We start from the raw sequence: 72089 nt of genomic DNA, 5'->3' as shown, positions 1-72089 counted from the left end.
CCATAATTAGCTGAAGCAACATGGTTTAAAATCTTATCGTAAGGTGATCTTTTATGTGAGAAAAGAGAATCAAAGGTTTCAAAATAAATTTTTAAATCATAATTATAATAAATATTTCTGTATTATGTATGAAGTTTCTGGAAAACATCTAAATATGTTACACTTAATATTTGGTGTAATCTTCACCACAAGTATATATTAATGGTACCATAACCCAAATAATCATTTTAAAAATTAGGAATGTGAAGTTCTGAGAGATTAATGTCATTTCCAAAGTTGTACACCTGTTTACTGATAGGGCCTGTGTTCCAACAGAAAGATCCAGGCTTCCCACCCAGTTAGGATTCTACATCAACATGTTTTTTCACTTTGCTACCTCAAGGATGTTACTGGAGAACAATGAACAAGTGTTCAGGCTCACAAGATGTGGATATGGTTATAAATGTGGCAAGAAAGGGTCCCATTGGTCTGAGAAAACGAAGACAAAGTCCTCTGCAGCTTCTTTAGAATCTAAGATCCTGGGAGCCTCCCGCCTCTCATAACTTTTTTATCATTTAATTATTAGCAGCTTTGGTTAATCATTAATTATGCACCATCAATTATGCTCACATGATCATTTCCAATAGATAAAATGTCTGATTGATTTGGCTAAAAAAAAACCCTCTTGTTTGTCAGTTTGCAGAAGTCTGCATGCAGTGAGTTGTGTTGCACAGTGATTCATTACGCACTGAAAACAGCAGCAACAACCTGAATACAAGGAGGCCCAGTCTCACAAATTACTGCCATTTCCATCAGGAAAGAAATTCCATTACAACTGACTTTTCTTAGTCTGGAATTGTGATGAAGAGTTTTTGAGTTTAAGTGACCGTAGGCTTTATGGGGAGACACTGAAAGGGAACACATGCCCCTGACTGCTAACAAGAGATCTGTCCTGCATGTAATTAGAACACTTTCCCATGCTGGTCCAGGGCTTTGAGGGCAGGGAGATAGGTTTGCGTGCTGGTGCTCTCATAACAGGGATGGCTATCTGAACGTGAGCCCCAAATCTAGGGCGTTGAATGGTTCACTTTGCCCACCGAGCAGAAGTGAGGTCTCAATAAGGGCGAGTGAAGTGAACTAGCAAATTTACTTTAACTCTGCCCTCCTTTGTGTGCTTGATAATAGCATTTATAAGTGCCTGCTATGTGCTATGCATATATTAGGAATTATACATAATTCATTTGCACTTAATGCTTACAACAACCTTTGAAGTTTATGAGGCTATCGTATTTTTAGAGGTCACCAATATGACAAGTGACAAAGCTGCAATAGATCCAAAACCTAAGGGACTCGAATCTCTTCTAAATTATCTCAGTACCTATGAGTAACTTTTAACAAGAATCTAGAAGAACCTAGAGATGTTATTATTTATACATGAGACACACATTTTGCTTCTAGTGGAGCTCTATTATTTAAGGCACTACTGGCCCGGAGTTGTTTTTAGGCAAAGCATGGTCACACAATATATTCTCTGAATTTTTTAACTTATATACTTTAATAACAATGGGTATTTCCCATTTTCAAAGAACATCAGAGCTGTAGTAAGTAACAGTTTCTGACATTTCTGGAATTTAGTATTTTAAGCCTCACTTTACAGATGTGAAAACTCAGAAATTTGCTTGCCCAGAATTGTAAACCTCGTAAATAAATGACTTAAATAAAAGACCATTAATTCTCGAATCTATCCTCTTTCTCTGTACTCTAATGCAGCCCCACTTTCTTTCATTTCAGGTGAGTAGTGTGCTCATGATAGCACCTAAATATTTATGCAGGGATACGAAGTACCTGCAGATGGCAATGAGAATCGCAGGTCAAGATACTTTTCTATAAAGTCCCCTGCTTTATTAGAACATATTTTCCCTGAGTTCTACACTCTTGTGACCCAGAAAATGGTTTTCATGCCTTTGATTTTTCTGTTTTCTTTACCCTGGAGCTCTTGTACCATCATAACTTTTGGATGTTGGGGAACTCTGGCACCTAAGTCTCATCTACCAAGTATTATCTAGACATGTGCCTTTTCCGAGGCATTTTCACACTGTCTCACATTAGTTACTCGAGATAAGCTAAAGTACTAAGTAGGCAAGTGCCACAATAACTTAAAGTTAAGAGAAGTTTATTAAGTTTAAGCCCGCAATAAGTTTGAGAGAATAATAGCATGCATCTAAAAAAGAACAAGAAGCAGTGAAACAAAATAAATAAGCATGTATCTGAATGGATATAGAAGTGATGGATATTAAAAATAACCAGCAGAACACTGGAGAGAAAAACATGTGCAATCATTAAATTAAAAAGGGTGCTCAATAGCTAGAATAACATCTTGGTTAGGCATCATTAAAGAACTTATTCGTAAACTGGAAAATGACACTAGAGAATGTGTCAGTAAAAGAAGGTGAAGGGATTAGCCAAAGAACATACATGCTTAGCCCATAGACAGATGACAGTGTGGTGATGGCCAGAGGGAAGGTGGGGCCAGAGCTGGGTGAAGTGGACAAAGGGGGTAAATCGGGACATCTATAATGGTGTAAATAATAATAAAGTTAAAAAAAGTAAAAATATATAAATAAAAACATCAAAAAAGGAAAAAAAAATTAACAAACAATGTGAAGAGGAACCAGACATTAAGGTCTAAGATGGAACTTTAAACTTTTCCTTTGAAGTCAGTTGTGTAACAGATGTGATTTATTATCTGTGTTTATTAGAGAAAAAGGAAGCATGAGACAATGAGTCTTCATAAAAGGGAAAAGTTTGGAGTCAACCTGAATTTTTTTTTTTTTTTTCTTAGCAAGATCTTCTTTTCTTTTGGGCACATAAACTAGTCAATATGCTACTTCAATGTTTTGTAACCTTCATTTGGTTATTAAAATATCTTTACTAGGAACTGCTTTCAAACACAAGGTCAGATCCTATCTCAGAATTTTCCCCAGTCTTGAGAAATAAACTTCCTCTCCTTTGCTTGTTTTCAGGGGTATGTCTATCATATATTAATATGAAAAGAGGTGCTGGTTGATGAGAGTGCTCTAATACAAAGATAATGCAAGGGTCCCAAGTTAAATAACAAACCTGCACTTGCACAGATGTCTGTACTTGGGAAGCAAATAGTTTTAATTATTAGGATACTTGCTCATATACAAGGTGGGGCAAATGTACCCTTGCTACTATAGGGTTTCTCTAACTCTGAAATAATGCATATAATACATTAGATAAAAAAATCAATATTTTTCCTCAGTTATGTCTTTATTTTTTGGAAGTCATGTAATTTTTAAATCTGAAATATTAAACTACTATAACAAAATTTCTGACTTAAGACTGTTTAATGTCTAAAGTAGCCACATTCTGCTATAATCCAGTTAATTTTACTTCTTGATTATGATTATTTAAAGAGAAAAGAATTGGAAATGAAGGTGATATTAATCATGTAATATCTTCAAAAATATTTTAGTAGTATTGTATTTTAAATATTTAATAGATATGAATTACCACTACAAGTTCTAAAATAGTGTAATAGCACATAAAGTCTTTGTTCTCCTTATTTTAAATGCATTCAGGGAGAGTTATTCAAATACAATGATACTTCTAAGATGAAAATGATAGGCTTATAAGTCTTATACCCCTACTTACCATGCAGTCTTAATAACAGGTTTTTATATGAATAAAATATTATTCATTCCAATCAAATGGATGTAAAGTACAGTGAATTTTCAAATGTGCTGAGTTTATGTCTAAAATAGTTCATACTTTTGTTAAAATATGTCTGGTTTTTCTCCCTACAAGAACCAATTGTATTCTGGTATAAATATTGTCATTTGCTCAGTAATGGTATAATGACCTAAACATGTATTGATGTATAATATATTAGGTATTCTTTACATATTGTTTCAGAAGCAGTAAATGCTACCTGATTTCTGCTCCATTATGTTTAAGATATGGTAACTGAAAAGATACTATCATTAAGTCAAATATTTTTGACCCCCAGTATGTAATTGCTAATATTTTAAAAATTAGTTGAAGTTAAAGACAGCTGATTTGGATAAGGGCAATGTCAATTTGTACAATATTGAGATTCACTGTGAAATTATACTTATCATTTGAGGTCCATCATTTGAATCACATCTCTGCTAGTGGAATTTATATTATTAAATTCATGATGTATCAAGTTAGAAATAAGCCTTAGAAATCATCATGCCGTATCCCTATAGTAGTTTCTCAAAAGCTTTTGTATCAACCTTATATTAGTGGCGCATCTCAAAATCACCCACAGTATCATACTCTTAAAAATGTGAAGCCCAAATATTCGAATATAAATTGGCACCCCAAGTTATATTAAGCCTCATAAAACTGCCCAATTACTACTCCAGCTGGGCTTGAAATATTTCTTTAACCATTTTCCCAATGTCTGAATATCATTGGAGAAAAAAAAATGCTACTATACTACACTCAAATGCTACTCAGAATCTAGGCATATCTATTATAAATATAAATATACCTTATTATTTGTCAACATTTATAGCTTCAAAACATTTCAGCTTTATAAAACTCTAAAGAAATGGTTAATCTTTGAAACACCTTTTAACAGTTTATGTAATGTAAATTAGTTATACTCTTCCATTATTAAGTTTAATAAACAACTTTATCACTTTCTCATGACTTGGTTTCAGGCTTCCTAACTCTACTGCTATACAGACATTAATATTTTCATAAACTTTTACTGATTATATTCTCCTTAAAGTAGAATATACAAAATCAAATGAAATATTTTGAATAATAGGATGGGGCTTGTAAACTAAAAGAATTCATGAATAGAAGAATAAAATTTAAGAGGAAATAAACATCTTTCAAAACCTGCCATGTCCCTGGCCCTACCCAGGTTCTCAATGCTCATCGTTGTATATAACTCTTCATGAAACATGAGTCAGGTTATTTATTATTAAATATTTTTAAAAATATTTGTTTTGATATCACATCATAAGCTAAGGTTACAACAGTTTTCAGAACCTGGTCTGCATGCCATCAGTGCTTGTGTTGGCTTTCTACATACTATACTTATAAAGGGATTTATTATCTTTACCCTGAACAATAAAGGTTCTACTGAGTTCAAGGGTATCTGTAATTGCTCATAAAAAATATGAGAAATATCTCTTTCAGGTGTATAAAAGAATAAAGTCTCATGATATCTAGTTAAAATAAGTGATATTATGATTATTAATTTTATTATTATGACAAATATTAATTTAATGCTCAAGATTAGCTAGTTATTACACTAAGGAATTCCCATTTATTATACTATTTAATAGTCAAAATAATTTTATATGGTAGATACTGTTGTAAGCTTTAATTTTAATGATAACCTTTCAGGCACCATACATAAGGACAAGATTCAAAAAGCTTCCAGGGAGAATAAACAGATCATATATAAAAGAGGAGAAATATAACATCATCATGATACTTAGCAGCTACTTTGGGAATGGAATAACTTTTAAATTTTTACTTAAAACGTAGCAAAAGGAAGAATGGGTCCCAAGATGGTATGGTAGAAAATGAGGGAAAGTGAGAAAAGAACCAAACATCTTATGAATATAATGAAAGAAACTTTGTTGGCTTTCTTCCTTTCTTCCTTCTTTGTTTTTCTTTTGAAATTTAGCATAAAAACTAAGCTACTAAAAACAGGCAGTTACTAACTTCAAGGAAAATAAGAGTAACAACAAAAGCAAAGTAAAGAATAAAGCTTATATTTTAAGACTCAAATATAGACAACCTATTTCATAATATAATCAGTGTTTAACATTTATAATATAAATGTATTTGGAAAAATTAAAAAATGTTTCTGTGAGAATGCATACAGTATTTCAGTGAGGTTAAGAGAAAAGGGATAAAACTCATCTCTGTAAGGAAAAACTCACAGATAACTAAAAAAAATACTGATTGATTTTTTTTAGAGAGAAAGAGAAAGGAAGACAAAGAGAGAAACGCTTACTTAAGCATTCATTGGTTGTCCCTTTTACGTGTTCTGACCTGGATCAAACCTGATCCAAACCTGGGTGGTGCCGGGAGTGAGGGAGGAGCCACAGGAAACGTGGCTGGAGGCAGCAGCAGTGCAGTACAAGATAGATTTCCCCACTCCCCCTAAAAAGGAAACAAACCACAGAGGGGCAGCTCTCATTACCCCGGCAAGCATGCTAGTGGGCTGCCTGGAGACAGAGGGAGACCTTGTACAGGGCTTGCGAAGGCTGGAGAGGTCACAATGACTGTGGAAATTAACATGGCAGCAGGAGGAGGCCTCGGCATTGAGCATGCACTAGACTAGGGGCATGTTCTACTTGTTTCCAGAACACATGGAATTCTGGGGCTGGAGATTTAAACAGAATGTGAGCAGAGTCTCCCTCCTTCTGCTTCCTCTTACTTGCCCAGTTGGTGGCTGGCTCGCTCCATGGTGGAGTCTGGCATGCTGACCTGCGCCCTAGGAAAGCGTGTCTTTGAGACACCCTCCAGTCTGCAGCATTTCCAGGCTGCAAGGACAGTCCTGGACTGTGCTCTCTTCCTCAGAGATCAGCGCACGGGCAGGTGGGCCACAGTACTGACCTGCCTGGGTGATAGACCAGCCTAAGGTGCAGGGCCCTGCTAACAGAGCCCCTAAGGCTGTCTGCCTCCAACACCCCAGCTCGGTGGGAAACTCCCTGTCCAGCAGAGGTTTCAGGATCACAGCTGAGAGAACAAATTTACCCAGGACACTGTATTTTGTCTGGAAGGATGGGAGGTGGCAAATATCTCTAGGGGAGAAGTGCGCAGAATTCCCATTTCCTGTGCCTTTTACTGAGGAGGGGATTTGGGAGATACAAGGTCAAGACTTAGGAATCATCAATAAGCTTTCAGATGCCTGGGTTATAGTTGACAGTTACTGATTACGGATATCAATTTAAGGAACACAGGGACCAGTCTGTGTCAGGGTCTATTAAACATCTTGATGCCACACTGCATTAGGTGGAAGGCTTCATATATTTTAGCTACAGATTTTTTATGGTTAACTAAGATACAAGAAAAACAGAGCAAGCTCTAAAGCATAATAAGCACTCTTTAAATCCAATTCCCATGGGAACCCTCTGAGTGGCCTTCGGGCCTGTCTGCCTCTTAGCCTTCCAGTTTTCTGTTGAGTCTTAGAGGACTCCTGGGAAGTGAGGGGGGAGGGAGGGGTTGGTTCATGGCTTGGGCTACAATTCCAGAAACCACAAAGAGTTGTCCCCTATAAGCCCCTGCACAGCAGGCTGCAGAGTTCAATGGCAGGCCCTGGGAGTGAGAAACAGCTACAATGTGGCTATCGCCCCCACACATGTGGACTCCAGGAAGGGAGCCTGATGCTGGAATGTTGCTCACCTAGCAGCCTTGTGCTCCAGAAGGACAGATAAGATTGATGGGGACCTCAAGGGGTTTCTGTGTGTTGTGGAAGATTGGCCTAAAGTTAGAGAATCCCTCGCTCCACAAATCGTGCAATATTTTAATAAAGACCTTTTTCCTTCTCCACCAACCTTTGTCTTATGCCTGTGCTTTGTGGTGGGCAGCCAAATCCTGCTTTAGCTCCCTAACAAATCCACAACCTTGGCATATTGGTATGAAACTAACCAACTGAGCTACCTGGCCAGAGCAACATAGATAACTGTTTAAAAGAAAAAAAAAAATAGAAAAAATAGAAACATTTTATTTTATTTTATTTTATTTTTTTAATTTAATCTTTATTGTATTTTTTCTGTTACCATTTAGCCCCCTTATACTTCCTTTCCCCAGAAATCACCACACTGCTGTCCACGTCCAGGAGTCCTTTTTCTTTTTTGCTCCATCTTTCCAATCCTTAACCCCTCACCCCCCAACTAATTGTCATCTGGTCTCCATCTATAAGTCTGTCTCCATTTTTCTTGTTAGTTCAGTTTGTTCGTTAGATTCCATATATGAGTGAAATCATATGGAATTTGACTTTCTCTGACTTGCTATTTCACTTAGCATGATCTTCTCCATGTCCATCCTGTTGTCACAAAGGGTAATTTTTTTTTTCTTTTTAATGGCTGAGTAGTAGCCTGCTGTGTAATGTCCCATAGTTGTTTTATCCACTCATCTGTTGATGGACATGTGCTGCTTCTATATCTTGGCGATTGTAAATAATATTATAATGAACATAGGGGTGCTTATGTTCTTTCAAGTTAGTGTTTTGGTTTCTTTCAGGTATATTCTCAGAAGTGGGATCGCTGGATCAAAAGGCAGATCCACTTTTAGTTTTTTGAGGTATCTCCATACTGCTTTCCACAGTGGCTGCACCAATCTGTATTCCCACCAACAGTGCAAAAGTGTCCCCTTTGCCACATCCTCACGAGCACTTGTTATTTGTTGATTTATTGATGATAGCTATTCTGATAGGTGTGAGATGATATCTCATTGTGGTTTTAATTTGCATTTTTTTTGATGATTAGTGATATTGAGCATCTTTTCATATGTCTATTGGCCATCTGTATGTCCTCTTTGGAGAAATATCTATTCAGGTCTTTTGCCCAATTTTTGATTGAGTTATTTGATTTTTGGGTGTTGAGTTTTGTAAGTTCTTCATAATTTTTGGATAGTAACCCCTTTATCAGATATATGGGTGAATATGTTCTCCCATGCTGTATGTTGTCTTTTTATTTTGCTGAGATTTCCTTTGCTGTGCAAAAACTTTTTAATTTGATATAGTCCCATTTGCTTACTTTTTCTTTGGTTTCCCTTGCCTGGGGAGATATATTTGATATGATATTGCTATAGGCAATGTCTGAGATTTTGCTGCCTATGTTTTCTTTTTATGATTTTAGGGTTAATGTTTAATGTCCAGAAACCAGTTGCATTTTTATATGGCAATGACAAACTAAGTGAAAGGGAAATTAAGAAAGCAATCCCATTACCAGTTGCCAGAAAAAGAATAAAATACCCAGGAATAAACTTAACCAAGGATGTAAAAGACCTGTACTCAGAAAATTGTAAGACACTGAAGAAAAAACCGAAGAAGATACAAATAAGTGGGAGGACACATTGTGTTAATGGATAGGAAGAATTAACATCATTAAAATATCCATACTACCCAACGCAATCTATAGACTTGGTGCAATTCCTATAGTGATTACAATGATGTATTTCAAAAAACTAGAACAAATATTTCAAAAATTTATATGGAACTATAAAAGGCCCTGCATAGAAACAGCAATCCTGAAAAAGAAGAACAAAGTTAGAGGAATCACACTGCCTAATATCAAATTATACTATAAGACCATAGTAATCAAAACAGCATGGTACTGGAATAAAAACAGATACATAGATCAATGGAACAGAATAGAGATCCCAGAAATAAACTCACACCTTTATAGTCAATTAATATTCAATAGAAGAAGCAAGTATATACAATGGGTTGGGCTAAAGATAGTTTATTCAATAAATGGTGTTAGGAAAATTGGACAAATATGTGCAGAAAAATGAAACTAAGCTACCTTCTTACACCACACACAAGAGTAAATGAAAAATGTAACCACATTGTGTTCTCATGGTTAAAAAAAACTCAAGAAAGATTGCCTCAAGGTTGTGGCAGTTGGAGGGAAGTAGCAGCCATTGTGAAAAACACATAGAATATTCTACACATAAAATATGTGCCAGATAATTGAAATACAGGAAACATTTTCTAAGTCATATTATGAGGCTGCTGCTTTAAAAAGAGGCAAAGGAAGAAAAATCACATGATTGTATCAATTTATACAGAAACATATTTGATAAAATCTAAGTCACTCATTATGAAAATATTCAACAAACTAAGAATTAAATAATATGCCACTCCCAGAATATGCCATTTTAGTATATTAATTATTGTTAATTATAGTTACTTAAGAAACAGTGCAAGAAGGATACTTTCATTTTCCTTTGTCACCCTGGAAACAAGAAGTAAATCTCCCAAGTAAAAAGTATTCTCCCTGTACCAGGGGGCTAGAAAGCATTGCTTACACTAGAGGTATTATATTTAGGGCAAAGTTTGTATAAACAAACTTTGTTACTTCCTAATTTGCTACCCCATGCCCAAAACCCTTTGTTCTGTCAATTCTTCACAAATTTATGTAATTGGAAAATTTTCAGACTAAAACAATATGATACTATTATACAGCTATTAGAATGGCTATAACTCAAAAACCACTGGCAATAGCAATTGCTTGGCAGGGAGATAAAGCACCAGGAATGCTCACTTATTGCTCTTGGGAATGCAGAACGTCATAGCCACTGTAGAAACATTTCAACGGTTTATTACAAAGCTAAAGCAGGGTCTTATCATAGGATCTAGGAAATACACTTCAGGGTATTTACAAAACTTACTTGAAAACCTGTGTCCACACACAGACACAAATCACTTGGATGTTTATAATGACTTCACTTATAATCACCCTAAATTGGTAACAGCTAAAATGGTCTTCAATCAGTAAATAGATGGACTGTGATACATTTTTAAGAGAATATTATTCAGTGATTAAAAATGAACTGTCAAGCCATAAAAACATGTACAAATATTTATGGCTGTAAAGATATATACAGGTCAGTATACCCACATATATTTTCTTGCTCTGGCAGCTGAGAGAACCTAGAAACAACACCCCAGTATCAAAGATAACATTTAGTGCATAGATAGAGGTTTCTAACAGTGTTCTCCAATATAAAGACCCTGAGCTACTTGAAAAAAATAGGCTGATTCTAAGACCAAGGTAAGAAGTAAATAAGACAATCCTGGAGCATCTTTTTATGCCATAAAGTAAAGAGGTACTCCAAAATAAAACAAAGCAAAACAAACAACAACATCAAAAATGCCCAAATTGATGAGGGTATGCCAAAAGCTTACATGCATCATTTGATCAACTGAAAGAGGTTCCAATGGCCACAGCTGGAAAAAGTTGAGTTGCATAATAAACCAAGTACTATTGAATTTTATACCACAAAATATAAAGTAATAGTCATTCTGATGAAAATAAATAGTTGAACAAACAAATGGCAGAGAAGACGCATATCTGTTCAGAAAAATGACAATAGTTTATGTTGATGTATCTCAATAGCTGGAACAAAACTCTCCCAATTTAAATGTCTGCTGGGCATAAAGACTTCTTTCCAAAGGGAGCAGTATAAAAGGGGTCAGGGGAGGAGCAACTGCCAGATCTTGACAAACACTCCCTCAGTCCAGGTTAACAACAGTAATAAGTCAAGGAGAGAGTATGTGTCCTTGATATGATGTGATGAAAATAGCAGTTTATTTCTATAGCTGTCCTCCAAAAAACCCATAACACAGTCTAATCTCTAGAAAAGCATCATAAAAATCCAACTGAGGTACATCCTATGACATATATAACTAGTGCTACACAAAACAGTCAAGGTCCTCAAAAACAAGGGGAGTCCATAGAACTGGTGTAGCCCAGAACAGCCTGTGACAACCTACAAGTAACTATAACGTGGTATTCTGGATGGAATCCCAGAACAGAGGAAGGATATTAGGCAATGATAATGTATAAATATGGTTCATTAATTGTAACAGATATGACAGACTAATGTAAGATTTTAACAATAAGAGAAATACATGAGGCCTTGGCGTACTATTTTCTCATTTTTTTCTGTAAACCTAAGAATGTTTTGAAATAGTTTATTTAAAAATTTATATATTTAAAGAAAATCCTGATAATAGAGAAGAAAAAGCTCACAGTGCTTGCTTCTTAGGAGCAGAATTCAGGTATTGGCAATTGTAAGATAGAAGATAATTGCTTCCTTTTTTAAAACCTTTAGTATTTTTCAGTAAAATAAATTATGCATATAAAGTTTTCTGCAAAAACTAAAAACAATAAGGAGAAAAAGAGGAGGGAGGGAGGAAGAGAGGGAGGAAGAGATGGAAGGAAGAGACTTAGTTTAACCTGCTCCAAATCATCTAGGTAGTGATAGGTAAAACCTGCCATCTAAATGCAACTCTTTCTGATGCCAAAGCCGACAGAATTAACCACTTTTTTCTCTTTGGTTAAAGGACAACATAGCTACAAGGACAGCTTGGTGTCTCTTGCTTACAGTTAAAAGGTAAGAAACTTCACTTCTCATCCCTTCAAGCCAATTCATTGAAATTGTTCACAGTGCTCGATGTTACTAAATTGAACAACTTATCGTCTAAAAGAGAAGGTTGGAATTTGCCTCAAATGTTGAAAATAGTTAAGTCAACTCTATCTTCATTGGCTTGAATGCTCCTTAACAACCGACCTTCATAACCTCTCCTGTCATATCTTTTCTGGGTCCTCATTAGGTTTTGGTTTTTAAAGCAAGACTCTGGGGTGTGATTTGAAATTGATGGCAAAAGACTCAGCAACCGTCTACAAAGTTGTATGTTATTTGGGGAGTTTAGGAAGAAACTAGCTTCTGTTGGATGAGAGTGAAAAAGTTCTTATTGCAATGTGTAAAAGCTACTTTGCACATAAATTCAATGGAAAATAATATATAATTATTTTTTAGGTCAGGGCATAGTGTTATTATTCTGCAATGTTTTGTGTTACTCGTGCAATTAATAGAAAGAGGGGGCTGAGTTGTCCCCCCACCCCTCCCTCTTTTTATTGTTTTTATTTTAGTAACCCAGAGGGATGAGGCTAATTTTTTGTCTGTTTATTTTACAACTGAGTTAGAGGATTTTCTTTTTTGTTAAATTATATTCTTCTGTTGTGTTTTCAGTTGAGAAGAGACAAAGCCTTTTTAATGAGTTCTGCGTGTCTAGACTGGAAACACTTCTAAATATTTGGGATCCAACCCCTGAGGATGGTGGTGGTTGTTTTAGAGCCCAGTCTGACTTTCCAAGGGGACACAAAAGCTTTCTCTGCAGTTTTTAAGAAGGGAAAAATTGTCTCTGCTGTCAATATTCATAAAAATGAATAGGGAAACAAAACGCCAATTGTTTATGTGGAACAATATTGTGAACAATAATTAGAAAAATGGTCATTGATATTTATCCTTATAGCAACTAATGATACACGAAAATAACAAAATGAATTTTTAACAATAGTTACTCATTGCCTTTGTCGTTTCAACTGAGGTAAAATGACATAAAAGCCACTTCTTCCTTTCCACACAAAGTTACCGTTAGATATACGTGGGTAGTCTTTTTAATTTTTTTGTACATTAAACATAAACTATTATTTGTTACTTTAAAAGTAAATTAATTTTCCTGTGAACTTGAAGAATTCCGTATATTGTCTCATAGTAATCAACATGGTATTTTATTGAATTGTTTCACATTATTTTAAATGCTTTTTTAATGTCATAGGGGAAGCCCCAGGATAAAAGTCAAACTACTGGTAGTTTCCCTGTACATTAGCCAAATCACCTCGGATAGGCTGAATGAGCATTCAGAGTTTCAGTTCTCAAATTTTAAAGGGCAAAAATAACATCTCTCCCTGCATCTTCAAGTGTCACTATCAATGACAAATGACATGTGAGAATTGTTTTGAAATTCTTAAGACACTGACTTTTTGAAGAATGGCTGTAATTAAATATTTGAAATATAGGCCATCACTCAATTATAAGACTAAACCTTTGCAAGCAAAGAATTAAATTTATTCATTTATAGTTATGGAAAGTTTTTACATGTCAATAAATTTATATTTTATATGTAAGGCAAATTAAAGAGGTCCTTGTTCAATATCTTGATCTTATATTCTTTTTTTATTTCTGTAATTTTCTTAGTGTAACAATAAGAAGCAATATTTGTAACATAGTGATAGCACATAAGCCTGTACATATCCTTGTCCATCCCTCCTACCTCCTAACCATGGAAAATATGATGTTATTTACTAATAGTCCTGGAATTGACCTCATAACTCTTCTAAATATGATGAGACTTTTTGACCTTCTTACTTTATAACTGAACACTTATTTTTACTTATATTCTCTTACTGTAGTCTTAATTAAACCAGTGTACATGCGAAGGCAGGTTTATGATTTTAGAACTTTGTAACGAATTATAAAAGCACCATGGTTTTCCAGATGTATCCCAAATAGAAGTCATATTTTAATGTTGTTAGTTCATTCCAAGTCATATTCTGATTTTGGGAGATACAGAAATTTTACTGTGTACCTAGAGGCAATAAAGGCTAGAGTGGCTGACTCTTGCTGAAACATATAGAAGACCAATGTAGAAAATGAGAGGGTCTGTGTATTAATCTCAATGAACACTATAGCTAATCGCCAGAGCTGAAATTTATTTGGGCCTGGAGAGGTCATCTTTTTTTTTCTTTATGCAAGCCAATGAAAAACCAGATGATTGCTTATGCATGGTATCCAAATGTTTAACAACATCAATTTATATATTCTGATGTAGCCATCTTCAAAACATGGATCTAGCTGTTGGTATGGATGGCTCATTTGGCCTACTAAGCATTCTTGACCCTGAACAGCACTGATAACACTGGTCTTTATAATTTCTTCCTTTCTTTCATTCATTCTTGGTTCATCAGTTAATCTTTCAATCAAACATTTTATTAAATGAAATAAATAGTTACTCTTAGTTAATATTTATTTTAAGTGCTAGTAATGTGCTACAAACCATTCTAAGCACTTGACAGGAATCATGTCACTTAATTCTTTCAACAATTATTTAAAAATTCAAAATATTACAAATTAGGAAACTAAATTTTGGATCAGCATGTTAACAAGGCTGAATTGACATAGTGTGTAAGCAACAGATTTAATACTCAAACCCAGAGGTGTTTGAATGTTAACTTTAAAATTTGACTCTTGATGACCTTCACATGAATATTTGTCTCTTCATTTCTACTTATGATAGAGAAATCTTATCCTTATTTTTATTTACATTTTGGGAGTGGAGCCATTTCATAATTGTTTACGAGTGCAACCAACATTCTTATTGCAGATGACAAAATGTAGTCTCAAAATGTCAAATAACTTGCTCAAGTTTCTCCACTAATAAGAACTAGTGAGGAACTTGAGCTGGATCCTCTACATCTAAAGCACATTCTTATTGCAGAGATGGTGTCTGGCTGGTAACCTCTGGTCCTCTGTGTGTGCACACAATTCCCTGAGTGACAGATCTCCTTGGAGCAGCAATTTCATTTGAAAGTAGCACTGGTTGCTGTAAAAAATCTAAAGTCTCATCATTATTAAGATCATGCTGCCATGTGAGTTAAGGATGGACATTTTCTTTTTCAGTCCATTGATACCACAAATAAACCTATGAAAACTGTATTTTAACATGCAGGATACTCTTTCATTGAAACCATGTATTCTTGTAGCCCTTTCAATTCTTATAGGGACAGCTGGAGTAATTTTTGGGAAAAATTAACCTTTTACTTCCTACATCTCTTCAAAACCACTCGCTGTCGTTTTAATTTAAATTACCCAGGAGTGAAAAATTGCAGCAACTGTGTAAGAAAAGACTCTGTGGGAGGTCAATGTCTTTCCTTTCCAGCTGTAGAAAAAATTGTTGGTGTTGCCAAGTATAATTACATTTACCTTGAAAATGTTTTAGGCAGTTGTGCAATAGATTATAACATATCTCATGAAAATATCTCTGCATTGTCTTTTTTTCAACAAAGATGAATGAAAATTCTATATACATAAGTATGTTTGTTTAGGTTGTCTTCATAGTAACTGTGATACTAGTTGTAACTTACAATTACAACATTTATTCAGATTAAATTTAATATGAACTCAAGGAAGATTAAAATCTGGGTAGTAAGTATAAAATGATGCATAAATAAAAGGGTTGTGGACAAATTATCAATGTTATTTAAAAAGACTGTAATAAATAAAAAATAGGACCTCATGTAATCTTCACAGTAATTCAAAAAATATATTTATTTTTATTTTATAGATAAAGATAGGGTGCCAATTATAGCATAACTGCTCAATAAAGCATTATTAAATGGATAAATAAAGCTCCAAAAGTTAAGCAACTTTTTAAAGTTCACGTGGAAAGAGAACGTCACCTTTATGCCTTGAGAACTGGACCAACTCACTGTGTATGTTCTACCCTTGAAAGTCTCCGGAAAGCATGTATTGAATACAAGATATCTACCTACTGCAAGGAAGGTTTCTGAAACTCACTTGTGAGCCAGATCTTTTGCCTAAGGGTCAGGCACCTTTCATCTCAGCTAAGCATTAAGAAATTATTTTTACTTATCTAGTTGTTTAATCTATTATATGCTATTTTTTATATTGTACTAAGTAACTGTTTCTTTATATGTTTCAATAAAGTAAAATAGAATAGGCCAGTAGAATTTCTGAAACACTTTAATCTAATCTCTTCTCTCTTGAGTAAGTGCCCCAGTGATGGAACCCCAATGTTAACATTGTCTTTCATGAATCACCATCTGCTCTGTTAAGCCCTTCTTACCTTTATGGCTTTAGGACGTTTATAAAAGTTACAACATCTTGACTTAAATAATACTCTCTGAGATCTCTCTCTCCTTAAAAGAAAGTGTAAGGACAGCAGTGGATGCTACAGATTGTTTACCTGGCATCAATTTCTCTTTCTTCATGAACCTAGTTCTGCTCCATATACCAGGTGCATCTGTAGAAACTGAGTTTACCTTAGGCGATGACCATCAGCTTTGGAAATCACTCAGCGACTCCTGCCATGAGCACTGGGAAGATGTTGGCCCCATCACACTGAAGGCAAGGACTTATTTTTGTTTCTCTTGTGATGACTTGTAATGATTTATATCTGTATCACAAATACCCTCAAACTTAGTGGTTGAAACAGCAATCCTTCATTTTGTTTATGAACCTGCATTTCAGCCAGGGCTAGATGGGGGTGGCTCATCTCTGTTCTGTGAGGCATGAGCTAGATAGACAGCTGGAGTAGGGATGGAGATCACTCTGGGTACTTGAAGTAAATAGACACTCAATCAACCTATTCTAGAAATGTTACTATGTCTGGGCTCCCATTTATGTGAGATAATACATTGGCTCATTTTAAAGGCAAATCTAAAGGGGATATTCTTAGTTGCTACTTATACCATTTTAACTCATTACAGAGTTATGGCAGGATTTAAAAGAGTCTGAAAAAATTAAATCTGGTTTATAAGCTAAAATTTTACAATTGAAAAGGAACAAGGAAGAATGAGAATCAGTAAAAAAAGGAGGAGTATGAAAATTATTTAATTTCTATTTATTGGATATAATACGGATTACACCACATTAACAATTGAACAACAAAAGAACAAGTGAATTAATACTAATTAATAATATGTCAATTCCCTTGAGCCAAACAAAAATTTCTTCATTAACATGGGTGGATAGTCATGGATTACTTGATTTGTTTGTTTTATAATCTCTGTGGCAGATTTTAACTACATCCTAATTAATTTACAAACAGGATTTGAGCAGTAATTGAGATCTTGAAAAATCTTCAGAATTATTAAAAATGATGCTAGGTAAGTGTTGTCAGAAACAATTGACTAATCTGTCATTTTATCAATAACATATTTTTAATATCAAGAACTTCTAAATTTGCCAGCAATAATAATTGGGTCCTAAATGGCAGGTAAAATATACTAAATTCAATTCACAGTTGTCTTTTTGTAAAATGGAAATAAAAGCCAGAAGGACACCGGAACAATCCATTCAAGTTATGTTTTATTTACTTAAATTTTTTCACTATATTATTAGTTCTTAACCTCTTAATGTAAATACTTGATTGGTACCACTTATATTGAGGTGTTATGATTTTTTTATGTATGGAAACAATTGGAGGAATTTATAACAAAAATTGAAACTCCCCACGCCTACATATGAGAGTATACTAAGAAGAGATGAAACCTGCAAATTAGCCAGTGTCGCAGGACCCACCGATGTTGCTTCTAGTTCAGACTTCATCTTTTCTTCCCACCAATTAAAAAGCACATTTCTTAGAGATCAAAACAAAACAAAACAAAAACCTATTCTTTTATGTAAAGCATATCTTGCCTGAAGATTTTCAGCTTGGGTAAAAACAACAGTAGTGATCCCATTAATTCTTTTCCCTAAAATAATTCATTTTAAAAAGTCATTAGCTTAATAGAAAAGAATTGATAGAAGGCCTTTAGGCATTCTACTCTAAATCTTGGGGACTTTGCCTCATTAAAAATCGATTGAAACAAAACCCCATGTATGTGTGTGAGGGAAAGAAAGGGAAATATATATATCTTGCCCAGTTTTATTTAATAGAGTATTTCTGAAAGTAAAAATAATCTTAAATGTTATTAAAAACTTCTTTGAGATATTTACATTTTTCTAATAGAAAATATAGATGGTCATTATTATGAATTCACCAAAGCTAAATCTCATTATGTCTCATAGTTAGTTTAGAAATTTAACTTTCTGATAGTTACCTTGTAAATTAAGCCTGAAAATTGCATTCATTATTTCTACTGCTCTGCTACAAATTTAGCACTGAGTTTAATAAATTGTAAACATTACCAATAATGTATATATCATGGAGAGAAAATAAATAGGTGCCAAACTGTTGATTTTTTATTCTAATAAAACAAAGAGTTGGCTAAAACGAAAAGCTAAGAATCATGGAAAAGGAAGATAATAACATATTTATCATATTTGTAAGAGATTCTTTTTTCATTATCTTGAACAGGGGGCCCCCAGCCCCCGGCTGCAGTCAGGTACAGTCTGCGGCCTGTTAGGGACCAGGTGAGCTGCAGCGGGGGTGCGTGAGTGCAGCTTTGCTCCCCTTACTTACTGTCTGAGCTCCGCCTCCTGTTTCCCTCACTCCCACTCCCTCCTCCCGCTCCCCATATATGGAAAAATTGTTTTTCACGAAACTGGTCCCTGGTACCAAAAAGGTTGGGTACTGCTGATCTTAAACACCTTTGTGCTCCATAACCTGAGCCCTATAAGAGGTACTATCTGGAGGATAGTGAGTAGTTGATAGATTTGTTCCTTCCTTCATGGGAGGCTTGTGAGCCATGTTGCTATCATCTGGTGCTGCGGTCAATCTGTGGTTACTTCCAGACTTCATGCATCAGAGGACAATGACCGCAAGGTCAAGGTCGTTCTTAAAGTTAGTCACAGGGAGTAGCTACAATAACAGTGATGTCTACAAGTGTTTAGGAAAAATAGAGATAAGATGTGACAGTAATTTTATCTTTTGTAACTAATAAAGCATCTCGTTTATTTAAGAAAAGAGGAGATCTATTCAATGTCTTAGAATGCATACTTGGTTACTGTCATTATTTCCTTCTTCTTTTATTTCTTCTGAAATTATATGTTACCCATGGACTTTTGGACTTGAAAGTTGTCATGGCAGAAATTATGTTCTTCTTTAGGTTCAGAAGGATTACAATATACACATGAGTCAAAAATTTGTCATATTTTCAAAGGCATATCTAGACTCTCAGAGCTATAATAAAAGATGATATAAATGATACTTCAATAAAATAGAAGGTCAGGCCTACAAGAAACTTAGGGTGTTGGGAATAGAGAGTTGATTGATAGAGAGATGATGGGTAGGTGAGTATAGGGATAGACAGAGAGATAGATAAATAATCTGACATAACATTGTCTCAATAATGGATAAGATTATTGTTCATAATTTTCAAGAATTTTTTTATTGCTTATATTGTTTACAGATCCCTTATAATTCAATGATCATTTTCAGGAACATTACCCAAATAATCTAATACTGTGAATTCTAACAGGCCATGCAGTAAAGTAAAAATGCAAAGTTCTTCTTATTTTATGGCAAGAGGTCTTTACAGTGCCTCTTGTACTTTCAATTACTTGAATGTACTTAGCAAAAATTGTGTAGCAGTAGGTGTTGAATGAAAGTCCCAATAAACAGACCAATGCACCTTTAAAGTTATAAAAAGTCTTTTTACAAATGCATTATTCTATGAGTTCTTATGAAGTAGACCATCAAATTGTACTGTATTTAGAGTTAGGAGTCAGTGATATTATTTTTTCCTACTCTAATCTGAGTGGCAATTCTCTATGTTCTATGAGGTGTTTTATTTAGCATTTATTTTTCTGAAATAAATTTGAAAATATTAAAAACTAAAAACACAAAGCAACAAAACCCAGAGTGAGCATGTCTGCCATATAGGAGTGCCCTGAATTTAAATGGAATAAGGGGAACTATTTCGACCTTTTAACTTATGGGAGTATATTCAGCTAAGAATACAATTTAGTCCATTAGGATGTTATGATTACACTAGTTTCTTCCTGTGAATATATTCACCTTAATGAAAAGAAAAACAGTTCATTCTGTGTTCATAAGATCACAGGGTGGTACTGTCAAATGCTTGTTGAGGAGGTTTTCTATACATGGAGTGCTGAGCAGGCACTTAGCCCCTGGCCCCAGCATTATATTTCATGACCCTGTGGTGGCCCTGGGTCCCATGTGGGAAATAGGTGAGGGTCCTCCATCTTCTAAATCTATATTCCTGAAGCATCATGAGCACTCCGAGAAGCAATAGTCTTGTGGCTGACAATCCTTGCATTCTTTGACCAAGACAAGGATGTTCCCAAGGATGCCAGCAATGATTTTCTAGCTGCTTTAATGAGATTCCATTGAAAGAGGGATTAGATTGAAAAGGCCCAAAAAAACTCTTTTTGAAAATTTTGCTGACATGTTTACTATCAATCATATCTGTGGAAGTAATTATGTAAAATCCAACTTGTTTTTTAATAGGTGGAAATCCAATGAAAAAATATACCTAGGCCCCTACTTGATGTTTAACAGAGACATAGTGATCAAGATATTTTCTGCCATTTTCACTTGTTCTTGAGCCTTATGTTGTTGGTTCCCAAGAAGAATGAAATGCTAAGGAATCTAATAGAAGTCAGGTAAATTTTTATTGGGGTTGAGAATTACAGGACTCTGTACAACGCTAACAAACAATGATTTGTTACTTCCTAATAGGTTCTGTATGGATCATGCTTCACAGAGTTCTGAACAGCAGTATGAAGAAATAGGGAAAAGGTAGAAGAGTAAAGAGGCCAGAAAGAACAACAGGTATAAAATAATTAGTTTCTGGATAGATCCAGCTTCATCAGTTGACAGTCTTGCATTTACTAGATGGCCATTAAATTCAACTGTCAAGAAAAAGTATCCTTTTAAATGTGCAAATCATTTATCCCTTCATCATTTCAATGACAGAAATAATTTAATTTGAATTTAGCTTTCACTTCAAAAGAGGAGAGAAAAATGTGGAAGTTTGTGTTTGGTTACCCTGTGTATGTCATATGCTAGAAGTCTGATCTCACTTCAATATTTGCAGAAAGATAAGCCATTTCTTAAAAACTCTGGAGCAGTCATTTTACTGCAAGTGTTTTTTGCTTCACAAAACAGATTCATTGAGCAAATATTTATGGAGCATCTTCTGAACTCCAGGCAATCAAACAGATACAAGAGACTCAGAAATAAGTACAATAAGTAGCATTTTTTTGAGGAACTCCTAATCCTGTGTGATATGTGTACACTGAAAACACTGCAATAGAAATGCCACTCATGTAATACAATTTAGTACAGTTTTATAGGAGCATTGAAGAGACAGCAAATGGCTGAAATAAAAGGGTTGGGAAAATCTTCCCAAAGATATTTACATTTCTAGTGGGTGTAAGGGTATAAATAGATAATTTATGGGTGAAGAAGTAGTTGAAATTTGATGAATAATTTATCTTGGGAACAGGTTCAGATAAAGTCAGTTAATGGACTATTAGCATGTGATTCCTTTAATGAAATAAAATATCGATATCAACACAAAATTGTTGGATAGGATGGGAGTGTCATATTCTCTCTTCCACCAATATTCCTCACTGGTATGGTTATGGGCATTTTAGGCAGGAAAAAAGTGTTTGGTAAGCTATTTAATATCCGTGGGTCCTAGACACTACACATAGGTCATATGTTTCAGTTATTTTGAGCACCAAAACATTATGTTCAGTTTGTTCATAGTAAGGGAGACCCCCCCAAAATCAGAATCTATTTATAAAATATTTTGTATTTATTCTTACATGTTTAAATGTCAGTCACCTTCAAAGTACCCTCCATTTTATGCAGTACACCTATTGAAATGTTTTTTCCACTGCTCAAAAGTTTTTGAACTTATCAATTTTGATACCTTTTAGCACTTCTGCTGCTTTTTGTTCCACCTCTTCTGCATCAGCAGAATGTTTCCCTTTGAGGACTTTTTTTCATCTGGTGAAACAAACAAACAAACAAAAGGTTGCTGGGGGTGGGATCAGGTGAATAAGGAGGGTCAGGCATGGGGGTCATGTCATTTTTGGTCAAAAACTGCTGAACCTTCAGCATGTTGTAGGCAGGTGCACTCTATCACCCATCATGAAATGGAAAAATGCAATGAATGAGTTTTCCAAAAGAATTCAATGAAGCCTAATGCAGCCTCTCAACAATGCCAGCTGGTACACTGATGGAGATGGGTTTCTAGAACACTCACCTAATGGGGGAAACCTGTACTACAAGGCACCCACCCTCCAGACAGTAACTCTGATTTGTTTTTGGGCCCCTCCCTGTAAGAATACTTAATGAATTGTGCATTTGTATTATCTATCTTTTATCTGTCTATATAGTATCTACATATATGCCTTTAATTTTTATCTATGCATATATGTATTCTATTAATATTTTTGTGAATTCCATCATTCAACACTGTTATTAATATTTTTCATGAGGCCCATATGTTTTTTTTTTTTTTTCCTAGTTCCTGTCTGATAATTCCAGCATGGCCATCTCTGTCTGGGATTGTTTCTATTAACTACTTTATCTTTGGAATATAGATTGCATTTACTTGCTTATTTGAGTGTTCTATGATATTTTATATAAAAACTCTATCTCCACGATATATAAGTCTAGCCATCGAGTTTTGTAGTTGCAGTAGAATTCTTTTTGCTCTTTAGATCTGTGTTGCGCTTTCTAGTATGGAAGAAATTCTTTCTGTGTGTCTGCTTTTCCCCACATTCAGAAGAGGAGAATCTTGCTTGTTGTAATACTAGAGAAGATGTTTCTTATTTTTCACGTTCAACACTCTGCCTTATGCTGGTGAAAGCCTGCAATATCTCAGATTTATTTCAACTCTCCTGCCTGCTGCCCTCTCAGCCTTTGGCTTCTGAGAGCTCAAGGTACTTGCATGGATTTATCTCAGCTTTCCTTACCTGACCTTAATTTTTGGCATATTGCACTCAAGCACTTGATAAAGATTCATAGGAAAGAATTAACAAGTGGTTGAAACTTATCCTGTGGCTGGAAATTTTAGCATTGTCTTCTGCCATAGCCATCCCCACCCAGACATGAGAAGCTTAGTCCCGTGTAGCTTAGTTTTTCCTTATGCCACTCTTTGTCAGGTTCATTGTTTTCTCACTCCGTCACTCTGCCAGGTATAAAAACAGCTGAGAGTCTTTTCTTTCTTTATAAACACCCTGCTTCTCTTTGAAATTTAGTTTAGTTAGCTTTACTTGCATCTTCAGCTTTTCAGTATATTTCAAAGTGTATTATTTTTATGCGGTTGTTTTTTGTTATTAAGATGGGAAAAATGGTCTCTAACAATTTTAAGTCTTAACTAGAAGCAGCCTTTACCTTACTTGCTACTATTTTAGATTCAGACCCCCCCCCATCACTTTCCTCTGTGGATTTTATTTGTAAGTCTCCTATAAATGAGAGAGAAGACATCCATGTTCATCCAGAAAGTATTAGAGTTTAGAGCTAGAATATCTGTATTAAATCCCATAATATGTGGCTTGTTCACAAAAATTCTTGAGTTTCTGTACTTTTTAAATCAAGTGAGGATGCTAATTAATAGTATGTAATAGAGCTAATTTCAACAAAAGATTTTCTCATGGTACTGAGTAAACGTGAAGATGAACTAGAGTTTATAAAAGCTCTTTATAACTTTTAAAGTAATATATCCCTGCTGATTTTTATAACCATTAGGAAATAATTGTTTTTGAAGGAGTAGTGGTTCTAAGATTGTATCCTAGATGATTTTTATCACAATCACACATTAACAACTACCATCAGCTCTGGTGAATATCAACTGACAACTTCTCAAATTCTTTATCTTTTTTGACAAGATATGATTTCTTTGAGAAATATAGAGTACAAATGCAAGTCAGATGGCATTTTACATACCTCTATCACCAAAGTATTACTAATTTATTAGTCATTCAGAGTATCACACCTACTCCTTGACTAAAATACGTACGTAAATATTTTACATCAACACAAAGAAACTCTCTCAAAGTCTATGAATTTAAGCCAAATATTATTTAAATTACAAGTTTTTAGTTAGAAATAGGATGGACATTAAATAAAAATGTTTGATGGGTCTAAGTAAGAGATAAATATCCATGTTAGTACATTTCAAAATCTATGTTGGAATTTATGGTACGAATTTAATTTTTTTCCATTTTAATATCTAACTATTTATAATCTTTCCTTTGCAACTTAGAACATTTAACATTTGCATGATATCGTTATTATTTCTTGGTAGGGGCGGGGTTAATTTGAGGTTATCTTATATTTTTTAGTGAGAGCTAATAATAATATTATTGATATCATTATTTTTAAACTATCCAAATAAATGTTAACAGGGTTAACATGAATAATTGAAATCTACATGTATCTGTACAATTTATCTACTATTTTTTACTTGCTTTGTTCAAATTACAGCTTCTAGTGCAAAAGAAGCGATTGAGCGAAATGTCTTCCTTTTCTTCCTGAATCTACCTTCAGGTAAAAATGTAAGAAGTGTGGAGGTGTTGGCTCCTAAAATAGAGTCAGGAAAGAGGCATGAGCCAACTAGAATGGCATTTGGAAAAAGTTATGAGCACAGACATGTTTAAATTAAAATTAAATTAGGAAATTCCAAAAATGTTTGTGAGAGCCCAATCTATATAAGACGTAAAGCTTTTCTGGGAGACCAGAAAGAAAAAAAGGGGTGGAGGAGCATATGAAATGCATGCAATCTATTTCAATGTGTATTTAGCCAGCATTACTCTGCACCAAACACTGAATTATAATATGAAGTCACAATGATAATATCTGGCCCCCAATCTGGTCTTTATGACTAATAAGTTATAACTGCAAGTATTACGATAGCTAAGAGAAAACACATAAATGTCTATCCTATAAAAATAAATAATAAAGTAATCTGTGTCAATAAGTATTTTATTATCAGTATATTCAGTATTAATTGTGAAATTTTGTTTTAGTAATGATTGCTAAATAATTTCCCAGGAAGAAGAAAGTCTAAAATAAGAGAGCAAGAGACAGGAGTATTTATCACTTAACTTCTTACATATCAATTACAGAAAATATAGTGAGGGTGAAAACCTCTTTCAGTGTATAAAAATTATAGCTAAAAAATGGTGACAAAACTTAATGTGTCCATCAGGGCCAAGTGATAATGACAAAGCAATATAAAGAATTGGTAATCAGTGGTGATATTTGACGTTTCGTAATGGTGCAAATAAACTTTAGAAACTGTTTATTTTAATGAACTGCACTGTAGATTAAAAATAATAATTATTTTTCTAACAAATTATGTGAATTCATGGGGGTCAGATTTAAGCAAGTGACATTTAAATATTGTAAACTAAAAATTGTTGAATATAACCAAAAGAAAAGTAAAAGATGCTTTAACTTATACCAATTATTTGCACCTCATGGGAATCTAAATAGATTAAAATTTTTCGGAAAAACATGTTTTCCTTCGTAAATTTTCAGTTCAGCACCTTCTTAAATCAGACATATTTTGTTCTCAAAATAATGCTATTAATATAATTTAAATGCGCTATCTAAATATAGATTTTGTTGACTTTACATTTGAAATGACACACAGCTAACATAAAGCATTAATTGATTTACAGTTGGCTCAGCTGACTATGATTTCATGGAACAAAAATATACTTACTGTAAGTAAGTGCTATGACCTCCCAGGGGGAGAGTTCACAATATTGAGCAAAGTGGCACTGAGCAAAACAGCTTATGGAGAAATATTAACCAATTTCTGCCTAGCTTTTACATGTTTCTAAGGGGAGGTTCTGTTTTGCAGATGATCTTGCTGCTTTTATCACGTAGGATTTTAGTTGGCCTTATAATATATTCCTGTTCAGGGGAGAAAAAATGAATAAATGGGATTGTAAAATATTGAGATACAAGCACAGAATAGGAGTGAAAAAAGGAAACAGCGATCCAAATCCCATTTATATACACATCAGTCTCTACTTCCCCAAGTTCCCTCACTGACTGTCCCTTCTCTACTCACCATCCCGCAGCCCACTGGGTTGAAAAGATAAAGACCTACATATCCTTAGGGGAATCAGTTCTTGTAACTGTTAACCAACCACTAAGTGCTGAAGCACCCAAGGTAAGGTGCCCATAGATCTGGAAAGAACAACCGGCCTCCCAAGGAGCATGGCTTCCTAGAGGTATTTGGGAGTTTAACGATTTCAAGAGGATTAAAATCTCTGACTTAACTGCCATTTCTCAAGGAAGTTTACCAAACACTATGACCTTTTGGGCTCTGAGTCTCCATGACTTTGCTTTGAGTAACAAAGGAGTCTTTGTCACAGTTCTAACATGGTGCTGGGATGACAAAGATTACACACACAAGGTTAAAATCCTGGGCTTGAGGTTTGCCTTGGGCTAAAATTTGTTTGTTAATTAAGGTTGCTTTATCTTTTTATTGTTTTGTGTATTCATTAGATTAGTTTGTTTTCTTTTAATGATTCTGGGGCCAAAATTGCTAGAGCCTTGTGCTAATTTATGGAGGGATAGAGGCGACTTTAGTCCTTATGTCAAAAAAAATTTACTCCCAGGCTCCTGATGTTTGGTTTTGAAATTATGTTGTTATCAAAAGTAGAGAAGTATAACTACCACTTGGAGGGTAAATAAAGAAGTTGATGAATATTAAGACAAAGTAAAATACATTTTTGTTGTTATTGTCTAAGCTTCCTATTCGTCTTTCTTTCTTTTCCTCCAGATTAAGACAAAGTAATATACATTGTTTTTTCTTGTTTAAGATTTCTCTCTCTTATTCCCCCTCCATATTTTATCTGTTAAGGGAGAGAGGGAGACTCAGGAATATGTAGAATAAATCTAACTAGAGAGGAATAGGTCAAGTGTTAGTATTCGCCTAACACCACTAATGTTATAAGTCATATAAATAAGACAGGAAATAAAATAAGAGTTGGAATTGGTTTGTTCTCATTTTGCTTTGCAGCTCATTTGGAATACATAGTATTTGGTTGAGTGATTCAGACCTTGCACTTTTAGTCATTCATTAAAAACCTATGACTTAAAACAGTGTTTGTTCAATCAAGATTCCAAATAAAAATGTAGACATTTTTAAAAAGAACTTTTAAGGACAAAAGAAATGCATTTTTTTAGACTTCATTTTTATTTTTATCTAACCCAGTTTAAGCTTAAATTCTCTCAGTGACTGGCTTGGAGAATATTTAGTAAGATTTTTTTCCTCCTAAATATTTTGAATGAATTAATTTGTGACTTTAATTTTCCCATTTTTCTTTATTTTACATTGGATTTTGAAACCCGGTTTTTATATTTTATGTACATACATAATGATATATTCATTATAAAATACAATACAATATATTCATTATAAAATACAATATATTCAATCTTTTAATTCCCATCTTGGTAATGGTTATAACCCCTATACTGCATCTCACAAAATACATGCACACACATTAGCTGTTCTGCTGTTCAACTCTTTCTACAACTCTTTTTCATTGCTACTGACAGATTGTTTATGACAGAAAGATAGCTTACTAATGATTGATCTTGACTCCTGCTTCACTTTAGAGGGAAAAAAATGGCCTTATCAGAATATCTGACTACCTGACTTCTTGGAAACTCAGCTGGGGAATGACTTTTTCTTTGTGTCTTGGCAGCTAGGGGTGAATTGTTTTTCTAAATGCTAATGAACAAATATGTAAATAATATTTAAGATAAGCAAAAAATAATTTACTCTTAATTAATTCTGTTTTACATCCTTATTTTAAAGATTGTAAAATACCCTGCTATGTGTGATAAGTCATCTTTTACTTAAAAAAATACTTTTCTGTTAAATATGTAAGGACACAAACTGTTTTTCAAACATTGTAATAGGTAAATTTATAAAATAATATTTACTAATACCTATGATTAATCATCTGTGAAAATTTACAATTATAAATTGATTTCATACAAAACAAGAAAATATTTTTTAAGATCATTATTTTCTTATTTAACTCTATAATGCCTCTTTTTTTTTTTTTTTTAAGGAAACACTTTTTAGTTTCATTAAAACTGCCTGAGATTTGTTATATAAATTTATTTAGGATTTGTGAAACATTTTTAAAAATTTAGTAGACTTTTTAAAAAGAGCAGTTTTAGGTTCTCAGCAAAATGCAGGGGAAATATAGACAGCTCCCATGTACATCTTGTCCTGCCATGAGCAGCCTTTCCCACTATGGGAATTCTTCAGCAGAGGGCCACGTATGCTACAACTGATGAACCTGCATTCATACATCACCACAAATTTTGTGCTCTATATTGTGTTTTATTCTAAATGTTTTGCATTATATGGATTTTGACAAATGTATAATGATATGTATGTAGCCTCATTATCATACCGAATAGTTTCTGTGTCTTATAAATCCTGTTTGCTGCCTCTTCGTCCTTTCCTCCTCCCAAACCCAGGCAACCGCTCACCCTTTAACTGTCTCCATAGTTGTTTTCGTTTAGAGTATCGTAGAGTTGGAGTCCTAGAGTACGTAAGCTTTGCAGACTGGCCTTTCTCACTTAGTAATATGCATTTAAGATTTGTCCATGTCTTGTCATGATTTAACGTATTTTTAAGTGCTGAATAATATTTCATTGTCTGAATGTACCGTAGTAATTTAACATTCACATTATGAAGTACATCTTGATTGATTCCAAGTTTTTCAATTATAAATAAAATTGCTACATACATCTGGTTTGTAGGTTTTTCTGTAGACATCAGTTTTCAGTTTATTTAAGTAAATACCATGGAATGTGATTGCTGAATTATCTGATCAGAGTATGTTCAGTTTTATAAGAAATTGCCAAACCGTCTCCCAAAGTGACTGTACTAATTTGCATTCCCACCAGCAATGAATGAGAGTTCCTGCTGTTGAATATGCTCACCAGCATTTGGTGTTGTCAGAGCTTAGGATTTGTTTGCCATGATAATAGGTGTGTAGTGGTCAATTTTCTCTTAAGAAAAAATTTAATATCTGATTTCACGTTATTTCTGATATTGGAAAGACACCTCTCTTATGAAAGTGTTCTCATTATAAATAGTGGTAAACTTGTGCTGATAATTAAATCTTTTATCTCATTTCCACTCTAGTTTGTATGGACCCAAAGTGAATCTAACTCTTTCTTATAATCTTCTACGTCCTAATATAGTAGGTTCTCAATAGAGTATTTCTCTAACAAGCACATAGCTCCTGAAATAGTTCAGTAAGAAACACCAAAACATCTACTTAAAAGTATACTTAAGTCAACTTTTATATCTTTACTTTTAATTTGTTTTTAAATACTATCAAGCCCATATAATGTGTCTAATGCTTTCACAATCTTTCCTTAAAATATTATTTTTACATTAAGTTCACATTGAAATACTCTTGCTAGTCTTATTGTTATAATTTACAAAGTGAAGACTTGAAGTATCCAACATTTAAATGGTTAAGAAAATATAGAATAAGATAGGTAGAATAGGAGTAAGCAGAATAGGATAGACTAGACAAGTATAAAATGCAATAAAAATATAGCAGAGGGTATGTAAGTTGTATATCTATAGTTGGTATAGCTGGTAGAATTCTCCAGATGTACAATCAGGGACAAACATTAGTGTACAGGAGGCTTATAAATGAATGCTCTTGGGGGTTATGTGGGAAGCACCTGGCAAGGAAAGGGATGAGACAGGTAGGAAAGATAAGGAATACATTAGACATACCATAAACTCTCAAAAAATAATAGCAAATAATTAATTTCTTGACAATTTTATGCATCCTACTTGAGAATATTTGCTGAATATAAGAAGGAAGAGAGGGAAGAAGAAAAAAAAAGAAAAGAGGGAAATGAGGTAATAATATATTTTATAATTCATAAAAAACACTGAGTGCAGTCCCCTATGATAAAACATGTTCCTGAGAGTTGGACCTAGAAAATATATAAAAATGAAACTTATTGCAAGGTTTTTCAGAGCAGTATAGACATTTGTTACTGATGCTTTACCTTTTTAACTCTTTTTATCTCACCAGGGAGCAGGAAGGGAAGATCATTTTTTCCCTCAAATCAAAAATGCCAATAAGGAGAGTATTTCTAAAAGAGAAAGAATATATATTTCAGGTTGAAGTTAAATTATATAATAATAATAACAAGAATAATATATTTGAATAGTGGTTATAATATCCTTAGTGCATTCACAGGCATAATCCCATGAAATAACCTCTGTAAAGAGTTGGCACAATCTATATGCTCAGGTGGCATCTGCTTATCCACCTTCATTTCATTTCCTCTTTTTTTTGGAAGATGCTTGGGTGACATTCTCCACTACTGCGCTTTATTTCACTGCACCGACTCACATGGTTTCAACATGACTAAGGCACACAAGAAGAGCTCTGTAGCAAACACAGATGTGTGCGCGCATGCTCCTCTGGGACAAAAATCACAGATGCACAAGTGCTTAGAGCACACCAACTTCTCCCAGGAGGGCTGGCTTAAGACCTTTCCAGGAGGAAGAGCTGTAAAAAGGATGATTTTAACCTCTGCTTTTGCTCACACTGCAGCTTCATGCTCTTTCTACTGTAGATACTGTTTGGCTCACTGCTTCCAGGTAAACAACATTCCTGCTGGTGGTCACGTAATACAAAACCTTATTTAGGAATGAAAGTGATAGCATAAATCAAAACATTGTTGTAATTGTTTGAATTTCATGACAGGGAACTAGAAAACCCACATTACCTGGTAGCCAGAACTCTACCCACTAAATCATATATTTTTTTCTGGGTTGAAAGCCTTACCTCGACGCCTTGTTTTAGCCGTATGCCGAATAGATAATGAGTGCGTGGTATAAGTACTTCTCTTCACTATTGAATGAAGAAGGATAATAGGTAGGATATGGATGGTACTGAGATTTATGTGTTTCTGCACAAAGAAACAGGATACAGAAACCACCAAATGCCTTTAGTCAGGAACTAGAGAAGTACTGCTGGATTTTGTTGGTTGAACCAAAACTGTTATTGAAATACCAAAAAGCCAGCATTGTGATCTCCAGTGGGAATAAAAGGCATGCCAGTTTGCTCTCACAAATGGGTCAGATACTGAGAACTTCCCTCTGAATTTGTTGTTCCTCACACGCTTCCCTGAGGCCACATTTTGTCAAGTCAGTCCTGTTCATGTTTTTGTTGTTGTTTTACAGTTGAAGCTGTGGTACTCCTCTTCAGAGAACCATTGTAATTCCACCAGAATATAATCTCCACAAGAGCAGACAAATGATCTATTTTGTTTTCTGCTGTGCTCCCAAGGTTTAGAAGAATACTTGACATATAACAGGAAGTTAATACACATATATTGAATACATGTCTACTGTCAGGACTAAAGTGTACTTACACAAAGTCCACCACAAATTTTAAGTTATTGATATTTATCCTACAATACATAATTAACTGACCCATAGAACAGACCATAACAGCATTAACCATGCAATTATAAGTAATGGAAATGCTATGATATGAATTATTTTATCGAAGGGTCAAAAGTAGGTACTTTCTTTATGCTTACTTGCTCAGCATTGTATATGGTGATGCGATGGCTTCATAATAAATATTAAACTTGGCTCCTGAGAGTATATATAAATATGCAGTTTATATTTCAATCGGGAATGCAAGAATAAAACTTACAAAGCAATCGCAAGTGCCAAAGGTAAGGCATAGATTAGTGTGGCAGACTTGGGAAAGAGTCATCAAGAATTTCTCTCCAGGAAACATTTGTCCCAGCAGCTGGGAAGCTGGGAAAGTTGTTCAGTAGGCAGTTTCCAATTGACTTCTTCTTCTTTTTTTTTTTTTTTGCCCTGAAGTTTGTCTCCTCTGCAGAGAGACATCCTGCTGTGGAGGTTACTCCCTTGCTTTGGCCGCAGTGTCTGGTGACTGGTTGAGTAAGGCATATTAATTTGTGGCATTTTGGCTCAACATGGGCCAATGCTGACAGGAAATACTCCAGATTCTCCCATGAGGTTCACCAATGCTTATTGCACCTGCATCACAATTAAGTGTATTTTCCTGCCCGATTCTTCTACCCTCCCTGCCCTGCTCCACGTTTATTTTTAATAGAAATCCCTCTCCATCTCAGCATTTGCTGCTAGAGAACATGACCTGTAACATTTAGAATAGCTAAAGGACACCATGAAAGGTAAGAAAGGAAAAAGAACACTTGATAGCAAAGGAAGAAGGAGAAGAAGAAGAAGAAGAAGAAGAAGAAGAAGAAGAAGAAGAAGAGGAGGGGGAGGAGGGGGAGGAGGGGGAGGAGGAGGAGGAGGAGGAGGAGGAGGAGGAGGAGGAGGAGGGGGAGGGGGAGGGGGAGGGGGAGGGGGAGGGGGAGGGGGAGGGGGAGGGGGAGGGGGAGGGGGAGGGGGAGGAGGAGGGGGAGGGGGAGGGGGAGGAGGAGGAGGAGGAGGAGGAGGAGGAGGAGGAGGAGGAGGAGGAGGAGGAGGAGGAGAGAAAAGAAAGAAAGAAGGAAAGAAAGAAAGAAAGAAAGAAAGAAAGAAAGAAAGAAAGAAAGAAAGAAAAAGAGAAAGAAAGAAAAAGAAAGAAAGAAAAAAAAGAAAGAAAAGAAAGAAAAAGGCCAATGGACTTGGCAATGAGGGCATTGGGCGTTACTAGGGAAGAAATATTAAGAAAATAATGATAAAACTGTGAATTAAACTCTGACTATATGCCTTGCCTTAAGTTAAATGGTTGCTACAGCTTATGCATATTTTTTCATTAAAAGCCAAAACAACACGAGTTAGGCATTAACATCCATATTTTATGGATTAGGAAAGTTATGCATAGAGAAGTTAAATAATGTTCCTGCACTAGTGACTGGTGAGTTGTTTCCAAAACATCATATGATAAATAGAGACTCAATTATTTTAATGTTTTAAGTTCAATTTAGAGTTCAATTTAGAGGTAGTTGGTAGATAAATTTAAAGGGTTATTTATATAATATCTAGAGAAGAGGTTTCATGGAAGAGTCTCAGGTAATTGCTTCTCATTTTTCAAATCCTCATCTGTCGTCTCCTAATAGTACAGGGGTCTTGACACTGGGTGACTCTTATTCTAGACACTTTCTGTTTGCTTCTAGACTGCTTTTTGCAAAAACCTTTTGACAATTGCATCTCTTAGTTATACCTATTCCATCTCATCCTCATGATTTTTCACTCATACCTTTGGCACCCAGATAATAGACTGCTTCCAACCCTTTAATGCTTGGCAACTCTAAGATCTATACAAAAGGACCATTTGAAGTTGTGGCTTTCCTTCACCTTTTTTCTTCAACGACTTTCTGCTCTTTTCTACTTAAACAGTCTATTCTTAGAATAACATCCTAAACTGCCTCACTGTTCAGAGATGTAACATGTCTTAAAATTTAGTGTTTCTCTGACTGATTCTAAATTGCTGCTCTTCCAGAGCCCCACTAAAGTTGGTATTCAGCTTAACTTGACCAAAATGACTCTTTACTTTCCAGTCTTTCAATATTCTAGAATTTTACAAGGCTTCATTTTCCTTCCTATTTAATTTAGAAAATCTGTTAAGTACTTCAATAATATTCACACTAACATCCTCCATTCTTAGATTCTTTTTGTGCTGTACCATGGGGGGCAGCCACATCCTCAGCTCTGTATCAACCAACCAAGTTTAATAGAAGACTGAGCCATCAGGACTCTTTCCCCAGGCAGAAGAGGTGGACCAAGTTAGGGAGTAAGTGTCTTTCTTCCCCTTGTAGGTGAAGGGACCACAACTTTCCATGGTCCCTATTCTCTAGCTGGTGGGTGTCTGACTATCTGATGACTCCTGGGAAGAGCTGCGCCCAAGCCCAGATTCCTTATTACTGAATGATTCCTTTTTCTATTTTCCAGCTTCGCCTACAAATAGAAAAAGCAAGAGCATATGGCTGCCACGTGATGAGTTTTTAAAGTCTATATGTATTCTTATTTTGGAAGTAGACTCAAGGTTTCTAGACTGGGAGAAATTATTACTGTTTCAGAAATAAGCATGTTGAGTTCTCTTTGGCTCAATCCTTCTCTCTTTTAGGGCAATGTGATGAGAGGCAGATGTCACCCTACATGTACCTGGTTCTGTACTGCAGGAGAGGAGCCCTGGAAATATGAATCTGGCACATTATATACACCTTGCTTCCTTCACATCTTAATAGAAGAAAAGCTTAATCTCTCTAAGGTACACAAATTCTCTTGAGGAAGAGAAGGGTAAAGACTTTAGGTTGTTACCCTTTGGAATGCAAATCAATGTCTCCAGAGGGAAACTAAAACAAGTCTGCAGGTTTACATCTGAAATTTATGGGAGAGAATACGTTTTATTAACTTTTGAATCAGAGTAGATGGCTCTGGGTCTAACATACTTGAAATATAAAGAACAAATAAAAGTGGAGTAAAGAAGACATTCTCTAACGTGTCAATTCGCTTTCCTAAAGAAGCCAAACTATAGAAAAAAAACTTAAAAAAAAAAATCTCTAGAATCCCACAGTACATGAGAACATAATAAACACCTACTGAGATCCCCAGAGCCCCTGGGGCCACTCTCTTCGCTGTGGGGCTGATGAAAGGGCAGCTGATTCATGACCTCTCTCACCAATATTAAACTTCTCAGATTCTTCAAGGAAATCTGTTTCTTAGCCTATTCCAGGCGCACAGTGGGCTGTTGTCCAGAGCTGGGTGACCTGAATGTGGTGATTGTGATGATTCAATCTTGCACACTTCCTTTTCTGGGCTTCCTACGCTGCATATCTGATATTTTTCACCAGCCAGTCTCTCACCACTGCTCAGCAAACATCTAGTTTAGGTTTAATCAACTGCATTCCAGATTCCCCACTATGTCTGTTCCATAAGTTTAAAATCCTCTAAATGTCAGCTCCATTTCTAACTTAATGAATTTTTCAGCACCTCTATTTCTCTCTGTTTTTCTCTGTCTCTCTGTCTCTCTCTCTCTCTCTCACACGCGCGTGCGCGCAATTATCAATATTCTTTGTCTTTGTCCCTTAATCATCACTCAACTCCAACACCAAGCTTTTGCTGTCCCCTTGATCCTAATTCCATCTCCTTAACCCCGTGAGCCTTGCAATAAAGACCATGGTTTTTATTCTGACAAAATTGGATTTAAATATCCTTTCCACAATGTGTTAACTGTGATCTTTGTCATGTAACAAGTGTTGCACTTTCCTTTTGGGAAAATCGAAGGTATTGATACTATTCTGAAGGAAAATTAAGAGATAAAATGTGTAAACACTTACCTTAGTATCTATACTCAAAAGGTGGTTATTACTATTATTATATAGTCATTTCATAGTTATTCCATCTTTCCCTTTAGTCCTTTAAGTATATGTCTTTTACTTATCTTGATTCTACTCCAAAAATCAGTTTTCTTAGGTTTAATAGATAATTCTTTAACCTATAGGCTCTCCCATTATATTATTCCTTCCTTTCTGTTTTTTTTTTTTTTCTTTCTTTTTTTTTTTTCTTTCATTGCTAATTCCTTAAAAACCTAGTGTTCACCTGCTCTCTGCACTCATGGCCTCATCTCCGTTTGTTGCCTTATTTTCTCGTCGCTTTGTGCTAAGTCATGATGACTTTCTAATGACTGAACTCACAAGGCCTCTTCTCAGTTCACACTCTATTCTGTTTTTCTGTAACATTTACAGGCATTGACCACATTGTCTTAAAATTATCTTTTCCCAAGTTTTCTGAGAACTTGTTCTCTTCTAATTCTTCATCTACTTCTCCGAGTCTTTCTGCTATTTGTTGTTGTCATAGTTAGCTACTTTCCCTTGTATGCATGCGTTCCCTGGAAGCATGACCTTCCTGGTTTATTCTTTGCTGCTGTCTCCATCTGTGAGCTAATTACCAGAGACACGCTTCCCTTTCCTTGTGTTTAAAATGTTCCCTACATACTTACACTTTTTTCCCCTTGCTTGGTTTGGCCATCTGGTAAACTATTGACTTCCCCTTTCTTCTCAACCTTAACTACATAACCCCATGTCATCTGCATAACCTAAGAAATAGAACTCTTTTATTAAACTACTTCCCATGTAACCTAGTGAGATAAAAAATGTAAAAGAAGGAACAACTAAACACTAAAGAAGAAGACAAAGGGAATCATATGGTGTATTCTCTGAATGTTCTAAATTTTTGTGTGTGTATGATTGTTTTCTAAAACTGCAAGTAAAAGAAATGGTATTATTTATGATATATTTTAGACATTATCTTTACAACTCCTTCTGAAAAGGCTCTGTGAGTTAGTAGAGTGTTAAAAATAACACTATGAAGGGTAAGATGATTATGTAGGAGAGAAATAAAGAGAATGTATTCTTGATATAATTTTCTTTAAAAAAGAAAATGGTTTATAAAGTGTGACAAGCACATAAATGCACAGTCCTGACTCTGAAGCAGTTCTAATCATTGTTCCCATAATTTGTGTCTGTTTTACTAGTTTTATGAATCCTTAATTAACTTTTTCTTCACAGAACAGTAATATTTGGTGAATCTGATTATTTCTTGACTTGATATGATTTAGAAAAATTTCTTGCCTCTGTTTTCTCTCTCCTACTTTTCCTCTTACCTGAGGTTTTGTCTTTATAATCAATGTGCCTAAAAACTACCTGTCCTACTGAAGCATTTCCCCACATCGTTAGGTGCTTCTCTTTCAGCCACTCTGAGTCCACCTGATGCTGTACTCTCTGGCTCTCCCATGCCCCTGGCCTGCTTCTACAACAGCTCTGATTGAATAGCTCATAGCTTTTCGCTCTCTGCCTTGTTTAATCTTCCTTCAAGTATGTAAGGGTTTCTGTGTAGAAACAGAAACGAATACAAGTGAATAAAAATTATAATTCAAATTCTATTGCTGTGCATTATAGGTTAAATCAGATATATCCAATAGTATTCAATTTTTTTAAAGGCCTTCAGAGGAGAGGAGACATATATCTTTAGCAGATTAGAATCAGATAAAGGAAGATATTACATATGATACGGTCCTGCGACACCTTTTTTCTCTGTCTGTAGTGATGTCTCCTGAGGTTATCACTCTTTCATCTCCTTCACACGTTGGCACAAATCTCACCTTCACAATGAGAACTGCTCTATTTAGTACTTGAATCTGTTACCTCTTTCTCCTCTGGCATTCAGGATCATCTGTACCTGGCTCTATTTTTATTTCTTTTTTCCATGGGACTTAAAATCTGATAACATGTTAGATAATCCATTTAGTATATTTTCATTCTTATTTTTAATTCTTCATTATACAATTTAGTTTCATTTGAGCAGAGACTTTTGTCTTGTTGGATCACAAACACCAAGAGCCTGGCAATAGTGGGCCCTTAAAAAATAGTCTAAGAATGAATGGAGGAAAGAAAAGAAGGAAAAAAGAGAGGGAGAGAGGAAGGAAGGAAAGGAGAAAAGTAGAAGGAAAGAAGAAAGGAAGATAGTAATCACAAGCTAAATGAGATATTAATTCTTCTCTAGCTGCATGTTTATTTCAATTCTGTCAACAACTGTTGGCTGAGTGTCACTATAATTTAGTTATTGCTGAGTGTTTATAAATATATGAGATATTCATCCTCAATTAAAGGAGCTTGAAATAATTTAGAAATATAACCATATTTTTAATGCAATAAATATTATAGATATGGGAATATTGTGTAATGAAATTGTTATACCAGATTTACACTTTAGTCCATCTAGGCCACTTCTAGATAACACAGTGACTGGGGTGGGCTGCTCTGTGAAGTGCAGCATTAGAAGCATGGAGACCAGTAAGAGCTCAGACAATAGTCAGGTGAAAGGACAAGTGTGCCTGCAAGAGACCAGTGGTAACAGTAAGAGGAAAGCAGAGATGGGTTTCTGAAGTTTAGATGATATCAAAAGGACCAGAGTGAATGATTAAGGATGAGGGATTTGGTTATAGTGAGACATGGATTTAAGAATAAGCGAATTAAATCCATTCATCATTGTGACGGCCATTATTTAATATTGTTACATGAGGATAGAAGGAATAAACACAATTCAGTGATCACAGAAGAAGGTGATACAGAAAAATAACAATTCAGAATACTTCCAGTGTTTCTAGCCACAGAAAGTTAACTGACATTATCAAAACTAGGCTTTGGGAAGGAGCTGGGAGAAGTGTGAGCTCAAGCCACTGAAAACTATTCAGCTTTATTTTATATGTTTACTTATATACTTTGCTCTGAGACAAGTTATTATAATTTTAAAAATTCTAAGAGTGGGAAAAAGGAGAATATGCCAATTCAGTCTATTTTACATGGGTCCAAAGACCTAGGAAAATCAATTGAAGAAAAAATTATGAAAAGTTTTGCACTTAAGAATGTCAATGAAAGTTTCAACATATTTACTTACATGATTGACAAATATCTATTAGTCACAGAGTGCATAATTTATCACACCACGAGGACTGGCACATTATCTTGTTTCCTCTCTGCCCCTAGTGTTTAGCCCAAGTTTTGGCATTAATAAGACCTCGACAAATCTTCCTTTAATGGCTGAACAAGTGATTGAATAGCAAGGTTATTACTAATGTGGGTTTTGTAATCAGAGAAAAGTTTTACATCTAGATCTGCCACCTCCTAGTTGTAAAAGCAACTTTATTTTCTGAGCCTTGGTGTCCTTATATGTGAAATAGAAATTATAACAGCTTTACTTCACAGAGCTGCTGACATTTAAAAATAATAATGAGTTATTATTTAAAACAGCATAGTGCCTAACATGTAGTCTGTGTTCAATGAATGTTAATAATTATTATAGTATTTCAGTTTGTGGGCCAGGTAAATTTTAAGCCACAAATAAATTTGCATTTTTAAGGTCATCTTCAAAAACAATAACCACTGTGTACTTAGTAAGGTGGAAGGTAAATCCCTTTAATGGAGCCTTGGTGAGAAAAACATACCTTTAACCCTTTCGCCTATAAGTTCTCAGTTTCATTATTTTATCATTATTTTCTTTTTTCTTTGATTGCTCTTAAACAAGTATAAGAAATATCTCATCTAATGGAATGGTTAAAAAATGAAATTATTTGCCTTATAAAGAAAGTGCTGATAATCACTAGTAATCTGTAAAAGTATTTTATTCTTTTAGAGAATACGGTAGAATTATATTTGTGCAAGAAATATATTCAATGGCTTCTAAAAATTCATGAAGTAGGTGTCTTAGAAGAGCAATATAAATTTCACTTTACTCTCTGGAAATTGATGGGATCCTATGTAGCAAATGTCAGAGCTTTGATATATTTTTAGGAATGCTCCATAATCACTATACAATTGTTGATAAGGTGAGTAAAAACTGCATGATCAAGAACCATCTTGCTTTTAAAAAGTCATAGGATTTATTATCAAGTTTGCTCTGGACAGAAACATAAGAGAAAGTGTAGCGTTAGCAAGTGTAGTGTTAGAATCGCTGACCAACCACATGGCAGCTCAAATACAAAACCTAGAATAAGAATTCTAGAAGGCGCTCAAGAGCTCCAGTGAAGGGAATAAAACCTAGCAACCAAAATGGATTTGTAGAGTGAATTCTATTTGTTGTATTTATTTATGTAAATTAAACGCACTTAATTTGAATTTTAATTAAAATAACAGTTGTTTTAAGAAGACAAATTAATGCAAGACTGTAAAAATACTTAAGAAAAATATTAAAATATCTAGTTCTAAACCCTATGAGCCCAGTATATCAAAATAAATTCAAATATTAAGATATCAAAACAAATCAGTGGAATAGAAAGTCAAGAAATAAACCCATAGCAAATACACAAATACATGAATATGCATATATAGTTTAATAAAGAATGTATAATACCATTGAGAAGCAGCGATTCTCAGCATTGGCTGCATCGTGATCCCTGGGGAGCTTTCAAAAGTACTGCTATTTGGAGGCCAATCCCAGAGTTTCCAATGTAGTTGCCCTAGGTTGTGGCCTAGGTATTGGGCTTTTAAAAAGCTCCCCAAATAATTATGTATAACATCCAACCAAAGTTGAGAATTATTGCTTAAGGGAATTGACTTCTTTAATTGTAATCACATAACAAAGAACAGACCTAGGTCTATAAATGAACTAGATTACACATTTTAATTCCTCTTGTCATTTTTATTGATTTTTCTCCAGTTATGATTGCCATTATCAGTATAATTTCTAAGCACAGTTGAGATATATCAAAATTTAAAAATATTCTGTTATTATATATATATATATATATATATATATATATATATATATATAAAATCATTATTCAATTTTCCTCCAAGGTTTCAAATTATATTTATGCACTAAAGGCTTTCAAATTTGTGTCCCAGAACATAACCCCTTTACTGACTACTAAAGCATTATATGTATCTCTGTACTTGCATATATCTTTACTTGGATGTTCATAAACTTCACAAACTCATTAGATTCCATTTGCTGTTGAAAAAATGTAACTACTATTCACTCAGATTCCACATCAAAATATGTCTTTTTAAAATCTAACACCCAACTATTTGAGTTGATCTACATTCAATTTGCTAAATATCGCTTACATCTTTGTATTTATCTCTGTCTCCAGTGATACGACTCTATTGCAGGCATATTGTTATTTGATTGATATCAGCCTGACAGTTTATACCAGATTTTTAACATACAGTGAAAATAAAAATTGCCATGTAGTCAGGCATTAGGAATCCACCAAAGAATTAAATTGTAATCCCCTGATCGCCCAAGATATTTCTACTAGGAACCTGTAATTTTAACTTTATTTGGAAAAAGGATCTTTGCAGATGTAATAAAGGATCTCAAGATGAAGACATTTTAGAATTAGGGTGACCTTTAAATCTAACAATGGATGTCTTCATAGGATTTAGGAAAAAGAAAATATGAGATGAAGACAGGCAATGGAGAATGTTATTTGAATATTAAGGCAGAGATTGGTGTATGTGGCTGTAAGTCAAAAAACTTCTGGCACCAACCAGAAGCTGACAGAGGTGGGACAAGAGAGTATTTTACCATAGATACTTCAGAGGGAATGAGGCCTTGCTAACACCTTGATTTGGACTTCTGGTCTCCAGAACTCTGAGAAAATAAATTTCTGTGATTTTAAGCCACCAACTTTGTAGTCGTTTGTTATGAAAGTCCTAGAAAACTAACAGAGCATAACATGGCTTTTACTTGTTTTTTTAAGAAGTTACGGAAAAATAATTATGGATGTGTGAAGATCATGTGGTGGTTACTTACATCGCCCAAATATGGAATGGTTGTGGTCTGGACTAATGCTTGAATTGAGGTGGAAACCACAAATGCATGTTAGATGGGTTATATGGAAGGGATGGGGAAAAGTAGACATCAATATGGCTCCCAGAATGTTGGTTGGAATAGTTGAGTAGGTGGTGATGTTGTTTAGTTAAATATGAAAGACAGTCCTGCCTTATGTCATTCAGTGGATTGAGTGCCAACCTGTAAACCAAATGGTCGCTGGTTCGACTTCCAGTCAGGGTACATACCTGGGTTGTGAGCCAGGTCCCCAGTTAGGGACCTGAGAGAGGCAACCACACACTGATATTTCTCTTCTGCTCTCTCTTTGTCCCTTGCCCTCTCTCTGAAAATAAATAAATAAAATATTTATAAAATATATGAAAGACATGCGGAATAGTGGGGGAGAAGTTAGCTTTTATTCAAATATAAAATAGTGTAACGGTGGGGAATTGTAACATTAGGCCATTGTAACCCATCCCATCATTCTTTTGGCATTGTTTCTATAAATGCTGACTCTGATTATATGTAGGTTGTAGATAATCAGCATGTTTGTATAAGAATCTTAAGAACTAATTTCAAAAGATACAGACTGTGACCTTCAGTCATCCCAGCTCTGGGAGATTTGCAAACTTTCAAACAAAAAGCAGGATGACAAAAGCCAGGATAACCAAATCAGGATGACACACACCAGACCATCACTTGCCTTATGGGAATGGATTGTGCCGATCTGCACATAGAGAACTTTTCAACCTTGTCAACTTGATCTCTTTGTTCTTATTTCCCTCTCTCTGCTTATAAAAACGTCTCTCCGTACTGAGGTGTTAAGATGGGCTTTGAGACAGAAGTTTTCTATCTTCTCAGGTTGCCAGCAACTGAAAATAAACCACTTTCTTTACACCAGCACCTGTCTCTCACGTGTCATCTTCTGAAAAGGCAAGCAACAGGACCTTCATTTGGTTACATAAGATGAAAGTAAGAAAGGAGAGAAGAGAAATTTTACAGTGATTCTTAGTGAGTAAGAGTAATCTATGTACACAGATTGATGGACACACACACACACACACACACACACACACACATTTGTGTTGTGGGTCTTGGTTAAACCATAATCTTAATGTGGATTATAGTTCCCAACTGTAGTGAGATCCAGGAAGCCTTCTCAGAGGATATGGAATTTATGAAAAATATTCAGAAATGTGGGGAGTTAGGGGTAGGAGCACAGCATCATTCAGATCAAGGAATCTCTGAATGCCAAGGCAAATTGTGCTGAGAATCAATGAAACCTTTCTGACCACGTTAGTGGCATCAACAATTCTGCTTTTCCGTGAAATTCTGCTCTTTGTAGTGCTTAGATTATGTCAGAGTGGGGTGCTGGAATAAAGCGCATTGATTCACAACTCCCTCCACATTTGCTCGTCCCTTCCTTCACTTATTTTACCTGTCTGAATTATAATTCATTTATTCTTTATCAAATTGAAGAACTTTCATTGTGAATTATTACAAACACAAGATTTAAATAATTTAAAAATAATTGATTGGATTACATTACTAAAACATTCAGAGGTAGGGAAATCTTCAAGCTAGGTTTAATCTTCTTGCTCAAATCATACTAATCTCTTTTTGTATTTCTTAGCTAAATCTCCTTAATGTGGACTCTAATCTCTGTTATAACTTTCTCTTCATGGTCCCAAATTGGTTCCCTAGGTTTCAGCTTTAGATAGTTCCACATTCAGTGAATTCTCCCACATTTATATCTCATTGATAGAACTCATTTCCCCTGACCATCAAGAAAAACCTTTAACCTTTGGTCTGATAAGATCAGTTTAGATCAGGTGCTCCTTTCTGAATTAATTCCAAGGGTTAGAAAGATGAGATTAGATCAGGGTTTTCACTATCTGTACTATGACCCTTTGGCCAAGTAATTTTTTTTTTTTCTGGGTAGGGGAACTGTCCCCTGCATTGTAAATGTGTACTAATGTCCCTGAACAGTACCACCAGATACCAGTAAGCAACTCATTCTACCACCTCCCTCTTCACGAAAATGTCTCCGGGTATTGTTAAATATTCCTTAGAGGGAAAAATGCTCCTGGTTGAGAACCAATAGATTGGGCTGATGGAATCAAGTCTCAGCCCTAAGCCAGGGGTAGAGCAGGATTTCTCTAAAGCCAGGTCCTGGGAGGAAATGGTGTGGATAGACTTAAAATTTTGGGAGTAATTAAGAGAAATGAAGAAAGACTCTCATAGGCAAATAGACAGTTGCTTGATAGAAATGTATTTTATCATTCATTTGTTGAACATATGTGAATTATGAACTTAATTATATGTGTTATAAAACAGAAAAATATGAGGAAAGGGATAAGTTTGGAATCTATGTTTTGGTGGCACATACAATCTATAATCGAAGTTTATACCACTTCTAGGGTTTTAAAATAACATTTATCCCCATAGCTTTCTGAGCATAACTCATCAAACTTTTTAGTCATTGATTTACTTCCCTGTTTTACCTCTAAATACAACATAATCTCCTTGAGAGCAGATACTAGTTATCCCTGCTATGTATCACCAGTGCCCAGCACAAAGGAGGCTATTATTAAATGTTTTATGAAAGAAGGAAGCTAATTTCCATTCAACAGTTATCATCCTCATTATTGCCCAAGATTCTTGATATAGGATCTCTATATCTTGATAATTATTGCTTTGTTGCAAAATCTGAGGATTAATAGTAGCATATTCTATCTTATATTGTTTACAGTTTGATTTTACATAAACTGTGATAAAAATACAGAGCAGAAAGAATTATGAGCTCCCATACAGCTGTTACAATCTGATCTGATAAGATTACACCAAAGCTTTATCTGATGCAGTCATAATTTATATTAGCCAACTACCGTGGCTCTTATACCACTTTATCACTTGTACATATTGAGGCCTGCTTTTGAATATATATGTATATATGTATACATACACACACATACATATAACATATTAGTCAATAAAATAATGTATCACAGAGATACTATAAAATTCCTATTGGGAAATGTATTAATTGATAACAGCAGAGTGTAAATAAGAATGAACTAGTATTAGGAATTTTGATAATATATGAAGGGGACGAACAGAATTCTTAAGTTAGAGAAAGAAGTGTTTTATTCCAAGAATATCAGGTTGAGCTGGAGAGAAGTTGCATACTGTGTATGCAGTTAAACTAGCAATACAGAGCCTAAGTGTCAATAAGGATAATGTTGACCCCCTAGCTATGCCTTAAAATTTGATATAGTCCCTATGTGAAAAGCTATCAATTTCTAACAAAGTGTTGGTCTCCAACAACAAAATCTGAGCTCTCACTGCACGTCTCAGTCTTGTTCTTTACCTGTGTTGGTTGACCCTGAATCTGATTTCATGTCCTACATTTGGTTCTGTGCTTGTCCCTTAGGTATGAGGATAAGCCTGTTTTTATGGCACACCATCATTGGTAGCATGTATAAAGTGATATATGCTAACCAAGATGTTAAATTCATTGTTTAAGATTATTTCCCCGAATCTTCACCACAGTCTGAGATTTTTACATACTTCTCTTGCGGTAGGCAGAATCCTGAGATGGTGTCCAAAACATTTTGCTCCTCATGTAGGTACCCTGTATAATGCCGAGGACTACAAATAGGAAGTACTTTATTCCTGTGATCAAGTTCTATTATATGGCACTTATGTGACTTTAAGAAAGGAAGATTATGCAAGTGGGCTTGATTTAATTACATGGCCCCCTTAAGGGCAGAGCGATTTCCCCCACTGGCCAAAAAATAGTCAGAAATGCCTACTCCGGCTGGCTTGGAGGAAAGCAAACATTCATGTTGTGAATTTTTCAAAAAAGAGACAGCTTCCAGGAGCTGAAAATAATGACCAGATGACAATGCTGGGGGAAATATGACCCTCAGTCCTGCAACTATAAACAACGGAGATTTGCCAACCACAGTAATGAGCCTGGAAGCAATTTTTTTCCCCTCAGGGTGTTTAAGTGAAAAATCAGTCTAGCTATACTTTGATTCAGTCTTGAGCAGAAAACTCAGATTCCGTTCTAGACTCCTGACCTAGAGGACACTGAGCTGTAAATAGATGTTGCTTTAAACCATTGACAGTATATTTTTGTCACACAGCAACAGTCAACTAATATTTCTCATATATATTTTGTATCGCTATCAACTGGGTAAGAAATAATAAGAATGTGAGGTTTGGAATGAGATTTCCTGGGTTTGAATTCTAACTCTGCCATTTGCTAACAATGTAACTTTGTGAAAACTCTGTAATGTCTGTAAAACGCCAGTTCCTCATTCTGAAAAGGAGGTAATGGCAAGACATACCTCACAGAAATGTTGAAAGGTTTAAAACAGATGAAGGAGTTAAAACTTCTCATTTGGTGCTGGACTCATATAAATGTCTGAGATACACTAGCTAACATTCTTACCACAATGTCATAAATCCAACATTCAGGGCTTGGCGAAATGAAAAATTCAGCCCACGGCGCGAGCCTACTAAATTGCGAGTCAGGCTCCCCACTCCAACGTGTCTGGCTCTCCAGGCTCCATAGTCACGCCGACTGAATTAATCCATCACTCCCCTTGGAATAGAGTGTTGCAGGCTGTGTTGGCTTCTCACCTCTGGGGTAACTAACTTCTCCAGTTGTGGAGACGACGTCTCAGAGATCTAGAGGAGACCTAGATCAAAAAACATTCTAAATCCATATCCTTTTCATAATTCCTCATGCCTATAGAATCGTACATCTCTAAGGTAACAAATAGTCCTTTGAAACATCCTCTGAAAAAAATGCAGCAGCAATCTCCCATTTTCTACATTTTTCCATGAGTGCTCTGGGGAGGCACACTGTTCCGTGTGCCTGACCTTCTCTCCTTCCCTTACTGCTAACCTTCACCTGCCTTCAGGAAGTGTTAGCAATTAGAGCCTCACCCCCAGGTATAAGCAGCTCCTGCCTGCGGGTCAGCACTGGGAGCCGACGGGGCCAGCTCCAAGTGTCAGCATTGCTAGAAGTCCCAGCAATGCTGCGTCCTGTCCCTGCCTGTAGTAATTTAGAGGAAATATTATATCTACTCCTCTAAAACTAGGTAAAACCCTTTTCCGTGGTCCATGAAGCCTGAGAGGGGTGAGGGAAGGTTATTAGAACAGAATATTATTAAAGAATTTATCAGGTTTCTACAATTTAAAAAACCAAAAAGAACAACTCTAAAATGGGAAAATTGGCTTCTTCCAGGTATCCAGGCAGATTTTCCCCCAGCTTAAAGGCTGTGCCGTGATGAAAATGTAGACAAATTGACTGTTAGGGAGATAATTGTCTGATAAAGACGGGATTGCTAAGAGTTAACGAATTTGGAGTGCTCCTGTGGAGGACACATAGCAGCAGGCTATGAAAAGTGGCTTCTGCAAGTTCTTCTGCACACAAATAATTACTCTAAGAAACAAATGAAGTTTTATTTATTGGCAGGAGGACATGGATCCTTAGAAGTCACTGATGAAAAAGGAAACTGAAATTAATTTGTACTAAGCAAAACCGCACTCAATCTAGCAAAGCTGTCCTTTGAATTTCAGTTGGTATTTATGTCAGTTAGTGTCATCTCGGGTCACTTGAACACTGCAGCCAGTGCTTGGCCAGTTTGCACAACATTCTTTCAGTTGGGTATTTCCTTTTTACCATGCATTGATTTATAACATGTGGCAAGAACTATTATCTGTGACGTGTACTGATGAGACCATCAACCCAAAGGGGAAATGCTTAAAAATTCCTTGACCCCATGTCAAAGTTATCCCTCAAATGAATTTATCTTATGTCTTAATGAGAAAATCATTTATTGGGAGCTTTGAATTATTTATTGCTACTTGTTCTGGAGATTCCCAGGAAGACTATCACAAGCCTGCAAACCATGGCTTCACAGAGATGTGAAAAATATATAACATGTTTATTCTATTCTGAAGATATAAAAGTATTTTCCTTTTATTTTCAACTGTTTTATTTTATTATGCAGTACTGTATAAACATCATTATATAAACATTTTTTAAATGACTCTAGGGGTAGTGGTGAAGGGAAGTCCTGATTTGCAATAGTCTTCTGTTTCATTGGTGTAAGTATCTCCACCACAGCCAAGTTCAAGCTATCAACATGAGACGCCTGAAAGCAGAGTTCGGGAGAGGCGCCCACTGTCAGCTGGCCTGAGCCTGTAGAAGCTGGCCACGGCAGAACACTAGTTTTCTGGTTCTGTTATCATAAGATCTAGAGAGCAAATATCCTGATTAAAATGACTCAAACATCCCCGATAATGAATTCGTTGTAGTATTGGCCAAAATGTTCGTTTGGGTTTTTTTCTATATGATGGCTTTAGTAGTGCTTAGCTGTCTTTAACTTCATTCGAAACAGTTTTGTTAGATTATTAACAAAATTAGTGATAGCTGTCATATCAGCGTGCAACAATTGTACCATATTGCAACTGTTTGATTATTTAACAGGAACACCAACCACATTGAGTTCTAATATCAAAGGGTCTCCTGGTACTAAATGCTGAGACCACCAGAATACAGAAAAACTTCTGTTCTTATTCTTTCAGATATAAGATAGAGGATAGAGGCTTGTGACTAAATAGAATACAGCGATTTATTTTTTCTACAATAGTTAACATATTGTTATGAAACTAAAATCAGAGGGTGATTATTTTTACCTGTGAATCAGAAGAGGTGTCACAAAATAATTTCTGCTCAGTCATTCACAGAATAAAATCATCTAGTTTTGAATTAATTTGAATATGATTTGAAAGTAACAATGTCTTAAAATCATGGATATGAATTGGTGGTTACTTTTTGAGTTTTACCAAATAAAGTAGAATATAAGAAGAGAAAAAAAATGTATCTTTATATTTTGATGGAACATATATTCTTGTTTGAAATTTTGTGTTACACATTGTCAATTCTCTTTTTTTTAATGCCATGATCTTTGGAAAAGCTGTTATTTTTCTATCTCCCAATCCTAATAAAAGTTAAGTGGTTAAGAAAAACCATGGTCAATTAATTTGTAAAAAACTACAAAATAGAGTAAACGTATTAATCATCTTTGAAGTAAGGGATGTTTTTATACATTTTTTATTTTTAAAAAATATTTTGTTCAGCTCTTTGAATTAAACGTTCTCATTTGCTCTCTCTCGTTCTCTCTCTATATATATTTAAAATAAAATATATATTTATATATTCATATTTAAAATATGTATATATTTTAAAATCTCAGAGAACTGTCATGTGAACATGATTGTGAAAGTTCAATAAAAATAATTAAATATGTATTAAATACATTTGTGTGTTATGATAAACACTTCATCTTGAGAATTTTTATGAGGATTAATATACCTCATGGTTTCCTGTAATGAACATAAAGGCAGTTTTGAGGAATTAGTTTTATGCACAGGTTTATGTATAGGTCACATTTCAAAGAAAAGACAAATTTAAAATCTGAACACTATCCTAATTTTTACTTTTATATGTTTGTAAACCTATCTTGCTTCCTCTCTCCTACCTTCCTGTCAATGTGTCTGTAATATAACCTTTCTCTCCCAAAATGTGTTCCTTGTCTGACTTTCTTGCTTTTATTACGAAGCATAAAAGAAAAATTAACTTTTACAAAAGATTTTAAAGACTGATAGTCATTATGCCCTCAGAGTTAGGAGCTGCTCCTTCTGATCCTCTGGCTGCCCAGTAATTTCCTTTCCTTTTGGGGACTAGCCATCCTCAACATGCCATGTCGTGGTGAATTGTAAGTCAAATGAACATCTCCACTGCAGACACAGGGCGGTGGCATTACCAAAGTGTGACTGGTTAGTATCTCTCCAGTGAGAACTGTGGACAAGTAGAATTGGAAGCAGTAAGTCACTAGCAGCAGAACTGCACTTAGCTAAGCCATGAAGAGCTGCCATGGCAGGTAGGTACCATGAGATGCCCCAGACTACTCATTGGTTAGGTCCCATACATCAAGGTAAGGCGGCTCCCCCTGTCCCTCTGATCTTCTTACCCTCCAACAAGAGAGTCTTCCTACAATTACCAGTAGCCTGCACCCAGCTTATGAGAGCATCCTGTGGGTGGGCTGCTCCAGGACCATGCTTTCTCCCTTCTCCTCTTCCTCGTGCTGGTGGTGGGCCCGGGGACTCTGCTTGCTGGTATAGTCCTGAGTAATAAACCTTTTAATTACTTGTGATCTTCTCACTAAAATAGTCTTTTTTTTTTTTTTTTTTTTTTTTGGCTGTGACATCATTAAAGTGCAGACCCTGTCAATAGGCAGAGGTAGGATCCTAATAAGAACCTTGAGTCTTGAAGGGAAGCATGAAAAAAGCAACTTGAGTCTATTCATTCTGACAGGAGCACCCATTGGATAATATCTTGGGTTTCTTACTTCTCTGGGTCTGCTTTTTTTTTTTTTTAATCCTGCCTATTCCTCCAACCCCCAATACATTTTCTTTATAAGTAGTCAAAGTTTATATTGCAAACACTTATAAATGATATAGTGATTTTAATGAGACTAGTCCTTTATTTGGAAAATAATCAAAACAAAACACAAGTTAAAACTGTCTTTGAACACCCCCCTCCATCCCACCTACAACTCACTCACACGTGCACACACATATACCCATCTAGACAGCTGGCCAAACTAGAGAAGATCCAACCAGTCCACTCACCGTCTTGGCAATCGCTCATGTTTTCTACTTTTATATCTAGAGATACATTTTCTTCCTCCTCGTAGCTCCCATGGTTCTGAATGAAACCCTGTATTTTGACTCTGCTATAAGAATAATAGTAAAAATAACTGACATTTATTTAATGCTTACTGTGTGCCAGACACCAAGAACTTTATGTTTATGCTCCTATTTCTGCCTCAGAACTGCCATTATTTTTATTATTCCATTATGCAAATGAGAAAACCAAGTTCAAAATAAGTAACTTGCCCAAGGTTTCACAGCTAGTATGGCAAAAACAGACCTTGATTCAGAAGGTACTCATCTGATCATTACCATGTATTGCATATAACTTATTTTCACACTTCACCATAAACCTGTCTCCACTGGAACCAGAGAGTGTGTGTTGGATATTACATTTGCCTTGTGACTAGCAGAGTGCTCAGCACATTTAGGAACTGTTATTGTCTGTTAAATAATTTCTTGTAGAGTTTGAGATCAATTGAATTTTTTTTACTTTTCCGTGAGCTATTTAGACATTATGTCAACATAGAGTACATTTCTCTCAATGCAGGTGAAAATTTTAGTTAGCAATTGCCCAGGAAAGAGTCTTTAAAAAGTAAGTTGCAGCTCTGAAAAGCATTTGGTGAATAAATTATGTAAACCCATAAATAAAGAAGCTTAAATATCTGCATGAAAGAGAAAAGGGCAAAGGGGTTTGAAGATTATCAGCTGATAATCAGAGACAGGAAAGCTCTAGAGAGCGTATTATTGAAAAATATCAACTACTAAAGAAAAACATACCCCAAAGTGCATGTATGAGACAGAGCTAATTGTTTCATTTCTATCAATAACTAAGGAAATGTGATCTTGTATTCTTAATTGAACCCTTCGGCCTTTATATGCTTCTGGGGAAGTTACAGTTCCATTGGTTTAATATAGCATGACACTATGAATATTTTTCTTAAAAAATAAATTGTATCTCATGATAAGGAATAATGTCGAGGGTAAAACAGACTCATAGGCTCCAGGAGACAAGATGACATGAACAGCGAGAGACTGGAAAATGTGATGAACAAGGCTGGCTTTAGGCACTTGGGTTTCTAAGGGAGCCTGCATATAAGGTAAGCTCCCCAAGGATCATTTTAGTCACTCATTTAGCATAACCTGGGGTTGAAGTGTGATGTGTATCAACAAAATCCCAGCAATGTACCCATGGAAAAGTGCTCATTTCTCTCTCACCCGAAGCAGTTGAGTCCCATGAGCTCACACAGAGTCCTCTTAAAGCCAGAAAGAAGTAATGAAGTTACTAATGGAAGCAATTAAGAAGTGATAATGTGACTTACATCTGTCACAGTCCAGATATTAGGAACTATTTATATTTAAATATGTAGACAAAGATTTTGGTTATTACCTATGGATAATTAGACTTCATGCTTTCGAACCATTTTCACTCTTCAAATTATGTGCATTCCAGGCTTTTTGGTGTTGCAGTATATTTACAATGCTGAATATACTTTAGTGTATTGAGGCCAGCTATGGCTGCAGAATGAGAAAGGATGTATAAATGTTCAGAATATGTAAAATTACTTAACCTATAAATGAATTTATGAAATTCAACTTGAATTCAAATACGTTTTATATATGTAAGTGTGTAAAGAGTGAAAATATGTTAAATTAGTTCCCATCTATAATGAGTCGTTCATGAATACAGTGATCCCTCACTTATCGCGGGTATTAAGTTCTAGACCCTCCCCCCCCCCCCGCATTAGGTGAAAATCTGTGAAGCAGGAACCTTACATTTATTTTAGTATTTACTGTACAGTACAGCAAAATCCCGCAATATAGCGAAAAATCCGCAATAAATAATTAAATATAATATTTTTTAAAAATCCCGCGATACAGTGAGGCTGCGATAAGTGAACCACGATATAGAGAGGGACTGCTGTATACAGATGAGGCTAAAGCAACTGCAAGAATTTTTAAAATGTGCAACACCTGACAACTTACTCAGGGGCACTGATCTCTTTTCTCTTAGATTGGGGGATTAAAAAAAGACAACATCCAACACAGCAATAGCTGTCTAGTGTGAATGCTCTGATTTTGAACCATAATATATAGGTCATATAACAGAGCTGGCTTTTATTGCTCACATCACGTAATAAGGTTGCATCTGATTAGGTAATTCTTGGTACCAGAAATCCTTATATACAAACATAGGTACCAGATGTTTTAAAGTCACTTTGGAGCAAAAAGGGTTGGTGAGTACTATTATTATTATTATTATTTTGTAAATTAATTAAAATTATATCTAATTTTTTTTGGTCTGATTTGCAAAAAATATTTTTTGGTATACTGCAGAATTTTATTAGTTAGTTTATTCATGCCATGATATTAAAAAGGCTGAAAATCACTGGTCTAAATGACGCCAGTGAGGTTGTAACGGCAAAACAGATACCCCCTCCAAAAAATCCTCTCCTCCTCTGATGCCCACTTCGGAACTCCCTGTTCAGATTTGTCTGTTCTATTTCAAACTCAAATGACAGAGTAGATGCTGACCTTTATCCCAGAGGCATTTAACAAGACATGTTCTGACTTGCTCGTGAATGTCTTATTCTTTGCAACTGGCAATTGGCCACCCTGACTTATGGTACAGAAAGTAAAGTTGATGCTGCTTTTTTTTTCCCTTTTGCCTTGTTTGGTGGTGGTAGTACTGCTGACCCCACCTGTAGGGACACCCCTATTACCCCAGCTCCATTCCACCATAGGCAAGCAGCATATCTTTCCTTTCTCTCCCTCTTAAACATTCCTGCAGTTCTGCAACCTGAGATGGAAGGATCATTATATGAAAAAAATACACTTGTCTGTTTCCATTTTCTTTAGCCACTATAATTTCCAGTCTCTCTGTTGCAGTAGCTTACTTTTTATGTTAGATAAAAATAGTGATTAGTTGAAGGGGTAGTTGCTTTCTGAAATGGAAGTCAACATGTTCTCCTTATGCACTCACTTTCTCTCAGGGAATTTAGGTCTACCTTTTTTTTTGCTTTTTTTTTTTAATGTGTGTTTGGTGATGTGTGGGGTAGGGCAACATGTACACTGATTGTTGCTGAGTGTCAGGGCAGAGTAGGCAGGGTCCTTGCTCTGCAGCAGCTCATCCCTTGATGATGTTTGCTCTGCTCTTTGCTCTTCTGCAATAGAAGGATGCAGCTCTCTCCTGATCGCTGATGATTCTCCCTCTTCACCTAATTTTCTTTAACAATTGATGTGCTCACTACTTTTCTCTGTGGACCCAGTTTTGTTAGTCTCCCTAAGGGAAAAGCCAACACTTCAATCAATTAATATATTTAAAATACAATTCTCTCACATGTTAGTTTAAAGATTTCATGTATTATCCATATACAGTGGAACCGTGTGTGTGTGTGTTACACTGTTCATTATTTTACTGACTAATACTATATAAAGAGTATAGTTTAATTTGAATTTCCTTAATACATGAGCCACATGGTCTCAAGTTGGTGGCCTGATTGACCAAAATCAACTTGAAAACTGTGGCACACTTGAGGCTCAAGTGAGTCCTAGCACTGAGAAAATAGTGAAGAATGCTGTGAAACAAGAAGGAACATGTGAAATCCAGAAATAGGGAAGAATTTAATTAGATTTTATATGACAACTTCAACATAGCTAAATTTATTTGAATTCTAGATAACAATCTAGAGAAATTCAGAAGTTCATTCTATGATAAGTGTGTGTGTGTGTGTGTGTGTGTGTGTGTGTGTGTGTGTGTGTTTATGCTATTGATACACATTCCAAATTAGGTACAAATTTAGGTCACAGATTCATGCCAGCATGAAGTTAGACTTGAACACAGCACAACCTAATCATTTTTATTTTAAACTCAATTTAATTGGATAGTTAAAAAGAAAAAAAGTTCAACCACATAGAATTTCTTTGTACCATTTGCTTGATTTTCCCTAAAGTATGAAGACATGGTGGTGGTGATGCTTACGTTTTGCCCCAGGATTGTAAGAGGAAACATCTGGCCCTTACTAGCCATTGCTCCATCTGTCCACTTTGGAATCCGAGGTGTGACTGGTCTTGTCTTGTGTTTTTTTCTTCCCAAACATGAGGCTTCTCTAAAATCAGGCCTAGCAGTGTCCACTTGTTGTTTCTTTGGGGGCCACTCCGATGCCTCTAAAAACTCTCTTATGGAGTTTGATCCTCTCTATTTAATCAATCTTAATTTTTAATACTCCTCCCTTGCTTTCCTGAGCACATAGTCTCCCTGAAATACACTTCTAATGTGAAGAGTTAGCACCCTTTACATTCAGACTCCTCAAAACCTGACTAAATTTTCTCATATGCCTCTACTCCCTTGATTTTGGATAAGACAGAACATCACCTTTCAGGAAGACAAAACTCACCCTTATCACCCTGCCTCTAAGTGGAAATGGCATTTTCTACTCCAGGGAGTGCAAATAAGCTAGTTCAGCTTTATAATATACTCTTCCAAAACTTTTAGTCTTATATCTGGTACTCAGCTTTTAAAACCAAATGGGTATGTGTCCAATATAAGAGAAATATCAAGGAAAACCTATGCTAAGTAGTATAGCAAAATATCTTCCTGCTAAATTGTATTCATATCAACACTGTAAGTTGTTATTTAATGCTTAACTTCCTCTTTAAAATGATCATACTATATGGTCATAGTAAATATTAACTCGATTTTAGGAATAAGGTAAAAATATTCAGATATGTGAAGTTGTCACCTAAATCTTGGGATAAGAACTAAGCTGGAACTCAGGTCTAGTGACAGTTCAAGACAACAGCATGCACCTCAGAAAGAATATTTCAAGTTCTCTTCACATTTTCCCCCACATGATCACACTAACAAACATAAAAATCCAATTTCTAAATGTCTAACAAATAATCAAATACACATTGTTGGCATGAGGGAATAAGTTGTATACTTTGCCTTTAAGACGTAGCGCCCTGTCAGAACATGCAAAGAATAGCTAGCACCTGGTGGGACCTCATTACATTTAAATAAGTGTCTTGAGGTCATTGTGTCTTCTCACAATGTTTATTATATGCATTTCTGGTGCTTAAGGCACAGATGCTATTTACCACCATAGCATGTTTACAAATTCAAACTTTACAAATTCAAATAGCAGGATAAATATTCAATTTTATCAAGCTATAGCCCATCATGTTCTATATACCCTTGGAACCCTTGCTTCAGATTAAAATTACCTATGGAGATTTCTATTTCCAGAAATTTTGATTTAATTGGTATGGTTAGGACCCAGAATAGGATTATTATAAATTAGCTCTTCTAGGTCATTCTAAAATGCCAGGGTTGAAACCCACTGCCTTAAAAAACTGACTGTGTATTATTTATTGTCTATTTGTGCTGTACTTAAACTTCCACTAGAGCAAGCAATACCTGCTCATTTGCATTGAAAGAGCTACATTGATTCTAGATAAATTCTCTCTCTCTCTCTCTCTCTCTCTCTCTCTCTCTCTCTCTCTCTCTCTCTCTCTCTCTCTCTCTCTCTCTCTCTCTCCCTTTCTCCCTCTCTCCCATTTCCTCCTTCCCAGAATCCTCTAGAAGGGAAAACAACCTGGGAAGATTGATGTCTCCCCCTTCTTCCCATTCAAATATTCCTAGTGTTTGAGTCTTAACTTCACTGTTACTCTTCATATCTTATTGGGACACCTATAGGGAGTAAGATGAGGGTTCTTGCAAAATGAAATAAACATATGTACAATTTTATTTTTCTTTCAGAATGCAGAATATCTTGTCCCTGTCCATACTCTAAATCTGTAGCCCGAAGCCAATGATGCCCTTTTGAATCTCATGAGTGATGATATTTCCATCTTTATTGAAAAGTGGTCCAGATAAACATGTAGCAATATTGACTTGAGTGAGAAAGTGTACTTTTAAGTCCATGGTTTGAGTCATTTTATCTATTTATTTATTTATTGAGGGCAGGGAATGTTCACAACTTTATTTTTTATTAAAATTTTTTTTTTGTTCATGCCATTATAGTTGTTTCAATTTTCCTCTCTTTGTGTCCCTCCCCAAGCCCTCCCTTCCCATAGTCAGTCTCCACACTGTTGTTCATGTTCTGGATAATACATATATGTTCTTTATCTAAACCCTTCACCTTCTCTCAACCAGTCCCACCCTCCCCCTTCCTCTCTTATAGCTATCAATCTGCTCCTTGTTTCTGTGCCTCTGATTTTATTTTGCCCATTAGTTTATTTTATTCCTTAAATTCCAGTTATAAGTGAGATCATATAGTATTTGTCTTTCATTGCCTGGCTTATTTCACTTACCAAAATAGTCCCGAGTTCATCCATGCTGTCCCAAAAGGCAACAATTCCTTCTTTTCTACTGCTGCATAGTATTCCGTTGTGTAAATGTACCACCGCTTTTTTATCCACTCATTTACTGATGGGCACTTACGCTGTTTCCCAATCTTAGCTATTGTAAATAATGCTGCTATAAACATGGGGGTGTGTAAATTCTTTTTAATTGATATTTAAGGATTTTTTGGATATATTCCCAGAAGCGGAACTGCTGGGTCACAAGGCAGTTTCATTTTTAGTTTTGTGAGAAGACGCCACACTACTTTTCATGGTAGTTGCACTGGTCGGCATTCCTAACAACAGTAACTAACGTTCCCTTTTCTCCACATTCTCGCCAGCACTCGTTTGTTGATTTATTAATGATAACCATTTTAGCAGGTGTGAGGTAGTATCTCATTGTCTCATTGTGATTTCAATTTTCCTCTCTCTAATTGCTAGTGATGTTGAGCATTTTTTCATATGTTTATGGGCCCTCTGTATGTCCCCCTTGAAGAAGTTCAGGTTCTTTGCCCATTTTTTAATTGGATTGTTTGTCTTCCTGGTGTTGAGTCATATGAGTTTTTTCTGTATTTTGGATATTATATCTTTGTTTGATGAATCATTGCAAATATACTCTCCCATACAGTTGGTTCCCTTTTCATTCTGATGATGGTTTCTTTGGTTTGAGTCATTGTATAGAATTAGCTTTGCACTTATTTTATTGTCAACCCTCCAAAAATGCAGTTACCTGTGACAGCCGACTTATTGCGTTTCCCGTGAATTCTGCGTCTACCATAGGCCTTTATTGCTGTTTTCCTTTTATCCATCTCTCCTCAAAGCAATGTATCATCTTCTCTACTGAAACACTACACCTTTCATATCATTTAATTTATGTTTCCTGTGCAGAAACTTCTAATAACATTTAATAATATCAAAGAAGAAGCAGACATGTATTCTCTGCAAAGCCTTTTTCTAAATAATAAAATAGCTTGTACAGATAGGAAAGAATTGACCATTTTAGCTGAAGCAGTCAGAAAAGATCTCTTACTCAGTTGAACCGATCATCTGTCTCTAAGCACACGCACTCTTCTACTGTAGATGCTTGTGTCTAGATTTGCCTCCACAGTTAAATAATCGGCACGCACACATTCGGAATTGTGTCTCCCCCATCTTGCTCTTCATTATAGCTCCTGGAAGCAATGCTACTTAGGCAGAGCTAGATCTGTTCTATACATCATCTTTGTTTTACATTACAACCACTGAAATATTAGACTTACATGCAATAATACTTATCAACATTAACTAGAATGGTTTGCCTTTGAAAAATATTCTTAGTTGTCAAGTACACACAAAAACAGTGGAAAATCAAAGAACATGCTTATGTTAATTGTTTGTGATGAATGCATTTTGCCTTTTTGAGTAAGAACCCAAAGGCACATTACTTAATAAATGCTTGCTGATCAATTCATTCAAGCAAATATGTGCTAATGTGTATTTTCTCTCAGCTATAATTGTCACTATGATGTGTCATCTCCCCCATGTCAAGTACACTTTAGAGAAATGTACCTGATGTGCTCAGGCGACTTTGTGTATTTTTTCTTTCAAGCTCTTGAGGTTAAAAACTCAGAAAATTGCCTTTGTGGAAAAGTACTTGAGATTTAACATCAGAATGAAGGATGAATTCAAAAAACAAAAAATGATCAGGTAGCTACCACTAGTGTTTAAGCACGTTTTTAAGTAACAGCATTTCAACTTCCTTTGAACTAGATAGACAAAGATTATATTGACACTGCTTTTTTTTATAACCTTTAACAATTGTGGTCTAGGTCTTAAATAAAAAACCTCTCATTTCAGAATTTTGAGTTTTGAGAACTATTAAATATGGAGAAAGAGGAAACATAATTTTATTTTCTACTAACTAATTAGCAATGTTTATGTATACCCTTCTTTTCAAGCAAACAAACTCAACAGAAGCCATTTGTAGCTAGTGAGTATTATAAAAATACATCAGCTCACTCTGGTTAACAACAAAAAGTCATGTCAGATAAAAGGTGAAATAATTCTTCAACAACAGCATAATTATCTCTCACATGGTAATTTCTGTTGAATTTTTGTTCTCTATACATCCTCCATTAAGATAATCTAAAAATCCTCAGGATGTAACAAAATAGGCAGCATGGATAAACACTTAATAAATGTTGAGTTATTGCACATAGAATAAGACTAAGTAAAACTTGATAAATGAATAGAGGAACAAGTGAATTAATGAAAATAAAATACGATAACATGGAAATGTCCACATTTTAAAGAAATAGACTTTTAAACTTAACCATTCCTGACATAAGATCATATTACCTATCTTCATTGGTTTATATTCTTAGTCTCCATCTCAGGATCATTTAATTCTCCATTTTTTTCTAACAATAAAAGTACTACATATTGTTTAATTAATTCCAATGTTCTCTCCTTAAAAGCTGTAGCTTTTACATCTTTACCTGAAAATTTTCTTTTGTTGATAAAAACAGCTTTTACATTTTTGCTTTTCCTACGTACAGAAACCCACATTTAACTCTAGCAAGAAAAATTTCTGAGACTTCTTTAAACTCTAGTGGCTTTTTGTCAGGGTTGGTATTTCAATGAAAGCATTCAGCCAATTCTAATAACATGTTGGTAACAATTTTAGATTTGGTCATCCACATTCTGCATGATCAGTGAGACTAAGAGGTGTATTCAAGAAGACATGTGGGATGTATAGCATGTGCATGATTCTGAAACCAGTTGCTCTATAAAGACTGCATTTGGTTTGCAGTTTGAATGTTGCCTGGCTAACTCCAGCTGAATATATTGGACATTTTAACTCAATTCTCTGTAATGGGCTCTCATTGACTAGAGAGAAATCATACTGAAGTACATGTTATCAGAATCACTAACGTAAATCAGACCTGAGAGATCACGTAGGCATCTCTTCCCCTCTGCTATTTAAGTTTCTTCTGTGTTTAAGTACTAAATTGCATGTCAAGAAGCTCTGGATATTTTAACATAAATGTCTTCTCTGTTTTTCTTAGAAACAGGGACTGGGTAAAACCAGCTTTAGTTGTATATGGGATGTACATATATATGTGTGCATTCCTGTTATTGTTGTTGAGTGAACTCATTAATTATTATTTACTTGATCCATATATGCTGCAACTGCTAGGATGCTAAGAAAGAAACACAGAAAGAGATGTCATGTGGCTTTTAGTATTGTACTTCCATGCAAAGTGAACACTGACCCTTAGTTTTATGCTGTAATCTATTGTTGTAGAAAATCATTTCAGTAATCTCACTTATCTATGAACCAACTTTGGCTGACTCGTGTTGATAAAATTCATAAAAGTCTGTAAACATAAGTCAAGATGCAAAATTATTAATATTTTACTGCCTTTTTGATGACATACTTCTGTCCATCTGAGAACCTTTGGGATGTTCAAAAAATGATACATGTTCTTCATTTGGGAAGCTTTTCCCACTTTCCTCAAGTAGAGCTGGGCATCACAGCAGGTATTTGCAAGTGGCATCTAAAAGAGCACCAATCATGGTAACTGGCAATTTCAGTTTTTAATTTTCTGAGGAATGACCATATTGTTTTCTACAGTGGCTGCACCAATAATTAACTTATCAGCCATGCATGAGGGTTCCCTTTTCTCCATATGCTCACCAACACTTGTTTGTTGATTTATTGGTGATGACCATTCTAACAGGTGTGAGGTGATCTCATTGGAGATTTAATTTGCATTTATCTGAGGGTTAGAGATGTTGAGCATTTTTTCATATGTCTATTGGCCATCTTAATGCCCTCTTTGGAAAAGTGTCTCTGTAGGTCTTCTGCCCATTTTATAATTGGACTGTTTGTTTGTTTGGTGTTAAGTAGTATGAGTTCTTTATAAAATTTGCATATTAATTCTTCATCAGATGTATCAGTGACAAATAACTTCTTCTGTTCAATAGGTTGTCTTTTTGTTTTGTTGATGCTTTCCTTTGCTGTGCAAAAACATTTTAGTTTGATATAGTCCCATTTGATTATTTTTTTCTTTTGTTTCCCTTGCTTGATGAAATATATCTGATAAAAAAATTGCTACAAGTAATGTCTGAGATTTTGCTGCCTCTCTTTTCTCCTAGAATTTTTTAAGGTTTCAGGTCTAACATTTATGATTTTGATCCATTTTTAAATGTACTCTTGTGTGTGGTGTCAGAAGGTGGTCTAGTTTCATTTTGCTGCACGTATCTGTCCAATTTTTCCAACATCATTAATTGAATAGACTCTCTTTAGCCCATTGTATGTTTATCAATATCCTTGTTTTGAAAACAAGGAAACAAAGACTCAGATATGGAGTGACTAGCTTAAATTCTTTCTGGGAAGGATATGTAGGGTTGGGTTTCACAACAGATCAATTTCACTCTAATGTTTATGTTCTTTCTGCTGTCCCACGTGTCCTCTTCGTGTTCTTGTTCATTTAGTTTGTCTCTATCTGAGAAGACTAAATTACAGTTTCAAGAAACTGTGGAGATACTAGACCTTGTCTTTAGGATGGTATATTTTCTCAGTTACAAGAACACAGGCACAATATTCAAGATGGGAAGATTTAAACCTAGGTATAGCTGATGATCTGTTGTCTTCATAGCTCTCATTGTAATTTCAAATGCAGGAAGAATTATTAAATAATATTAAAATAATATGACATGCATTATTTGCTAGAGCTATAAATCATGTAATATCAAATATTAGATAGTACACTTAGACAAGACAAAATCTTGTCTTTCTCCTCTATACATGTGGGTTGCTATGGTTACAAGAGGTACTGAAGTAAGAGATGAGTAGTTTGTGAGATGTTAGTGAATGTATAGAGGAGTAGGTAAAAGAGTAACAATTACCTATGTCACAGTAAACACAAGCTGACTAATAAAATATCTCAAGATTAATTTTTTTGGTGAACTTTTTACTTTACTTTTCCCCTTTATGTCACCCTGTAATACAAAAGAGCAGTAAATAAGGATGAGCAGGAAGGGTCCTGGTACCTACGTCAGCGTTGCTCTCAAGATCACAGATTACATCCACGAAACACTTCTCTGAATTTCCTGCCTCCTCTCTTCCTCAGTATAACCTATAATTAAAACTGCATTAGATTTGCTAAAGTTCACTAATTGGGTCTAAAGTTGGATCTTATAAATAAGCTTTTTCTGTGTATGTGTATATATGTATGTGTGTGTGTGTGTGTATATGTATAAACACACACATATACACACATAAATACATGTATATACATGAATAACAAATATATTTAACAAATTTCCATATTTGTTACATTCCCATATTTCATTGGAGAATGGAAGTCAGGCAGCTGTTTTCCTCCTTTCTTCCAAATTTTATATAGCCATTAAAATAGCAGCTATATCAAAGTATTTTTTATTGTTTTTTATAAATTAAAAATGTTCTAAACACTAGTATAGTTAGCATGTTAGTGGTAGTTGGAAAACCAATAACATTGGGTTTGTCCTTTTTAATATCCCATCCAATTCAAAGGATTAATGTACTTCTGTAGGCATTAGGTACATGCCTATGTGAATCAATAGTTTATTGTTTTACAAATTAAAGGGTTATAAGACACCCTGTCACAAGAAAAAGTCTGTATATGAACAGTAGAAACAGGTTCATTTCATTTTAACATTTTCTTAAGTTATATCACCAAATAAACAAAATGATGTTTTTGAAGAAAGCATCAAACATGGTCTCATGGGAAAATAGCAATTGGGGAGAAATCCAAATTAGGCCATTCTTGAAAGTGGGTAACTTGATGCAATCTGAAATAACCATTTCACTTATCTGTGCCCATTGTTTCATGTAGCTACTGCATTTTGTGCAATGGAATTTTTAAAAAGGATAACTTAAAAATAAGTTGATCCTTCTAACCCCAGCTGATTTGACAGTCTTATTAAACTTAATTTTTATGAAGAATACTCTGGGTAGACAAATTGGAACATGTTGGGTGTAAAACACTCCAACTAGCATGTAACTGTTCCAGTTGAGTGAGTCCCAGAAGGAAGATAAAGGCAGGACCCTCATCATTGAAGCAAAGGTAAACATGTCTCACCCATTGACCCAGTAATCTTGAGCCTGGTCTGATAAGTCTGCGATAGAGAAGGAACAAGAGAGCCCTTGAAAGTCTGTGTGTGTGTCATCTCCACTAGCTGGGAAGAGGACAACCTTGAGACTGTGTATTCATCCCAAGGCCTGGAAGGCGAGGCGGATTACAATGCCCAAAGAAAACCCCCTAAAACAACCTTGGTTAACTGCCTGCCTCCCGTGGCATATACAAAATGAACAAATAGTCCAGGGCAAGATAAGAAGCTGGGCTAACAGACTCCCACCCACACCTACATTTGGGTAGTCACATCTCCCCATATAAGCTGGCACCATCTTTACCCGCCAATCACACCCATCACACCAACTATATAAGTCCGCAGAACACAGGACTCGCTCTCTTCTCTCTTGGCCCTTTTGCCACACACGGGAGGCCTGGCCTCCTGGTCTCTGGTCACGCAGCCTCTGGCCACACTCTCTCTTCTCTGGCACCCCGGGCTCTGGCCACATGGGTGCTGGTCACTTTTTGGCCACCCTCACTTTCGTTGAGAGACTCTGAGAGAAGTCCACCAAAGCTGAATTCTAATATTTTTAGGCTGCTATTCTCAAACTTCTATAGAAATATCCTTAATAGCAGAGGAGTTCGATATGTTTTCTGTGGGGTTCCGAAGGGAGGATTCTAGAGCTAAGTGGTTCTGAAATAATTTATTACAAGGACACCATTTATTTGCAGTGTTTTAGTTTAGTTATAGTACATTACACCTGAATGAAGTAAAATGCCTGTTGCAGACAGGTATGTCACATATTAATCCACAGATGTTTGAGGCACAGGTTTTTGGTATTGATGGCTCCTGGTAGAATTAAAATGTTTTTTTGAAAGTGGAATTTTATAAATTCAATAATACATATTAACATAAAGTTCAGGTCACCTCATCAGGCTTTCTTCATTTAATTGTAAAGACAATGGAAAATAACTTGGAAGAAACAGAAGAGTTCAGAAAAAGATGCTTCATAGCAAATTCCAAAGAATACTTAAATATCTCAAGAGCAGCTTCAAATTGCAGAGTACCTAAAGTTAAAACAGCAGAAGTCAAAAGAATAGCTCATGTATAGTACAGATGAAGCACTACCCAAAGCATGTGTCTGTGTCGTGGGAGCTGTGTGGACAATAGCTATGACAAAAGAGTGTGGTAGCACCAGGAAAGACAGAAACTTGGAGAAGCAGAGAATGTGAGCCCAGGGCAAGATGGGGGTTCTTGGGGCTGTCCATGGAGAATGAAAGCTTCTTTCTTTCAGTGACTTGCTAGGTATTTGTCATGTGGCATTAACAGATTGTTTCTTAACTTTGGACATTGTTAATAGCAGAGGAAATTTTCTGTCAGTTCTGACATTATAATTTATGAAACTACATATTTTTAAAATTTATTTTTTGTTTTTCTATTTCAGTTGTCCCACTTTTTTCCCCATTGCTGCCCCGACCCCACCTAACTCTTTTTCCACAGTCAATCCCCACCCTGTCGTCCATGTCCATGGGTCATTTATACATGTTCTTTGAGTAGATGCTTCCCCTTCTTTCCCCCCTCTATTCCTTCCCCATTCCCTCCTGGTCACTGTCAGTCTACTCCTTGTTTACATGCCTCTGGTTCTATTTTGCTTATTTGTTTGTGTTGTTCACTAGTTTCCTGTATTAGGTGATATCATATGGTATTTGTCTTTTGCAACCTGGCTTACTTCACTTAGCTGAATACTCTCCAGTTGCATCCATGATGTTGCAGATGGTAGGAGTTACTTAGTTATTTCTGATGCATAGTATTTCATTGTGTAAATGGCCGTCATCAGCAAATCAACAAACAACAAGTGCCGGCGAGGATGCAGAGAAAAGGGAATCCTGGTGCACTGTTGGTGGGGATGCAGACTGGTGCAGCCACTATGGAAAACAGTATGGAACTTCCTCAAGAAACTAAAAATGGAACTGCCTTTTGATCTAGCAATTCCACTGCTAGGGTTATACCCAAAGAATCCTGAAATACCAATTCAAAAGAACCTGTGCACCCCCATGATCATAGCAGCACTATTTACAATAGCCAAGGGCTGGTAACAGCCTAAGTGCCCATCTTTAAATGAGTGGATCAAAAAACACATATTCTTTAATTGAACATTCATTAAATCACTTAACCATAAATCTAAATAACAAAATGTCTATTATGCTATTCTGTGTGTAATAGACGTTAGGCAAAACATTTCCTCTGATAAGAAAGAATAAAAAGTAAAGTAAAATCCACCCCCTGGTGACAACTTTTAGCACTTTCATTTTATCTTTGTCTGGAGAAGTGTGGAACATGCATAAAATACATGTTCTTGAGTTAATCTCCCTTGAGTGAAGCGAGAAAAGATCTCATTATTCATCTAACAGGTAAAATTTGATTTTATTGATGCCCTAGCAGTATGTCAATTGCTCAGTATATCTCACTATGCTATAGTCTTACAGACTTCATTTGTTTTAACCTTAACAATTCTATGATATATCCACATAGATACTTCTTACACTATGTTACAATTCACTTCTGGAATAGTAACTATAATTTCAATGAAAACAATATATGCTTGTTTACTTCATGAAAGTGGAGTGTGTCTACTTATTTGTAAGTGGACTATACTTTGCACATATTGGATAATGAATACATAAATCCAATATAGGATCTATATTAAAAGATACAATTCCATAAAGGTAGGGATTTCTTTTTTAATTCATTTTGTGAGTTCATGGGATTGCTCTGTGATACACATCCAGTAAGTATAAAACAAATGTTTGTTGAATAATGAATAAATGAAGGAACAAATAAATGAATGGCTGGATGGATGAATAAGTAAGTAGTTATATGTACCAACAAAAATGTTGGTGAATATATAGAATTAGAGAATTTAATCGCTGAGATCATCTAGTTCTACTAAAACTTGTTCTATAGATAGAATAATGACCCAAAGATGTAAAAATCCTAATCCTTAAAATTTGTGGCTATGTTACCTCATATATCACAAAGGACTTGGAAGATGTAAGTTAAGGATCTTGAAACAATATTATCCTAGATCAGTCAGTCCTATTATTCAGGTGGGCCTTATATAATCACAAGAGCCCTTAAAACAGGAGACCAGAAGTCATAATTTTTGAAAAGGCAATGTGACTATAGAAAGAGAAGAGATGTGAAGATGCTAACCCAGGAGCTTTGAAGATGGGGGATAGGGCTAATCTCCAAGGAATGCTAGAAAAGAGATTGTCCCTAGAGCTTCAAGGAGGGACTAAGCCTGCTGACCCCTTGACACCAGTGAGACCTATTTTTGAACTCTGACCTCCAGAGCTGTAAGAAAATAAATTTGTGTTGTTTTGAACTACAAAGTTTGTGGTAGTTTGTCACAGAGACCAAAGTTATTGGGTAGTCTTACTCGGTACATCTAGAATAAAGTCTGGAATGTGACGGTGCTTTCAGTATATCTGAGGCAGGAATTACCTAGGAAACCCTAATTGACTGCATCACACTTACTTTGTACTTGGGAAAAAGAACAATGTTAAAATCTCAACAACATTGGTATAGTAATAAGTGCAATTCAGCATGTTAAAAAAATCTGTTTGGAAAAACAAGCTTAAAAAATAAACTATTAATACTATATTCTATAAATAATGTATTGATTTTCTTCTCTTGCTTTTGCAAAGATAACAATTTTTAGCATATGCTTTCACAGAGGGTGATTTGGGTAATACTTTTCATGCATTGTTTCAAGCAGAAATTCTCCATGTGCCATTTCTGTCTGCATTATTTCATATCCTTCAAAGATGCTCGTTTACCTGTCATTGCAGGGAGCCCAAGTCCTGTGTTACATCTAACTGCATACCAGGGTGTTTACTTTTCTTTCTTTTGAATAGTGTTGGTGTTTTATTTTGTTTTTAATTTTTTTTTATTTTGTATCGATTTGAGAGAGAGAGAGAGAGACAGAGAGAGAGAGAGAGAGAGAGAGAGAGAGAGAGAGAGAGAGAGAGAGAGAGGGAGAGAGAGAGAGAGAGAGAGAGAGAGAGAATCTGTTGTTCCACTTATTTATGTCATCACTGGTTGCTTCTTGTATGTGCCCTGATCAGGGATAGAACCTGCAATCTTGGTTTCAATCTTGGTGTATCGGGCAATGCTCTAATTGATTGAGCTACCCCACCAGAGCTTAGCTCTTTCTGTGAAGAGTGTGATAAATATGTGTTGTGAGCTTATTTTCTCTGTTTATTCAACTTGTTCTATTACTGTGTACTAACCATGACTCTATTAAATATAACATGTTGAGAGTTTGTAATGATTTTGAGCCATTCAATAGAAATGTTAGTACTGCTTATTTTCTGAAACTATAAAAATTAAGGATAGCATTTAAATATGGCATCAGTAACATAAATCAATGTTAATTCCTTAAGAGAAAAGGGGAAAATTATATTGCCAAAGGAATCCACAGAAATGACTCTACCAAAACAATAGCATCTTGAAGCAGGTATGGGGAAGCCACGCCCATTACAGATCAACAGTTGGAATCTACATCTTGCATTCTCATTTCCACTTCTTTGGTATCATTGCGCAATTCTAACAATCATTACTGTTTAGTTATTACTACGTGCGCTGTCATATTAAAGTTTTCTTGGGTGCATCCACTTGTACTATATATCTCTTTCTTTAAAAAGATGGTGTCTCTACAGTGACAGATTTCAGTTTGGGTGCTGATTTCCTGCTTTCAGAATGATTATCCAAACAGGTAAGATCCAAGGCTCTGTGTTTATTATTTTCATTTTGTATACAGGAAAAAAAGATAGGCTCGGAGACCCACACGTTTCAAGGGACTGCAACTGTCATCTGTGCTGCTTCCCACTGAAGGCTTCAAGTTTTTATTTTACTAAATATATTGGAAATTGAAATGCCATTAATAGGATTTCAAGGACTCATACTACTAAGAGACCTGGATCTTGAGCCTCAGTGTTGGCATGATATGTTATTGCCTGGGACATTAAGGTACTAGGTGTACCTGCTTTACAAACTAATATAATGGATTAATACTGAGGAAATAAGGTTTGCCAGTGAGGCTTTCAAGCTCTCTTTATTTTCTCCTCATGCCTGCTTTAGTGGCTACAGAGGAAAACTTTCTCAACAGATTCACATGCAGTAGCACAAACTGAAGCAACTCTTTCAACTAATGAGCTGCAGAATATAAAAGTTTAGGGCAGTCTCTATGGAAATTTTTGAATATGGTGACCTATCAGTGCTGAATGCATACGAGGTGACTGTTCCTCCTAGAGAGCAAATTGTCACAAATGGGGGACAGTAGGACTTCAGGACAGTGTCTAAAATGATCGCTGCCTTTGTTTACATCACTGTAAAAGAATTATCAAAGTAGTAGTTATATTATCAGAGTTAAAGAGTAATCTAAATGACATTAAATTTCTCAGAGATAGGCATTATACAAATGGGAGCTGCTCTAATAAATGGGCAAAAGCTCAAGAAAAAGAAGAGGGTAAAGGTTATATATAGAATGTGGTCTCAAATGTGAGTAGCTGACCAGAAATCAGGATGTTGGGCCAATTACTGGACATCTAATCTGTGTCATTTGAGAACAATTGTACAGAACATACTTTCTTCATTTCCAAAATTTGCTTATTATATGAATTAGATAATTTAGTACTAAATAAGGAGACAGCTACAGTCCCTCCATGTATCTCAGACTGCTAAAAAAAATTATATTAAATTGGTAGTCAAAATCTTTCCCCAAATAATGATAATTGGATCTCAGATTCAAAAGACACCATTTAGTTGGAAAGAAATGGCCAGAGGAAATGTAAGGGCTCTGTTCTCAGCATAAAATGTTATATTTTCTTAGGTATTATATCAAGTTCACTTCCCAAAGGGAGGAAACGTGGACCTAAACCATATATCTGACATTTAGCTTAAAAATGTCATGCCTTAATTTAAGTTTGTCATTCTGTGAAGTCTCTTTGTAGGTGACAGGAATCATTAATTTTTATTGATAGCCACTGAATATACAGTACTTTGCTAAGATATTTTAATGAAGTCGCAGTAGAGAAACAACCAGTGCAGAGTTATTGGAATCCTTTATCACAGTTAGTATGCATAATGTCAGTCCTATATAAGAATATCTCCATAGCTAATCATTCGATTTTTTATCAGATGATACTGAGAGTTTTAGAAGATGCAAACATACAGTGATCTGAAGGAGCCCATCATTTTAAGATGGAAAAAAAAAGTGTATTCATGTAGAATGTCTTGAAAGTTTGTCCTGGGTGACAAACTTTATATATATATATATATATATATATATATATATATATATATATATATATATATATCACATATATGTGTGTATATATATATATATATATATATATATATATATCACATATATGTATATATATATCATATACACCCCTGGCTGGTTTGGCTCAGTGGATTGAGCGTCGGCCTGCGAGCTAAGTGTCGCTGGTTCGATCTTCCAGTCAGGGCACATCAGAGAAGGAAAACTCTGTCTCCAAAAAACCTCCGCTGCCTTGCGGCATACCTCTTCAGGGGAAAGGCTAAGGGAGTAAACCCCGACAGAAAATCCGGAGCCGGAGTCCCTAAGGCGGTTCGACGTTGTAGTCAACACCGGCAACTCCTGCGGCGCACCTGAAGCCAAGCTGTATTGACTCCGTCTTTCCCTTGGACCCTTCAGCTGCGAAGAGAGGGGGGGTCTGCTGCATGGGCAACAGCGGACCCTCCATATCACCCTGCCCAGGCTCTGTAGCTTCAGCTTCACTGGAGAGGACACTCCAGCGTCATCGTAAGATGTCGATTCAACACGGGAGGAGACAGATACCGTGTCACTCCCGAGTTGGACTGCACAGCCATTCTCGGCGGTGCAGATAGACTCTTAAGAAGCTACACCATCGTCTCTCGAGACGGACGGCTGCCGACGACGATATCATATACATATCACACACACACACACACACACACACACACACACACACACACACACGTATATATCCCCCCTGAGGACATTTTCTTGCTGCTCCTAGAGAGAAAGGAAGGGAGAGAAAAAGAGAGAGAGAGAAACATCAATGCAAGAAAGAAACATTGATTGGTTGCCTCTCATATGAGCTTGGACTGGGAATTGTATACACCCAAACTTGGGATCCAACCCGCCACCCAGGCCTGTGCCCTGACCATAATTGAACCTGCAACCTTTCAGCTACTGAAGGACACAACGGGATATCTATTTATGACATTACAGGTTGTTTAATCAAATGATGCTTCATTAAGTTGAGCACTGTAAGCTGGAAGTAATATTTTGCTGGAAGTATATCCATAAGAAACTATATGAGTTTTCCAAATGAAGAGAAAGAAAGTAAAGATCACTTATCTGGAGCACAAGTTGAGGAGGGTTATAACAAGATAAGATAGACATAAGGTACTACAGATGAATCAGGATGATACATGAGCCCCCAAAAGAATTGAACAATCTTTGAATTAAAAGGTTCTGAAAAAATCTTATCTAAATGAGTCATACTGTGCTTTTTCTAATGTCCCCTTGTTGACCACTGAGAAGTCTTGGGTACCTCAAAGGAAGAGAAGTGTTAAGTGGGTCCACAATTGCCACACCTAGATGGTTGGTATTTCAACTCAGTTAATTACTTGGTACAGATTGTTAAAGGAGACAGAATTAAATGACCATACTGCTCAACAAAATTTCCCCAACTGATTGTGTAAATATCGTTCATGAGGATATATTTATAACAAAATATTTTATAAATTCTTTTATCCAAATGTATTTTTCCTATATTAACTATGTAAATGCTTCTGCATGCACACACACAACATTTTATTTTGTACATTTATCTAAATATATGCCAGAAATTGTGCTATTTTACATAAATATATTCATTCTATTTTTACATTTATAAAGGTGTCTTAGTTTGTTAAGGCTGCTGTAACAAAAATAAATAAATAATGCCGCAGGCTGGGTGGCTAATAAATGATAGAAATTTAGTTCTCATAGTTCTGGAAACTGGGAACTCTAATATCATGGCTGCCAGCATGGTCAACTTCTGGTGAAGGTCCTCTCTTGAGCTGTAGACTGCCTACTTCTCATTGGGTTCTTACATGGTAGGAAGAGTGAGGGGAGCTCTGTGGGGTCTCTTTGAGATAAAAACTAATTCCATTCATAAGGTCTCCAACTTCATGATCTATTTATCTCCCAGAAGTCCTACCTCCTACTACCATCACCTTGGGGGTTAAGATTCAACAAATGAATTTCACAGGGATATGTGGAGACCATGGCAAAAGGTAAAATATAGATATTTAGTTGACAATATTTCTGTTTTTTTATTTTTATTTATTTATTTTTAGAGAGAGGGGAAGGAAAGGGGAGAAACATCAATTGGTGATGTGTCCCCACTGAGGACCAAACCCACAAGCTAGGCATGTGCACTGACCAGGAACTGAACCAACGACATTTTGCTTTGCGAAACTATGCTCAACTAACTGAGCCACACCTTTCAGGGCAAAATTGCTGTTCTCGTTAAGTGTAATGACTAAAGGGTTGTGTCCAAGGATGAAGAAGCTAAGATAAAGAATGTTTAGAGAAATGTTTACATGTAAAATTATTTAATACTCATTAGCAATGGAGCAAATATAACCAGTAGATCTTGAGGAACTTCACCCCAGAATGGAAGATACTAAGTGATATACCTATCAGAATGCTCATTCTATTTAAATATCAAAACTCCATTGTGTAAATGTACCAGTTTTTTGATCCATTCATCCACTGGACAACTGGAATAGAGCAATAAATTTAAAAATATATATTATAAAAATAAAATAAGTATCAAAACTCCATTTGAACCTTACAAGTATGACTCTTAAATGAAAACATAGTATTGATTTTATTTCTTGCCTCTTGAGTAAAAACACATTCAATTTATCATTAAACCATGAATTTTCAAATTCTTCCTTCCATAGGCCACTATTGCATTTCCCCTTTATAACACCTCATAATAGAGGAACATTTTGTTTCCTTTTGTAATGTGATGTCTTGATACAGAATGGGTCATATATCATTCAAGTGACCCTTTAGGCCATCTTATTTTGAAAACTACAGTTTTCTGACCTAATAACTATGTTGTAGCTATATAGAAATAATAAAGTCAACATAACTGTTTGGTGGAAATTTGGGGGAATATGTGGTAGATAAAGCCTAAAGCTAGATGTGCAACCAAAATTATTATTTATGTCCAAATTCTTACA

Source organism: Furipterus horrens, unplaced genomic scaffold, assembly GCF_987537825.1.
Source record: "Furipterus horrens unplaced genomic scaffold, mFurHor1.1.pri manual_scaffold_2, whole genome shotgun sequence".
NCBI classification, from domain to species: Eukaryota; Metazoa; Chordata; class Mammalia; order Chiroptera; family Furipteridae; genus Furipterus; species Furipterus horrens.
Note: the sequence above shows the minus strand (reverse complement) of the source record.